The sequence below is a fragment of the Acinonyx jubatus genome, chromosome A1, assembly GCF_027475565.1.
Source record: "Acinonyx jubatus isolate Ajub_Pintada_27869175 chromosome A1, VMU_Ajub_asm_v1.0, whole genome shotgun sequence".
Taxonomy (NCBI): domain Eukaryota; kingdom Metazoa; phylum Chordata; class Mammalia; order Carnivora; family Felidae; genus Acinonyx; species Acinonyx jubatus.
Window position 1 is genome coordinate 148,402,162 of NC_069380.1, and position 72,089 is coordinate 148,474,250.

Sequence of the window (72,089 nt, forward strand, 5' to 3'; positions counted from 1 at the left end):
CATGAAAAAAAATCAGTTTAGCTGAGAAAGTGAATCCAAAGTTATTTCAGTTCACTTCCCAATTATGCTTGTTCTTAAACGAAGATTTGAATTAGGAAGAATGAAATCTGAATGTTCTTTCAGCAAATAAGGTACAACTGAGAATGACATGTAGTGATTGTTCAAAACAATCTTAACCAGAGCAATTACTCAATACTAGCATTTATTTTTAGATGGTAATTCCCCATATTTAGACTGTTGGCTAGATATCAGCAGTGCCAGAAACTCATTGTATTCAGCTTTGTGTACTTTTTAATTATTTTTTAAAATTAAAATTTCAGTTTTAAGTACATTGCATAACGTTTAAGTAGACTGCATAATAGTAAAGGCCCGATGAGTGATTTTCTCATACCTCTTGTGCCAAACACATCAGGAGAAATTAACGTGACCTTTGAAAATAAATCCTTCTGTAAGTCACCATTATTGGACTTGGCGGGAACATGCCAAGGCACAAGGATACCTTTGTAGGAATATTTGCAGTTCTACATGTAATGAACTATAGCATTAGGTAGAAGTTAATTCCAGACACTTACCCAGAATTCTCGCGCTGCAGTGCTGGAGATTGACACAGAAGGCAGCGGGCAAATCCTGAGAAGACGGGGCTGGTGGAAAAGCCTTGGGTTTGCCAGGGTCTCGGGCTGGATTTCCCGGAAGTAGATCCTAACCCGAGGATTCAGGTGTAAGTGGTTTAATAGGAAAGTGCTTCCAGGAGAAATCAATACAGGAGTGCAGGATCCAAGACAAGGAAGAGGTTGAAGCTAATCAGGCGCTATTTCAGGCAAAGGCCCTGGAAGGTGGTGTCAGCCTTCAAAGAGAAGTTTGAAGTGTTAGTTATGCCTTAGTTTATCCCAGTTACATAAATGCACCTCAGAGAAGACATAACTTGCTTAAATTAAGTTGTCACCAAATAGCTGATAGGTCTCCTCAAGAGTTAATAACATATTGAGTAAATAACATCAGATTCCACTTCTGATGCATCGGACGTTCAACCTCTTTGAGAAGCCTGTGCTATTGGGTCTTTGCATAATTGCCAACCCAACACCATGACTACTCAATTTGAGCTTCTACAGTGGAAAAGACAGTGGTTCAGATTGGTCCAGATTGTTTTTATTTTTAGTCAAACATGATTTATATTTATTGAAAAAAATTAAACAGGTATATAATGATCTGATGAAAATCCTCCCTTTGATTCCCCCACCTTAACCCACAGGTATGATCATTATTAATTATTTAGTATGTACCTCTTTTAGACCGTTGACTGAAGTTGTATCTGTAACTGTTTATTGAAATACCCAGATCATTCCTGATTCTGTCATCACTTTAAAAAAGTATATGAATAAAGGGCAAGTTTCTCTGTCCTCCTTCTCTTCAGATGCAACTTCTAGAAATAATTGGTTTGGTATTCATTTTCCCTATTTTCCAACTTTATACATATATATCTGATATATATATATATGTATTTGTATATAGTTTTAGAAAAATATGTTTATTACTCAATGCATTGATTTTTCTGGTTAAAAATATAATATGCACAAATTTCCAAATCTATATATATATATATGTCAATTATCACATTATGTTTAATTCTTGTATAATTTGCACTTTATATGACGCATCATAATTTATTCACCCATTCTGTCTTACTGTACATTAGATTATTTCTATGCATTGCTTCAGAAATAATACTGAAATAAACACCTTTTTACTGATATTATACTATTGCTTTGGGGGAATATATTCCCCCAAACGGGACTTCATGTCAAGTGTGTTTATCTTTTTATTTAATATATATCATCATTACAGCAGTTTTCAAAAATAATGAAAAGTCTCTAAAACACAGATGTTACAAAAAAAATATATATATATATAACTTAGTGGGAGGGAATATTATTATTTTATAAAACAATGCAGAACAATATATGTTAAAGATGAAAGAAATCTTTGGATTGTTTTAACAATCTTTCACAAAATCCCCAAACATTTTTTATATGATACGATAAAGCCATTGCATGACGTGCATGGCCTCATCTCACGTAAGAGACAAAAATCTCTCAGCCAAAAAGAACCTTTAAAATAATGTCTTTATTTGTCTCTCATTATACCTCATGCAAGAATACACGTTCCACAGCGGTACTCATTTAAGTTCTCCTTTTTCTCCCTTTTTTTTACTCGCACATTCAAGATGTTTCTGTGTTTCATTTTTAATGACTATTAAAAACCTCTACTTTAATTCTAATCTGGATGCTACTGTCTCTCTTCACTTTCCTTTTCTTCTTGGGTCCTCATTTCAAATAAAAGCATAGGCAAAAGGAAAAAAGAAAAGAAGAGAAACTAAGTGGGAAAGCTAGAATTCTCTTAAAAGGGAGGTGACAGAAAAGCAGATAGACCTTCCTACCTATCTTTTTGTTTATTAGGCAGAAATTTCTTAGAAGGTTTGAGGTTATTTTAAACAAATATATGCAACGCAGTAAAATGAGGCCAAATATAAAAGTGAAACCTATAATGCACACCACAGATTTCTACAGGATAATTACATTGTAGTCTAGGACTTGGCTTCGACCTTCTTCATAACAGAAGAGTGACGTTTTGGGTTCTGTTGAGGGTATACAAAGCAGAAAAGCACATCACTCCCAGCCTTAAAATAATAAAAACATTCAGATACTCAATAGAATCACAACTACTTTTGAACCCACAACTACTTTTGAAGTTAAGGTCTCAGGGTAACTAACCTGAAATCTAAGGAAACACAGGAACCTTCAAGGAAAGACAAGATATGAGCACTTACTGTCTTAACACCACACAGTCCAGTAAGAATGATTTAGCCAAAATTTCAACCAATTGGTAGAGGCCAAATATGGGCTAATGTGAGGATAGTGAACATCTAGAAGAACAGACACAGGGAGGATTCATACTTACTCACCAAGTCTTCTCCATAGACCTCACCAGGTATACATAAAAACTGGAGCAAACTTTTTAGAATTAATAATTAGTATTTCATGTTTCAATAGATAGAAAAAATCCCATTTTATTAAATGAACACTACCTTAATACAAAACAGAATTGTAACCGTAAAAGAAAATAAAATGCGTGCTAATTCCACTTAAAAAAAATACGTAAAATCCTGAATTGAAATGTTGTATAACCTAATTCTACAGCATATTTTTAAAATAAAACAATCGTAGTTGATTAATAGTTATCTCAGAATAGAGTGGGTGGGGAATGGGACTAGGCAGCAGGGATAAAGGGAACAAAAAGTAAAACAAAATAAATGAAATAGAAGCAGGGTCATAAATGGACTGATGATGATAGTAAGCTTTTTTATTTATTCCATGTACCTGAGTTTTAATTAAAATGAAGATAGACCAGAGCAAGGAGCAGTTATGGGACATCACATGAAATGTTCATTTTTTGGAGATGGACATCACCCTGGAAGAGCTAGTATGGTTTTCTCCCTGCTAGTCTGCATCCTCCCTCCGCCAGCAGGCAATGTCATCTGGTTGGTCTTGTTTCTGTGAACAAAAATTTATAAGGCATTTTATGTCACTACCTAACAACAATCCTCTGAATTTAAGATTATGTAACCTCTGAGAAGGCAAGACGCACATGGTCAAAACACAAAAAACAAATACACATGGTCCGAATTTCACAATACAGAACAATGAAAATTAGAAAGTAAAAAATAATAATAACATCACCTAGATATAGAAGAAATATTAGGCACATATCATTATAGACATCTCTTTAGCCACATCTCCAGACGGAGGATAGAGAAATGTAGAAATAAGAGAAACAATTTCATAAACAGAAATGCACTGCACATGTCACTCTAAAATAAAGTATTAAATTAGTTTTATTTAAATGCAACAAAAGAAAAAGGAAATGAAGTGAAACTGGAATAACTGCTAACTTCACATAAACATTTCTTCACCACAAGATATGTTAGTTTCTAAAATATACCTATAAGGTTGAGGGGGGAGAAAGACTGCAAATTCTTTAGGCATTAAAATAAAATCTTAACTGCATTAAAAATTTCTAGATGCCAATTAACTCCCAGGTATTAAATAAAAGTAATTCACTTGGCACTTATTTACACCAGAAATTTTTAAAAATATGTCCACAAATTCTTTGACAAGAGATAAAACTAACTCACCTGGAGAATGGGAAAGAGTAACCTCTGAGACCAGGACATGAAGGGTGTTGTGACTTTTATTTGTCTTTCTTCCTTGGACCCCTCATTCTGAGGGAAGCCATATACTATATCATAAAGACACTCAAACAGTTCTAGGGAGACATCTACTTCGTGAGCAACTGGGGCTCCTTGGGAACATTAGCTAGGGACTGAGTCCTTTGCCAGTAGCCATTGGTGATCCTGCAGCTGCCCCTCCAGCCCCAGTAAAGCTTTCTCAGGACTCAGTCCTAGCCAACATCTTGACTCATGAGAAACACTGAATCAGAACCATCCCGCTAAACCACCCCCAAATTCCTAACCCACAGAAACTATGAATTACAAAGGTATGTAGCAATAGATAGCTAAAACAGCCTTTTATTCCTAAATTATAAAAATTTTGATTCAATTACTCAGTGCTCAAAAAGAATGAAATCTTGCCATTTGCCACAATGTTCATGGAACCAGAGTATATCATGCTAAGTGAAATAAGTCAGTCGGAGAAAGACAAATAGTATACACTTTCACTCATATGTGGAATTTAATAAATAAAACAGATGAACATAGGGGAAGGGAAGGGAAAATTAGGGAGAAACAGAGAAGGAGGCAAACCATAAGACACTCTTAACTATAGAGAACAAACTGAGGGTTGCTGGAGGGAAGTGGGGGGGGGGAGGGGCTAAATGGGTGATGGGCATGAAGGAGGGCACTTCTTGGGAGGAGCACTGGGTGTTATATGTAAGTGATGAGTCACTGGATTCTACTCCTGAAACGAATACTACACTGTATGTTAACCAACTTGAATTTAAATACATAAATTAAAAAAAATTATTCTATCCTCAACACTGGATTTTGTTTTTCATTTGTCTTTCCCAGAAGAGTTAAATATTTGTTTTGACCTTTAAATCAAATGATAATTTAGCCAAGCATAAAATTCACGGGTCACACGTCCTTTCCCTCACACCTGTGTAGGAGTTGATAGTCCATTTTCTGGCACTGAACATTTAATTAGCTTCCTTAGTACAGTTTTTCCATTTAACCACTAAGTAATTTGGTTCTAAGTTTTTTTTTATATAAAGTTTGTTTAATTTTTTTTTTTAGATTTATAGAAAAACTTTGAAGGTCAAAGACACTTCCCATATACTCTGTACTCATTTTCCTCTGTTACTAACATCTCATATTACATTGAGTTAGAAGACTTAAATATTTCCAAAATGAGAGGAGTGATTCTGACTAGAGATTAAATGTGGGATTATGGCAATATATAGATTTTGAAGCTCTCACCATGGATAAGGCTGCCTAGGCAGTAAGTTTACAAGGACAATCTAGGGGGAAACCTTAAGGAAACCCAATGCTTAATGGCTAGATGGAGGGGGGAATGAGACTACAAAGTAAATATAGAGAGAATAATGGCCAAAAATACAGGAAAAACCATGAAAGTATAGTATTACATAAGCCAGTGTTAGAGTATTTCTTGAAAGGAGTAGTTGGGGTTATCAAATGCTATAGAAAGATCAAGAAAAATAAGTGTCTCTTAGATACATGATGTAAAGGTCCCTCTTTAAATATGAAACAAAACTCACCAAGTATGGCCATATTGCAGTTTTTCAAAAGAAGGGTGACATGCTGGGGAATTCTAATAAAGATAATGCAATATCTTTTAAGATTCTTAATTACAATTTTCAGTTGAATGTAAGGCAAAATTGCAATCATGGAAAGGAGTCTATACCTAGAGTAGTGACTTCAGGTTCTGCATTTACAATTATAGTATACATGCCTTCACCTGTGTTTGAGGAATATTTCAGAATGTGGATATCTCCTAATCAACTGTGATTAGACCAAGGGTAGATCCTTGATATTACACAGGCCAGTCAGATTCCTTTCCCAAGTCCAAATTAGAATTGAGAGTAAGAGAGGAGTGTCAACTTCTTTGCGAGATTGTAATCATAACAAAAGAACTTGAAGACCATTTTGTCTCCAGTGTGGTTTGTATAGGCCAGAAAGCATCTTCTCTGAAAGAGGACACTTGTTCCGATCTCTGTCTCTCATTGATTTAATTCTCTCCCTGTGTATGTTTTATTTGCCACTGTAATATCCAGAAACTACCTGTTTTTCAATGTGTACTTCAGCTCCAGAATTTCCAGGTTTTAAAAACAGGCTATATCGCTATTCATAATTTCCAGTTCTTTTCTTTTTATTTTTTTTAACACTTATTCATTTTTTGAGAGACATAGAGAGAGCACAAGCAGGGGTGGGGCGGAGAGAGAGGGAGACACAGAATCTGAAGCAGACTCCAGGCTCCGAGCTGTCAGCACAGAGCCCGATGTGGGGCTCGAACCCACAAACCGCGAGATCATGACCTGAGCGAAGTCGGACGCTTAACCGACTGAGCCACCCAGGAACCCCATAATTTCCAGTTCTTAATTTACATTTGAAAATTATGTTTGTAATTCTAAGAGCATAGTAAATAGAGTTATTTTACAATCCATGACCAGTAATTTCATTGCCTAGTGTGCCTGTGGATCTATTTCATTGCCTATTGTGTTGCTTGTTGCTTATGTTGTCTTTTCCCCTCATCTTTGGCTGTGTGCTTAATGTTTTTGAAAAAAAATTGCAGAAACAATTTGAAGGCTGAAATGAAGTTATCTTCCTTCAGAAAGAATTTCCAATTACTTTTGTCAGGCATCTTGGGACACAAGCAAAACAGGTGATCTTAAGTTAATTTCAAGATTTGAGGTTTTCTGTGGAAACCAGATACCTTAGAGCTTGTTCAGTGCTTGAAAGGATTGCATTACTTTCTATTGGTCCCTACTCCTAAAGCGTGGGTGACCCTTAGGGGTTGTTTACCAGGGCTACCCTCCTTTGCTAAGCCTTGGACTCAGCTTTTGTTGCTCCAGATCAAAGAAATCGTCAAAGATACTGCTCAACTCCTCAAAGTTCTTTCTAGATCTGAAAATGTCCCCTGCACAGAAAGAACTCCAAAGATCTTTGGATTTCTATGTTCTCCTGGATATTGACATGGTTACTCCTATCATTTTGAACTCCAATATTTCTTTTGGTTGATGATCATGTTTTGTGGGCCCAGAAATTTATATGATTTATGGACCCATCTTTTGGAAAAGGACACAAAATCAGACACAGAGTCTTGAAAGGAAGCATACAAGTGAAAAACCCTGGAACCTAAGCTTCATGGTAAATCCTCCTCTGCTAGGCTTCACTTGGTGGTTTGGTCCAAATTACCTGGTCACCAATTACCACAAGTTCAAGGCACTTTCCTGGATCCTTAAAGGAATGTACGCTATTCAGTGTGGTGTGATACTCACATCATGAAGAGCAGCAGAGCTAACAGATCAGAACATCTCTCTCTTTTCACATGCATCTGCTCTTTGAATGGAATGGCAGTAAGAATCAACCCCATTATTTAGATAGTTATTTATATCTCACTCTCACTTTTTTCCTCATATAAATAAGCATATTTGAATCTGCAGAAGCTAAATTTGCATGTGATGCAACTCCATTATTATCTGTAATTTTTCTTTCGAGGGCTTCTTTAACACAAAAGCTGCTTCAAAGTGCATGTTCTAATTTCAGATGAATGCATATTTTTAGCTATTTTTTTATTGTTCATCACAAACTTCATCACACTGTTGCTAGTATTATAATCTACATGGTTTATATTTTTTGGAATTTTTGAGATTATGCTGAGACCAAACAGTTAACTTTTTAATGTTTTGTGTATGCTCTAAAAGAACGTATATTTTCTGTTATTGGTAAGAAATTCTCTATAAATCAACTTGATTAAAGCTATCAAATGTGTTACTAAAATTCTCTGTACCCTTATTTATTTTTTGTCTATTTTATTTGTTGATATCCACATAAAATGCCTAATGGCTGTGTACACATCAATTCTTAATGTGTTCATGTTTTGTCCATTCTGTTAGCATGCAGAAAATGGTAGCTGGTGGACCAGAAATTCCAAATAATCTGTGAGACAAGGTAAAAAAAAATAGGATCTAACTGGAGAATTTAAAAAGTCTGAAACACACGCAGAGGTGTACATTTCCTGCCATGACATAGTAACAGGGTTTGGATTTAGATTTCCATAGGAAATAATTACAAAACTGGATTAAATTTCTAAAAGAACTGTGTTAAGACATTGGCCAATAGGCACCTTAGGGCCATTAAGGTAAAGAAAATGGGAAAACTCTACAATTGCCTGGCTTTCTGCCTGGAGGCACATCTGCTTTGCAAACTGTGAAACTGGGAGAGCAGAATGTTGTTCTTGTTGCAGTGATGACCCAGAGACTGGAGTTCAGGGAGGCTGAGGTAGCCAGGGGTTGCAGGCTAGAGTTGTGGAGAAGGGGAGATAAGCAGAAAAGGAGCTTCAAAATTCAGCATGAGAATTCTCTTGAATCTTTGCTGAATACTCAACTATGTATGCAAGGGCAAAGAGGGGGCGGGGGCTTTAAGCTGAACACTTTCCAGAGCACACAGAGATGTGAGAGCCCGTGATGCTCACTCAGGGAATTTGGTAAAAACCTCAGAATAACCATGTAAGACTAAACTATCCCTACAGTAAAGGAGAGCAAAATTTTCAGCCCACCCCAACAAGTGTTGAAAATGCCAGGGAAACCACAAGTAAAATCTAAAGCCCAGCAAGATAGCAGAATACAAGGTCAATGTACAAAACCATTTTTATGTGTATATACTGGCAAATAAATGATTATAAATTAAAAATTTTAAATACCATTGAAGCTAGCATTAAAATCATGGATTATTTAGGGATAAACTTCACATAATATATCCAGATGTGAGACCTAGGTATTGAAAAATCACAAAGATTGTTGTGAGAAATTAAAGGAGATTTTAATAAATGGAGATATCTACTATGTTCATTCACCAGAATACTCAATATTAAGAGTCAATTCTTCTTAAATTCATCTGTAGATTCAATGCCATTTGAATTAAATCCAAGCAAGGTTTTTGGGTTAAAATAGAAAAGATTGATAATACCAAATCAAGGATATGGAGCAACTGGAATGCACATCATTGGTGGAAATACAAAGTGATATAGCTAGCATATTAATCTTCTCTTGCTGTGTAACGAATTACCATCAGCAGCAGCTTAAAAAACACATTTAGTATTAATTCATGGTCTTTACAGATCAGAAATAGGGAGGTCCTTTGCTTAGGGACTCACAAAATTTCCATTAAAGTGTGGCCAGGGCTAGGTTCTCATTTGAGGCTTGAGGTCCTTTTCCACCTCCCTCGGGTTTTTTGGCAGAATTATTTTGATTGTGGAATTCATGGAAGCTCACTTGAATGAGCAAGGGCAACAGCAACTCTAAAGTGATTTCAGCACAGATTTGTATGCAAGGTAATGTGTTGACAAGAATGATATCTACTCACATTTGCCACATTTAACTGGTTAGGGGCCAGTCACAGAGTTTGCACACACTCAAGGCATGGAGTTATAAAAAGTATGAACACCAAGAGACAGCAATCATGAGGGTTAACATAAATTCTCTTCCATAGTCAGGCTGAAATTTCTTCTGGTAGTTTCTTATAAAGGAAGTCTACACTATAACCCCACTACCACTTCTAATCATATTTGCCCGAGAAAAATTAATGCATATGTCTGCATAAAGATCTGTATGCGAATGTTCATAGAAAATATATTTATAATAGCCCCAAAATGGAAACAATTCAAATGTCTAGTCACTGGTGAAATTATGAGGTTATACAATGGAATGTTTTTCAGTACTAACAGGGAATAAGCCACTGACACATGCAACAACATGAATGAATCTCAAACATCTGTGCTAAGTAAGTGAAGCCATACACAAAGACCACATTCTATTTATATGAAATTATAAAGAATTTTATGTAGAACAAGAAAAACATAATATGTCACAGTGCCAGCAAGCAGGCTTATGGCTGCCTGGTACCAGGCATGAGGGGTGGAGATTGACCAGAAAGGAGTAATTTGGGATAGTAATGATATCCTGTATCTGCTCTGCAGCAGTAGCTTTCTGCATGTACATAATGTCAAATATACACCTGGCACTTGGCAGACCCTTTGCAATGTCATATCCCATCCCTCCTGGGCAGGAAATAGAGCATGTGGAGAAATGAGATGTCCATCTCACTGCTGAGATCAAGGATGATAACATGAGTTCATAGCGCACTCAAAAAAAACAAAAACAAAACCAAAAAAACCTCAACATTCATATGCCTGACTATATGGGAACTGGAGTAAAGGAAATAAATGTGGGGTTTATTTCTGGATAGGAAGTCTCTGAGGGTGGATAGTTCAGTGGGTGAGAACATATTTACTCTGGCTACTCAGAGAATTCAAATTGGTACAGAGCAAAATAAAAACAGAGATATACTAGATGCAATGAAAATGAAAAGAAGGTTAAATGAAAAAGAAGAAATAGGCGAGCTGTAGGTACAGGGGAAAGAAAGGTACAGGCATGCCATGGGTGATGACAAGGTTCAAATCTATAGAAACAGAATTGAGATACTTAGAGTAAGCATGTCGAATCCATCATTTTGGAAGATACATGAAGTGGAAGTTCAATCTGCCAACCTTTAAGTCAAGTAATTAAGTATTTGAAGTAAGATTAAAGAATAGATGGGAAGCCTGTAAGTTATGGCCGTGAAGATGGGATGGTCATGATGCAAACAGATACGGGGGACTTCAACAGATGTATCACAGGAGTGAAGTAACCAGAGGACAGTAATTGTTCACTATTCTGAAAATATTCTTATCAAAACACCAATCTCTCCCAAAATATGCAAGGTCAGAAATCACCTTAGGAAATGAGACTGTGGGCTGCCACAATAGCACCTACACATGTATTGAACCACAGGTTAAATCAAGCCATCAACGAATTTAGGTGCCACGAGAGCCGATACTGTTTTGGCTGATTCTTGCATATACAGAGTGATATGAAAGATTCATTTGAACAGGATTTTCTCTGCCACTGGCCCTTTTCTTAAACTGTTTATCAAACTAATTTATCAAGTTAATTTCAATGAACTAGATGCCAGTCAGAGCCCTTAAAAAGAGAAAGCAGTAAAAGGAATTTTGAAATGTTGGGATAAAGCGAAATCAAGAGCTGAATGTAGGCAGCATCTCTATAATCATGAGGTAGGGTTCATACAAACCAAGCAATTTCAGGCAGAGAAGACCCAGTTGTCTATGTATGAGCTTCCCATCTTATGTATAACAAAACTATAATGTTCAGGAAGCAGTTAAGCTCCCTGAATTGATTTAAAATATTTTCCCGTGTGGAGACAGAACATTTTTTAGGAAAAAAAAAGTCTACCAAATGATCTTACTAAAGCATGGTACATATCTAGCTTTGGTGGACTTGCTCATAATGCCAGCAACTCTTACTAAGGAGTCAAGCAGGAAAGAAATGTTGCTTCCGATTAACCTCAACCAAAACCTAAAGGTTGTTTGTTACTGTAGGTGAGATTATAGAGCAGAGAGATTGATTCCCCACTACAAATAGAGATCTGTAAAATAGTATTGATGTTTTATTTTATTTTTCTATTACAGATGTTCTTGTTGATGGTGTTATAAAAAGGATAGCATGATCATATCTAACATAAGCAGAAATGTCAATGTGTAGCCATGGAAACAGCCTGGCAAGCCAGTGGTAACCTACCCTTCATGTGGATTATTTTTCTTCTAAATGACTCCTTGGACAACAAATGTATAAACATACAACTATCAAAAATATAAAAATCAGACATGTGTAGATTGAAAACAGTGCTACCCCAAATTCACAACTCAACTCAAATGCCTCAGGTCACAAATTCATGCCTCCAGGGATAGTATAAAAGAACAAACCATCTTGGCAAGAACTCCTGGCAGATGGATAACTGGGACCTGCTTGGAAGAAGCAGTTCTACCTGGCTCCAGAGGTTCATTACTTCAGGGGGATGTCAGCCCAGAACGACACACTTTCTGATTTTCCAAGAAAATCAGGAAATTAGGTTTGTATGTAAAATCATGTAATTTTTAATCTTGTCCGCTTATTTTAATTTTAAAACATTTATAGACCAAACAAGTTTTATGTGTTTATGTTTTTCAGGGAGAAGCCAGTCTCTGGCCCAATTTTATATCTGGGCCAATGGACTATCAATTTCATCTGATTGACTTACTGATTGAGATTTAGTTGCATCTATATATTCACTTACTTTCTTTGGATTGATTATATAAAGCCCAATGGGTTGGCTTCAAAAGAGAGACTCAGAATTTTTAGGTAATCGGCAAATGAGCTGAGCTTTATCTCTTTATGGAACCTTTAGAAGAACTTTAAATAGGTAATTTAGGATTTAGTTTTGTTCACAGAGTAAACAATTGAGTGAATTATGAAACTGGAAATTGTGAATCCATCATTTAAGCCAGTTAACTTAGTCTCAAAAGCATCTGATTATTTCACGTGGAATACACTATTTTGGTTTTCTGTAGAACCTAGTTCACTGAATATAAACTACTCTTGCTCTACATAGGTACAAGATAAAGGTCTGAAGAGACCGTGGCCTAGGGCAGTTTGGATTTTGTTTACAAATATTTTAAAGATGTCAGAAATACCCCAGAGTTGTGCAAGGGCCAGAGATTAAGAGATTCAATCTAAGAAAAGAAAAAAGAAATCCCACTAATGATATGAGGAATTGGACAAAGGATGACATTAATGATACCCACTTATATTTTGCTCTGACAGTTCATTTGAGATGTGTGTGTGTGTGTGTGTGTGTGTGTGTAATGTATTTCTTTGAAAATAGAAATATCTTTCTGAAGGAAGGCTTAGTTTTTTTACGACCAAAGCATAGCTAATGCAGCTTAAATAAGCAATAATTGGTGTTGGTAAAAACATGTTTGAATATTAATTAGAAAGTTGGAAAATTTTGATGTTTAAAAGAAAAATATGAATTTACCAACATGAGGACTTCTTCCAGAACTTCAAATTGGGGTTCTTATCTTGAAAACAATAATTATTACTGTCATCGTTATTATTATTAACCAATGAAGTATTTTGTCTGCAAATGTTTCTATTGGGATTAAGTTACATGAAGAAATGTTTTTTAGAGAAAGATCTGGTACCAGTTAATTAACTATGTGCTCTGATTTTTTAAAAATAATCTTTATGGAGATAGAGAAGCTTAACAAAAGGCAACTGTTACTGATTAACCTAAATATTCTTTCTTGGTAGAAGTTTTAAATTTAGGATTCTTTAATTAGAAGCTAAGAAATTACCGGTCTACCTTCTGAACAATATATTCTTAAATCAGTAGAAGAAAAAGAATTGCATGATATCAAAGCAAGTGTACTATCAGTTATCCATTAATTTTTATTCTGTACTTTGGAACAGATATGAAATTAAAAATTAATAAATTAAAGGAAAGAAGTTGCCAATAAACAAATAATGGAAGGTCATGGCTTCCAAAATTTCACCAACTTTATTCTAAATATTTGATATGCCAATTGCATCATTTCCCAAGACAGTTCTGAAACTTAGGGGAATTTTAAGGAGACATTGATTAGAATTAACATATACATATAATATCACTTATAGAAAATCCATGTGGATGTTGATAAATGTACACTTATGAGGATTACTTTCATGGAAAGCCAATGAGCAACTATGAAAGAAAGGAAATTATTTGAAACCACGAAAGCCATACTTAGGCAACCATAAGGCACCACAAAGAAATCTCTTTTTTTCTAAATGCCTTCTAGGAAAACAGTGTCCAGGAATTAGATCCGATCTTCTTTCCCTGCCCTGGCTTTCTTGAGGTCTAACCAACAGACAAAAAAACTGCACACACATTTAATGCATACAATTGTATGAGTTTAGACACATGCATACACTTGTGATACCATCACCACAATCAAGATAATAACCATTGGATCTAGTGTTTGTAGCATCTTTGATAAGGATAGGCAGCTTTGTAGAAAAGCTTAAGTTAATTTAAATATTTTTATGTCTTAAGAGTATTGGAAAATTTATTACATTATGTGAGGGAGATCAGAGTGACCAGAGTGAAGATGTGACAATTATTAGGAAAATATCGGAAATAATAAATACTCTTCAGTCAGTGGCAACTGCAGTGAAGAACATTGACCTCTTATTTGTGAAGTTTGCAAAGTATGTTCCAGAAAACAAAGAGAAAATCAAAAGCAAACAAAAATACCTATCAGATGTATTCCAGCATTTTTAGCCATCTCCATTCTTACTTATTAAAAAAAAAGTGAAAGTGGAGAATATCCTTGACAATGGAAAGCATTTTATGCCTGACATGCATTGTATCACTTAAATATTATGAATCCTGTCAATGCCTGTAATCAGTTCTCACATACATACGTGAGGATTCACATCGTTTTATGATTAGAACACTACATATTAGCATGCATTTCGGAAAACATTATTGCATTTGGGCTCCAAAAGTGAAAATCCTTGGAATTTGAAACTGCATATGCCAAAATCATCTTGGTCAAAAGATTCACAATATCCATTGTGACATATATAAAATATGTTTAATATAAAATAATCTCCATTTCAAATAAAGCAGATACATACCAATATTAAGAAAGCAAAGAGCTGAGCCTAATGTTGGAGATCTCCCACTGACACGTCACTCCCTAGTAAGATATAACCACTGAAGGATGATCACATGAGACTTAACAAAGGGCCACATATGGCCCTGGGTTTAGTTATTAATGTACTGAATTATGTTTTTATTCTAATTGTTTCTTCTTTACTCTTCTATGCTTAAGGGATATGCTCATATAAATGACTGCAAGATAAATAAAGCTGACAAACACAAGTGACTGTATCGTTTGGCGTTAAGATAATTATAGATCATTACATGGTAGGAATAGTCAATAGCTCCAAAGTAATATGATTAAATAAAGCACTTTAAAACTGTAATTCACCTAGCCTTTTTAATATTTTACTATTTCTTCTTTGTTGCTCCAAAGCTATGAATTTTAAGATTTATTTGTCACTACTCTCTATATTTTCTGCTGTACACACTATTTGTGGGCTATGGCAACCAATCCCCTTGGGCTTGCTTTTGCTTTAATTTGCATAAACACAGGCATCATATGAATATTCAGTGAGTGGCTTTGCATTAAGTAAGTGCCCTTAATCAGCTTTTCAGTTCAGTTTTATTGGTTGCACGCACAGTCAGTTATTTCATCCAGAAAATCTGAAGGCCCTACAAACTAACCAGGTAAGGATTGTAATTCCTTGATGCATTTAATGAAAGAATATTATCATTTGATTACATAGGTTCTGGAGAATGCTAAAAGCATGGTGGGTTTTTTTTTTTTTTCCCTGTGTTTTTTTTCTTCCCTTGGTGGTCAGGTGGGTGCATGATTCTCTAATTTGCATAAACATCAGATCTATGAATAATTCATCAGGGTTATTTTAAACACTAGGCTTCTACTTTGGATGGCACTAGGGTACCGCCATTTGATTGGCTGAATGCTGTTTTCATCACCAGCAGAATTCCTATAACATGAAAGCACCTAAAGGGGCTGAATTGAATATACAGTATTTGTTTTTTGAAAAATGTGTTATCTTTTCAAAGCAAATTGTGCTCTTCTCTCCCTCCCTAACATTAGAACTTGTAGCTTTTCATGATAAATACATTACAAGCTCAAATGTGGCTACCGTTTGTAGACTTGACCGGTATCTATGATTTCTGGAGAATGGGGTAGCAGCTGTATTCTTCTAAATATGCATAAACATGAGCGACATGTAAATAAGAAACTGTCACATGCATATGGAGCCCTGAACAGCTCCATCGCTAGGATCCATCTATTTCTCTTTATCAGAATATTCTCTGAATAGATAACTTTGAGGCTCTTTCATCAATTTTAAAATGCCATGGACAATTATGGCACTGTATATGCATATAGTAAGCATATATGATCTGACAAATTATTTCTTGTGTAATATTTAATTTATAGTTTCCTCTCAGCCCACCTACAGATTTTTAAATTTAGTAGTTCCTTGCCATACGATAGTGACAGGAAAACTGTTAATTAAGAATGACCAGCTAATTAATTAAGATATTAGGGTGTAACTCACTCCCACGATTTACTAAAAATAAATTATGCCTTTATGCTTGTGGAGATGAGGAACACGCAGGTTTACATCATTCTTTGTTAGTTACTTGAACATTAGCCATTTGCATTTCTGGTCTCAGAGTCCTCACTGACAAGATTCTCACTGTAAGCATTTGTGATCTTGAAACATTACAGAAATAGGGGATTGGGGGATGGTATAAATTGAATTTACTCTTTGGCACATTCCATTTTTGTTTTCCTACTTCATACAGGAATGTATCACAAATAAGATGTTGAACAATTACTGTTATGAAAGGTATAGTGAATGACATGTATAATCAGTCTGTGTAATCAACTAAAAAGTACTTCAAGTTCATTGTATTTTCTATATATTATATGGATAAAAATACCAAAGGCATCCTTAACAACTAACAAAAAAGGCTGAAAATTTCTCAGTATTTCATAGGTTTGCCACATAATTTTTTAAGTTTACTCTAAATCAATATTACACTGTATTATTTTTCAGTCTTTTTATAAACAGTATTCAAATATGAGCTTCATATGATGCTGAAGCTGAAGAAAAATGAAAACCTTTTCATTTCCTTTTCTAGCTCTCTATAAAGCTAATGATAGTGTTGGACTAGTTTCCATTTCTCTTTATTTGAATTATTTGTAGTTAGATGAGGGTCTTTCTTTCTTTTCTCTCTCTCTCTCTCTTCCTTCCTTCTTTCCTTCCTTCCTTCACTCCCTCCTTCCTTCCCTTCTTCTTTCCTCCCTCTCTTCCTTCCTTTTTTTCTCTCCCTTCCTCCCTCCCTTTTTCTCTCTTTCTTTCCTTCTCTATATCTTTAGAATCAATACACTAAAAAAATATTTTTGAGATAATATTCCTTCAATCAGAATCAACTTTCATAAGCAAATTTGACATATTTATTATTTTACCTGTTGACAAAATACTTTACAATAAATGATATGGAAAAAGGAATTCAAAACAAAAATTGTTTAAAATGAGATAAAATTGCAAATATCTCTCAGAATTCCATGTACTTATATTAGCAATTTTGTTTTACATTTAATTATAAATAATAATATTAATCTCACATCTACAGTGTGCTATATTTAGTTAAATCTTGCAGGATTCAGTATGGATGCTGTTTATTTAATTATCAGCCATTAAATGTTTACAGCTATAATAAAGAGCAAGCAATCTTTACTATACTATATAGAGATTATAGATTTGGAACTAATTAACCAAACATTCTCATTCAAGTGATGCTCATTCTACTGAATACTTTTCATGTGAAATCAGCTAAACTTACATTTCTTCAATATTTAGTCCTTTCACTTGTTTCAAAACAATCAAAATTATTTTCTAAACAAGAAATTAATAGTTATAATTTCAGAAGAGATCTTATCCTTCTTTAGATCTATGACAGCATGTTTATAATTCTATTTTAGGTACATATAATTTTGTGCTTTTACCCTTTATATTATATGGAATAATAACTGAAGCTCTTTTGAAGAAAACATATTTTAAATGAAGTTGGAAACCACCAAGATAGTGAATGACCACAGAATTTACCTTTCATTTCAGTAAGAGATTCTTCCTAGAAGGGCACCAGGCATCTTGTATTGCATAAGCTTTGTATAAAGAAAACAAAGCATTTGTTTTAAATTTTGGAAAGTAATCATCACAAAAATATAATTAAAATTATAACACATTACATTCCTAAGGAAGAAAAATAATTTTGTATCTTTCAAATAGTCTCATTTCATGTAGTGCTTTTATATTTTTAGACATCTAAGAAGAAAAGCAGTTAGGTATATGTTTATACTGTCATTTAAAAGACATTTTTCATTAAAAAAAGATTTTTTAAAATCTGATCACTCTGTGTTTGGTGGATAAAAAATAAACATTCAGATACTATTATCTGTAATGTTTCCATCCTCAGTGTAATCTTCTGATTAAAATTGCCAGAAAATTGTCCAAAAATTGTTTTCATGGGATTTAAGCTATTAAAGCTGTGTATATGTCATTACTAAATCAACTGATAGTTAAGGAAAATTGCAACCAACCAGTGCTTTGATCTATATAAAATAAAACCTGGATTGGTCTACTTAAGTTGAAGCCTTAAACTTATCTGTACAAGGAACACTTGGCTGTACAGAAGTTTTGGAACTGAATATCACCTTAAGGCAAGAGATATCAATTATCTTTTACAGATCCCCTGGCAAGTTCATGCATCCTTATAAAAGACTGAATGTTCTCAATAAATCTAGGATGTCCTTTAGGAGTTCTTAGTCTAATTGACATGACCCATATACAAATCTCTCCACCCAGTGTCACTCTTCTCCAAGGAACCCAATCATTCACATTGGCAAATATACTTGAAATTTTCTTTTCATTTTCCTGAAATAATACTGTTTAAATCTAGACAGAATAGACCAAGTCTTGTTTAATAACACTGTGTGTGAGTTATCCCATTAAGTTTCTTAGTATAGAGGAGGCCAAGGAGGAGGAAAGGAGATGACAAATTGGCTTACTTTTGAGTTCTCTTATTCTGATTGGAGTTCCCCTCAACTACTCTGGTGGCTTGACTCTATTGGTTAAAATTTGTATACTCAATATTTTAATGGGTAGGGTTTGCAAAGTTATTGGGTAATGAATTCATAGCTATTCTTATAATATAGTCCTTGTCATATTTAGGTTATCAGCCAATATCAATAAAGATGCTACTGGCTTAGGTAGTCTATATTTTTATTAAATTTTAAGTTCAGACTTTGTTTGCAATTTCCTAAGTACCACTGACCCAGTGGCACTCTGAACTTAGTGGTGAGGAGAGCAAAAAGTATTTATAACTAAAATTCTATTTTAAAGGTTATTTTTGAGGGAACTAAAACATTTTCAGTCTTCTATCATACCATTTATGAAGGACATATATGATATATTGAGAATCTTCCTGGGATGATTACTTAAAATAGAGCTGTAAGGAGAAATTTTAACAAGAGGCTCTTTTAGGATTATCATGTGTTCTCTTGTTAGCATAGTGTATTACATTTACAAATTTTTTTTATCATGACTCTTGAACAAATTACTCTGGATTCAAAGAGTACTATATTCAGTGTTTTTGCATTTCTAATTTTAAGTGAGGCTGGTTAAAAAAACTTTTTTTTTGTCAAGTTTTAGTATCAAAATTATATTAACCTTATAAAATGTGTTGAGCAGATTTCCTCTTTTCTCTGACACAGGTTGTATATGAATTATCTATTTCTTCAAGTTTTGCAAAAATGCCTATAAATCTAACTGGGCCAGGCATCTTTTGAGGGGAATGTTTTTTTCTTCTTGATTCAAGTTCTGGAGTGGTAGTGATCAATTGGGTTATTTCTTCCTGTGTGTATTTCGATCATTTATATTTTTTCTAGAAAAAGGTTCTTTGCACCTAACTTTCAACTTCATTAACATGAACTTTTTCATTGCATTTTCTTATGATTTATAAAATGTCTACTATATGAGTGACATGTCCCTTTTTACATTTTGTATTTTATTTATTTGTGATATTCTATTTTTTTCCCTTGGTCACTCTTGCAAGTAAGCGGTTTATCTGTTATCAATACTTTCAAGAAGTAGTTTGGGGTCATCTATATCATTTCCTTCTCTTTAATTTCATTCATTTCTATTTTTATAGCTTTGTGACCTTTAGTTCCTGAGAAATTGTTGCAAAGCTTTGCTCTAGCTTCAAAATTCTGTGGTTCTATAAAAAGTTATCCTATGTTTAGAAGCCAATGGAACACTCATATAAACAGAAAATGGAGTGGGATGCTATTACTAATTTGGTGAACTTATTTTTTATGTAGAAACCTTTTATCCTAAACAATCACAACCAGACCATTTCATAGGGCTATCAGCAGACTTTAGCAATCTTGGAGGCAATCTACTTGGAAAGACACCTATTCTGCTACCCTGATAACATGATTTTTCTTAGTGACTTTTTAAAAACTATATCATTTCATTTTGACAAGAGCTCAAATAGTCCACAAAATAGTATTTGAAATATGTTGTGCTCACAACTAAACACAATTACCTTTATTTCTTAGAAAGTATTTGTGAAAAGTTCACAATGCAATACACATTTTATATATTTTTAATTTTTACAATAACATTTATTTACTTTTGAGAGAGAGAAAGACACAGAGTATGAGCAGGGGAGGGGCAGAGAGAAGGGAAACACGGAATCTGAAGCAGGCTCCAGGCTCTGAGCTGTCAGCACAGAGTCCAGTGTGATGCAAGCCTCGAACCCATGAACTGTGAGTTTACGACCCAAGCTGAAGTTGGACACCCAACCAACTGAGTCATCCAGGCGCCCTTGCAACACACAATTGTTTTAGGCTCACACAGAAGATCACTAATCTACTTGGGATTTTGTGTTTTACTTTCTCCATTTTGTGAGTGGACCACTAACACAAAGTTATCTTAAAATCAGATAAAGCTAATGAAAAAGTGCATCAGTATTCTACTCTGCTTGCTTTGATAGTATTTTCTTAGTAATTTCCAATTCATGCCCTTGGTATTTTAACATTAAGTTAAGTTAAATTCTCAGTTAATAGACACACATAAAAATCACAGACTGAATTTTTACTTGTTTCAAGAGTTGGTTTTTGTTCGCTTATGTGATTGTTTAGTTGCCTGTTCAAAAATTCTTCTAGAATGAACTGGTATGAATACCAACGTTTATTCTTCCCTCTAAGCCTGGTAACATGATAAGTCATTTGGTCTAAACAAGTGCTGCAGTCAAAGCTACCTGTTGGAAATATTTTAAGTTCCATACACATTTATTTTTTAATTTTTAAGTTTATTTATTTATTTTTAAGAGAGAGAGGCAAGGGAAGAGAGAAAGGGGGACAGAGAATTGGAAGCAGGCCCTGTGCTGTCAGCAGAGAGCCCAGTGTGGGGCTCGAACTCACAAACCGTTAAGATCATGACCTGAGCCGAAGGCAGATACTTAACGGACTGAGCCACCCAGGTGCCCCAACTACAGAAATATAATGAAATAAATTCCAAAAAGAAAATAAGAACTTTCTGGAGAAAAGGTGTTTTATAGAATATAGTAACCTTGTGGAATATGGTAACCTTGACTGACAGCTATGACATTAGAATTTTGTCATCAGTTATAGCCTCCTTACACTTTTTAAAATTTATACTATATGAATGTGACCTACTTTAGTTAATTTTTTAAAAAGGCTCTGATTAATTTATCTGCTTTTAAAATGTAAGTAAATTTGAGAAGAGGAAAATAATTATTCAAATGCTAGTGCTATATACAAGTGGTCAAACATGTAGGAAAAACTTGATTTTAAATACAAATCATACATTACTGAGATATGTTTTAGCCATGATTATTTTCATTCCAATGTGATCAATTTTACATTTCCTTCTTAACATGATTTCAAGAGCAACTTTCTACTTATTTCAAGGTCTGTAAATTGTTTAGTTCAATATCTCGTTCCCAGATATTTGTATCAAAATATGTCTGAGCTTGCACCTATATTTTCACATTAAATTAGACCATTAAACCTAACTTCAAATACCCAACTCAGTGATTCTTTTTCTCTGAGACTACCCAAATTCCTTTGCCACCAATTTTGAAGTCTTCTGGTTACAGTGAGAAGAATTTTGCCTACCAACAGACTATTTTAATAAGTCACATAAAGTACCCTGGAGAGAATCTGATTTCACACAGAACAGAGAATAAGGTCTCAATAGTGGTTGTTTCTTGATATCTCTGAGACAATAAATGATGTTTTAAAAGTAGTAATATCAAGATTTTGGGAGTTTTTACTTATAATTAACTTACCATACCTTTGTGCAACCTGATAGGATTTTTACTTGATGGCAGATTTGTGTGACATAGTGGAACAAGCTGGGAAGAGAGTCAAATCCCATACCAAATCTTGCAATTATATAAGGACTCTCCTGGAAAAGAGTTCTCATTCTTTTATAAGTACAATGCAGTATTATATTACCAGTATTTATATTTTATAAATAAAGCATAGAATGTTTCCTATCTTCCTGGTTTTTTTCTTTGAAAAATAAACAATAAATAACTTTCTCTAAGTACTGAGCCTCACGTGAGGCAATCTGTTAAAGGGCAGTCACAATAAAAAAAATAATAATAAAAACATTGCTTAGAAATACTTTCTTATGTCAAAATTTGTAGGTTTTTTCTCTTTATGTTACCAGAAACATAGAAGAATCTTGTATTAAGTGTTCATCTGCTTCTTCTGTTCTTGTCCACCTAATAGGTTAGTCTTTGATAATTGTATAAAATAAATTTTACTGAGGCTGATTATAATATGCCAAACAATAGATGCAAGCAAGAGAAGAGAATATGAAGCAATAGCAGATGATGAATTTTTAAAAAATCAAAAAACATCCCTTTCATCTAAATGCCTAGGGGAGGGTGTGGGGAGAGAGAAAGGAAAGAATATTGCATTATCTACATGCAAAATAATGAAGTGGATGTTATCTTACAAAAATTAACTCAAATGGATTAAAAACCTAAATGTAAGACCAAAAACTATAAAACTCTTAGAAGAAAACATAGGGATAAAACTTGATGACATTGCATTTTACAAATATTTCTTTGACACCAAAAGCACAGGTAACAAATTCAACATAAACAACACTACATCAACCTTAAAACCTTCATGCACATCGGAGGATAATCAACCAACTGAGAAAGAAACCTATGGAATGGGAGAAAATATTTGCGATCAGATATCTTATAAGGATTTAATACCCAGAATATATAAAAAGCCGCTACAACTCAACAACAAAAAACAAATAATCTGATTTTAAAATGGACAAAAAACTTGAATAGACATTTCTTTACATAAAATAAACAAATGGTTAAGAAACATATGAAGGGATCCTTAATATCACTAATCATTGAAGAAATGCCAACCAAATTGACAATAAGATAATACCTCACACCCATTAGGATGGCTAATATCAGAAGAACAGAAAATAACAAATGCTGGAGAAGATGTGGAAATATAGGAGCACTTGTGCACTGTTGGTGGGATTGTAAAAAGTGCAACCTCTGCAGAAAACAATAAGGCAGTTTCTTAAAAAATTAAAATTACTGATTTTCTGATCCAGAAATCCTTAGATTTCTAAAAGAAGTGTAAGCAGGGTCACAAAGAGATATTTGTACATCTACATTCATAGCAACGTTATTCACAGAAGCAATCCAAATCCAAACTCTATCAATGGACGAAGAGACAGACAAAATGTGGTATATACACATATATATGTACCCACATCTATACATATAACCTATGTATATACATACACGATGGAATGTTATTTAGACTTAAAAAGAATAGATACCCTTTTACATGCTGCAACATGGATAAACCTTGAGGACGCTACACTAAGTGAAATAAGCTAATCACAAAAAAAGTCTATACTACACGACTCCACTAATATGAGGCATCTAAAGTCGTCAAATTCATAGAAACAAAAAGTAGAATGGTAGTTACCTGTGGCTATGGAGAGGAAGAAACGGGTATTTTTGTTCAACAGGAATAGTGTCAGTTTTGCAAGACGACAGGGTTCTAGAGCTCTGTTGCACTGCGCAGTAATGTGAATAGACTTAACGCTACTGAGCTATACACTTAAAAATGGTTAAGATGGTCAATTTTATGTCACGTGTTTTTTGTTTTTTTGTTTTTACCGCAATTAAAAATTTTCAAGAGGTTTAATAACTCAACCCAAATTATGCCAAACTTTTCACTATTAAGAAAGAAGGGTTTGGGGCGCCTGGGTAACTCAGTTAAGCATCTGACTTCAGCTCAGGTCATGATCTCTCAGTTCACAAGTTCAAGCCCCACATCAGGTTCTGTGCTGAGAGCTCAGAGCCTGGAGCCTGCTTCGAGTTCTATGTCGCCCTCTCTCTCTGTACCTCCCCCACTTGTGCTCTGTCAATCTATCTCTCTCAAAACTAAATAAACATTAAAAAATGGTTTCAAATGTGTTAAAAAAATTAAGTCTTAACAAATTTTTGAAAGAACAGTATAATTTCAAAGTGTTTAACAGAGGAAGTCAGTAACATACATGAAATTAAAGTTTGAAAAATCTGGGTATAGGTAATTGAGCAAACTGGAAAATGCCCACTTTATCCTAAGATATATCTACTTATATTTGGTTCCTGGAGAGTTAGAGCACAGTCATCTTTTGTTGTACAGTCTGATTAAAATTTTTATCATCTTTTGTTTCTGATATTTTTACTTTTTCCTGTTGTTTTTTTTTTTTTTTTTTTGCTTTTGTTTCTGTTTAAACAAATGTGCCCCGCAATGGTTCAATAAATAAGACAAATGCTGTGACTATAAAAGCTGCAGTTTGTAATATACCACATCTAGAACCCAGAACAAATGAATTACACAGAAGTGGTCATTATTCTAATTAAACAATCAGGTAACGTCAAGACAAGTTGGTTTGCAGCATCAAAACTGTCCATTTAAGTCCTTTTTCTTAATGATCAGAGGCCTCATGTTTTCACCTGCCTCCTCATCGTGTTTTGTGTGAGATCCATTACACGACGGGAACTTTTTGGACCTCCAACAATGGCAAAACACAGCTTTATCTCCCAAAGCCTCTATGTCAAAAGCATGTTTACTACCTTGGGGCTGTCTTTCTGGATGTGAGGTTTTACCATAGATTTGTTGTGATGATTTCTAACATTAAACCTTCTGTAGGCTAGATAATCAATCGCAGCTGTGTCAGGAGCAATGGTACCTGTTGCGATCTATTCAACTCGTACGTAGAGGTCAGACTCATGGCGCCGTTGCCTGCAAGGTGTGTGTGCAGGACCCTAAGAACAAACAGGCTCTCGTGGAAGCAGGGCTGGCGTAAAGGCGTGAAAAGTGGACTAAGCGAACTGATGCCTGGCAGACGCCGAGGTGGGCGGTAAGCACATGTGTGCTTCTGGTATTTTTAATTATCTAGCTATCCAGCTGTCTTTAATTTTCCAAGCACCCATCCATTCACCCATCCACGCATATTTAATTTTCCTCCTTCCTCGCCTTCCTTCCACCCTGCAATACCTGTAGGTGCTTACCATGGCCCTATGTTCCTAAACATTGTAATTCTCTAAGAACTTAAAGAATGTTGAAGGAAGGTCTCAAAGAATTTTTAGGAGTTACCATCATATTGATAAGACTATGGACACATCTTGTACGTACCTATCAAATCCCCCAGATGATAAGCAACAGCAAACGTGACTCCTCCTTTTCTCAGTCCGCGTGACAAAAGGTAGCTGCCACCGCGTTTGCTGTTCTTCACACTAGTTGCAGTGTCGGGACAACTGCACATTTTCCACAGTGCTCTCTAGCAAATGTTTTGAAATTTACCCTCCAGAGACCATCTGCTATAAATGGGCTTCAGTGGAGTTAATGAATATTTTATTACTGTCTCGCCTTATTTTGGCTTAAAATGGAAAACATGGGTTAAGTGTAAAGTGTCAAATTAACAGAAATGCTTCACTGAACCATTCAGTTTCTGAAAAAGTTTTGTTAAGTATATGTGTGTATTTCGTGTAATCAGTTTACCAATGTGAATATATGCCAGGGAAAACATGAATGACTCAATCTGAAATGCCTAATACTTTCTAGGCATAATTTCTGGCACCATAAACACATCACTTTTGATTGATTTGAAGCAGTCATTGACTGGTTGAACGAATCTGATAGGTCATACGTTCTCTAGAAAGTCAAATGCCTTGAGAACATTTTCTGCAGTAAAGCTATTCACCACACACCATTTTTTCTGTTGTCACTATTTGATCATCCTTTGCTTTGTGACCGTGTAAAATAGTGCTGAATTTCTCAAGTTGTTCATTATTTGCCTATGGGAGAATTACTGTGGTGTCTGGGTCAAATTTGGGGCTCTAGCCTTCAAAATTCCTTCTTTCTAAAATAAAGAACCAACTATTAGTTGAACAAATATAGTTACAAAATATCACACCTTTGCATTGCAGCAACACTGTATATGTTTTCTATGGTTTTAAAAACAGATGAGCTGAAATATCAGGTGAGATTTGATGACTTCATGTTGCTCTGGTCACAAGATGCAGTTAAAAAATATCTACTGAAGATCTATGTGTCTGAGACAATGTTAAAATTTTCAGATATATCATCTCACTTTATCTCCCCAATTACAATGATTTATGAGAATGCATATCAGCTACACTTTACAGTTGAGAAGGTGATAGGTCAGTCACAGATCAGGATCTCACAGTGTGTGAGTTTGAGCCCCACATGAGGCTCTGTGCTGACAGTGCAGAGCCTGCTTGGGGTTTTCATTCTCTCTCCCTCTCACTCTGCCCCTCTCCCTCTGTCTCTCAAAAAATAAATAAATAGACTTATAAAAAATTACAAAAAAAAAAAAAAAGGAAGGGCCAAACAGTTTATCCAAGACCACCCACTTATAAATTGAGGTTTGGGTTAGTCTAACGCAAAAGCCGATGTTTTGTGTTTTATCATGTGAACTCCAGCACTTCATAGCCCTTCACATGAATACAGTTATTTTTAAATTAGAAAGATTAAAAATTCACTTTGCTTTTTAAAAAGAAAATGCAAAAGGAATAAAAACTGTTTTTTAAAAAAACTTTTTCTGACTTTTTATTATGTGATAAACATTGTATAAGATACTTTCAAATGCTTTGTACTGAATCCCTAAAATAAAAGTTAGATTATTTCTACAGTAACTATAACAGGTATGGTTGGAATTATGAATTCTAGACTTCATTTCTAGTTAATATAATCCATATTTTTCTTAATTAGGTGGATAATAGATTTTTTTGACCTCAGGTAAACATCATAGATAATGGATGTTTTGCTTTTATTTTAAAAAAAAAAAATTTTAAGGTTTATTTATTTTTGAGAGAGAGAGCAAGAGAGTGTGCGTGCTTGAGTGGGGGAGGGACAGAGAGAGAGGTAGACACAGAATCTGAAGCAGGCTCTGGGCTCTGAGCTGTCAGCACAGAGCCCAGTGTGGGGCTCAAACTCATGAACTGCTAGATCATGACCTAAGCTGAAGTTGGATGCTTAACTGACTGAGTCACCCAGAAGCCCCTGTTTTGCTTTTAGATATCAACAATTGCGACCCCCCCCTTTTTTTTGCTGGATTTATTTATTTACTTACCAAATTTTCATTGCGTATATATAATAGGCCAGGTACCCTTCTAGGTGCTGGATATGGAAATAGAAACATCTACCCCTATAGAACTTACATTCTACCGAATTTTATCTCTAGAACCAACTCATACACTACCTGGAAAAATATTAGTTACAGGTAATATGCCTATTTGATAATCTTCACCTACCATTAGTTTGATTCAAGAGTTCAGGATCATCAAAACATCAAACTTAAATTGTATCTTAATCTGCCAATTGGTAAAACAATTTCTTCCTTTGGCTTTTTTTTTTTAATTTCAAGAAAATCATTAGAATAAAGTGCTCATATGTTTACCTGAAACAGACTCCCCTTCAGTCAACAAATAACATCAACAGCAAATTCTGAGACTGAGTAGGTGGCTATATTATTGAGCTTCTTTTAATTGTTTTTAACAGTCATCTCTCTTATATTCCTTTGCTTTCTTATCCTTACCTCTATGCCTAAGGCCTAACACACCCGCTTTATATGGGGGTTATCTCGTACCTTCTTACACTCATTCTTTTTTTTTTTTCTATTCCTAGTGACATTTCTCCGTTTCTCCATTACTTTCTTGCATCTAAATGCATGGAATGAAAAGTCTCAAAGTTGTTATGTGTGTGAAGGAGTCTTGTTTCTGTGGTTACAATGCTATCATATAATAATGTGATGTTTCAGGATATATATTAATCTGTTACAAGTTTCACTCAGTCCTTAAAATTCATCATTACATATATAAACCGGTTGCCTTCATTCTCTGATTACTTGAACAGTTTAACAAGATGGAAAAGTACAGAAAATTAGGACATTGCCCCACAAAGTACAAATATTATACCCACCCTAGACAAAAGCAGGAAGTTCAGAAAAAAATGGGGGGGAGATAATTTCCAAGAAAGCTATATAAATGCTTTTTCTTTAAGCTAAACACAGATGAGCATGAAAATAGAAAAACTGTTATTAGGTAGAAAGCAGAATTTATTTAACCTTTTCTGGTTGTGGGTAATTGGCACAGAAAGGAAACTTTGATCCCACGACTTGTGGGTACAAGAGCTGGAGTTGTTTTCTTCTTGCCAGAGCCACGGCATCAAAGAAAGATGCTTAAAACATGTTTAAAAACATGTTCCTAGTAGTAGACTTACTTGCAGAATTGGAAAGCTTAGCCTGAAATTGCAGCACTTGCCTATCTCTGTGCATTAGAACACAGAAATAGAAACAGCTTATTATCTAGAATTATAATTGGCGAATATTCTAAACTTTTAAAATCAAAACTTTGAACAGCATGCTATTAGCTTATCAAGTTTCACTTGAGTAAGCAGTTGACATGAACTGGATTGGATCAACGTGCTAAGGGGCATGGATGATGCTCATGGAATGACACAGAGCCTTATGAGTAAAGAGGAAACAGTTACACCGGAACAGCCCCAGAGACATTGTGCCTAGTTACACCTTAACTAAAGATGATTATTACACCAGGCACTCCTTCCCTCTTTCCCTCCTTATTTCCTTCCTTCCTTTCTTCCTTCCTTCCTTTGGATTGCATAATTTATTAATATCTATACACTGTGATAGGTTTTAGAGATACAACAGTGAACAAAAACCACAGAATTTCCTCCTCAGAACTCACACCTTAGTTATTTATGTATATTTTTCATAGTTTGGTAATATTAGTACAGAGGTAGAGACTCTTTGCTACCTACCCCATATCCACTGAACCCTTTTTTCCTTTTAAAGAAATTTGGGGTGCCTGGGTGGCTTAGTCGGTTGAGTGTCTGACTTCAGCTCAGGTCATGATCTCACGGTTTGTGAGTTCGAGCCCTGCATCAGGCTCTGTGCTGACAGCTTGGAGACTGGAGCCTGCTTCGGATTCTGTGTCTCCCTCTCTCTCTGCCCCTCCCCTGCTCATGCTGTCTCTCTCTGTCTCTCAATAATAAATAAACATTAAAAAAATTTTTTTACATAAAGAAATCTCTGTTATTGAGGGTGCCAATGTAGACAGATAAAACATTTCCCATCTTTCCTTTAAAAGAGAGTTATCCAGAAAAATGTAAGCAAGGGTCAATGGATGAGTTTCCCAGCAAACTTCTTTAACTGAGGGCTACATCCTTGTGCACTTTGTCCTTCTTCCTTCCTACTATATGGAACATGGATATGATGGCTGGAGCTGAAGCAGTTATTTTAAAACCATGAGACAACTTGAACATGGAAACAATATTCTAAAAATGTAGAGGGGGAAAAAAATCAAAGGGGCCTGATTTGGGCCAAAGTTCAGGAAAGCCTGCCTATGAATTTCTGCTACATGAAAAATAAAGTCATATGTGCTTCTTACTTAAATTATTTCAGTTTTTAAAAATATGCCATTCTTTCTAATTATGACAGATACCCAAATATACATATATATGTATATGTGTATATATATGTATATGTATAGACATAAATTCTAACACAAACACAAATTTATACACATATAATGAGATGTTATTCCAAATGCGGACTTGTTTATTTTCAGTCAAAACTTCCACAAACCCCTGCCATTCCAGCTTTAAAAGTTTTTCTGTTGAAAGACTGCTTGAAATGTTTTGAGGAAAGATGCCCAACTAGAGAAACTGGTTGGCCATTCTATGCAATTTTTGGTATTCAGAAGGGATAAACTAGTCAAGAGGAGGAGCCCCTTACCCACTGAAGTTCAAGATAAGCTACTCCTGTTATGACGTCTTCTACATTTGCTTTGATTTCAGTTCTACCATTTTCTAAATTCTTAGAGCGTATCTTCTATGTCATCAAATTCATTGTTGAATTAACCACCTTTTAGTAATTGTCATTGTTTATGTTTCTCTCTTCAGTACAATTAGCCTTGCAAAGAAGAACAGTATCTCTTCATGTTATGTTAGCCACTAGGCTGAGACTAGGACAAGCTATTCAAGTATTAACTAGGTGATCGTATGATCCAGAGATCCTTGTTTAGTGAATAAAACATGGTATTTTGATTTGGAATATTTAAGGTTTCTTTGTTTTGTTTTTCTTTTTAAAGGGTGCTTGGGGAAAACCTGGGTGGCCCAGGCAGTTAAGCCTCTGATTCTTGGTTTCGGCTCAGGTCATGATCTCATGGTTTGTGAGATCAGGCCTTGCACTTGGTTCCACACTGGTGGTACAAAGCCTGCTTGGGATTCTCTCTCTCTCTCTCTCTCTCTCTCCCCACACACACACTCCACACATGCACATGTGCACACTCTATCCCTCTCTCTCAAAATAAATAAAATAAACTTTTAAAAAACGTTAAAAGGTATTTATATGAGCACTTATAAGATAAATGTTTTCTTTTTTTTATATTTACTTCTTTTTGAGAGAGAGAGAGAGAGAGAGACAGAGCCTGAGCAGGGCAGGGGCAGAGAGAGAGGGAGACACATAATCTGAAGCAGGCTCCAGGCTCTGAGCTGTCAGCACAGAGCCCAATGCAGGGCTGGAACACATGAACCGTGAGATCATGACCTCAGCTGAAGTCAGACACTTAACCCACTGAGCCACCCAGGTGCCCCAAGATAAATGTTTTCTGAAAACACATAAAAGTTTCATCTCTTGTTACATCCTACAAGAGCATTTTTAGAAGAATGTCTTTCGGGGACACCTCAGTGACAAGTTTAGTGATAATAGTCAATAGGCTGCTTTTCCATTCTTTCATTCAGCAGATCTTTCTTGAGGACCCTCTACCCAGCAAGCATTGATCTAAGCTGGAGGGGAGGGGAGGGGTGAGACGGCTGGGATGGTAGTAAGGCAAAAACTGCACCACAAAGAACTATTCTAACTGGAAAAGCAGACTACAAACAAGTATTTTGAATGTATAATATAATTCTATATCATGAGAACAAAAAGTTCTCGAAATAATTTAAAGCAGAATGGTAGAAAAGAAAATGATAGGAAGAACTATTTTTCCATGTGGAGGTAGCAAAGCCAACAAAACGAAGCTCTGGAAAATGGCTTGCAGGTCCCCAGTTAGAGATGCCCTGGGTTTATCCCAGAAATAGCCAGAAGTCTAGTATGTCTGGACAGCCATGAGTGAAGCGTAGTGCTAGGGGAGGGGCACCCAGAGAGAGGCAGGGAACAGATTACTCAAGATTTCGGGGGTGAAAGTAAGAGTTTGCATTGTACTCCAAAGGTAATGGTAAGTGACCAGAAAGTTTTAATCAGGGCAATGCATTATCAGATTTGCATATTAAATTGTTCTTCTGGGTACAAGATAAAGGACAGAGTGTTTGAGATGCTGAAAGGAAACTGAGAGACCAGGTAGTAGATGACAAAGGAAGAAAGAATGTGGAGTGGACTAAGGAGAGTAGTGTTGAGAAGTCAAAAGGGGCGACATTCAGCAAATACTCAGCTAGTAGAACTGAGAAGACTTGCTGATGTAGGCGATGTGGTGGCAATATTTTGGTTAGAGTCAACATATAGAGCAGATGAAATCCAGAGTGACAATATAACGCACTGAGGTACTCAATAAAATGTTCTCATTTCATCCAGAGAGAACAAACTTTCCTTAAAACATTTTGCCTTTCAACTGTCACTGGATAAAGGGAGTCAGAGAATACTATTAAGAATTCTTTTTGGCGGTGAGTATTTCTTTTAAGTGGCTAATCAGGAGATAGAGGGAGAAAAAATAAAGAATGATAAGTTGTAGGATGATCATTATTTTGTAAACAATGTAAACGATCTGGATTCTAAATTATAAATGTTGAATATTGCTACTTTTATTTTGCCTCAGACCTTCACTTTGTCCCCTGGCAACTGGCAATTTTAATTATAGTAAGAAAATTTTTTTAAAAAATTGACAACTTAAAAATGTATAAAACCAGATTGGATAAGTTGAAAGTGCTCAGTAGGATGCTAGGTATATTTTATTTTTGAGTTATTGGGTACCATCAGAAAGATAGATATTCAGAGGAAGGAGCACATACCAGAAAATTGACAGCTTTGCGAATGGCTTGAAAGGTAGGAGAAAGATATATTTTAAAGAATACCAGAGAAAAGGAGTGAAACCTCCCAAATGTAGAGAACTCGGTGATTAAGTGTGTTGTCAATAGCTTCTGACAGTAGACATGTAGTGAGACTTTGGGTATTTCACACACTGGCACTTTTGCACCACACAGATAAACACAAATCAACTATTTTGCTCACTGAGTTTGATGAGTTTACTCCATTTCCTCTATAGTCAACACTACTAGGATTTAATGGTATTTATTGTTGATTCCACTGGGAATCTGGAATCCAACGTATCTGGAATATAGCTGATTTGTGACAGATCACAGTGAGAGGTGAATCCACTGGTGATGGATAGGTAGGCAGGTAGGTGGGTAGACAGGCACTGGGGCCACTGTGGCCAGATTGTTGTATCCAAAGAAGGTGAAAATATTTTCTATGCCCTTGTGTAAAATTCCCAGTTTATTTTTATACGATAGCTCTTACTTAGACAGTCTTTTCAATTTTAGAAATTAAAAACCAAAAAGGAACTGATGAACAAAATAACTTCACAGAAATCATTTTGGAAGCACTCAAATTTTAACACTCAATTCTCATTAAAAGTCTCAATGTGGGAAACTTCTAAAAGTGAATCAAGATCAAATGATATCAGCAGTAACAGTTTTTGCCAAGATAAAGCCTGACCTTTCTAACTTAAGCTAGGTTATCAGGTTCACTTGAGAGAATAATGGAACTTGTCGTTGGAACTAGTAGTTAGCAATTAGGGACTGTGCATTATCATAATTTCATTTAGCATTTGAACAACTTTAAGATGTGATTATTATCTCCTTTTCATAAGATAAAGAAACAGAGATTCAAAAAGATAAATATTATCTGGGACTTGTAAAGAAAAAGTAAATGGTAGAACAGTGATTTACACTCACCCTTTTTGTGGTATTCCTACACCCTTCTTGCAGTAGGGAATCTTCATTGGACTGAAAGGAATGGTTAGAAGGTAAATTTCAGCTCCTAAAAAGGAAGCACCTTCTATCTATTAAACACTCTTCAATCAAAACAGACTTTCTCAGGAGATCTCTTCCGGCTGCAAGATCATATGAGTCTACTATGATATTCTATAATCATGATAAAATAAACTAAGAATGGGATTTTTATCATGCAATTCAATGTATTATAAAAAAAGAGTCAGGTAGGTATATATCACTCTTAACAGCACCCAGGGAAGGCAAGGAAAGATGGGCCCGTAACCCCTTCACCACTGTGCGACTACACCAGACTGATGCTGTTCATCTTTAGTTGCCTTGCAGGGCAATAAGGGAAGACACCAGAGTCAGATTGTGAGTACCAGCCACAGGGAGCTACACATGAATTAATTCATGTTTTGTCCACATCAACCAGTAAGAGAAAAATCCACCAGAGTTTTGTGGGGTCACAACTGCCAACCTTATCTTCTCCAACTTTTGAAATAGAGATCTGATATTTACTTCGCATCTTCACAAAAGCATACTCTGTCTTCTGAAGGAAACTGACGTGAAATTACCTGGCTAGTAATTAGCCAAACAAAATTGGCCTGGCTAGTGACTCAAGGTACTCTGGATTGTTTTGAATCCAATACAAATTTATTTAAGAAGGAAAAAAAATGCTACTCTAATCTAACCACAAATGTCCTTATCACATAGATACTTCTCATTCAGCTGATGCATTAGAACCATACCAGTTATATTCCTATTTCTTGAGAAGTTGCACTTCATCTAATTTGTTTACATTTTGACCTTCGCCAATACTTCTGATCAATTTATTTGTAACTGTTACATTCATACATAAATAGAAGCTATAGTTCTACCATTAAATAATATCTACTTAAATTTCAGGTATTATGGCTACTGATAGTGACAAGAAAATTAACAGAAATCTGAAATATATCTCAAGATGCTATGAAATATATTTGCCTCTGCCCTTCAACTTCAGATAAACTGTGCTTTATATCTTCATTATTAATGCATATTATATGACATGAATATTAAAATACGAGCATTTACAGAAGAAATATAAACTGCCTTTACTACCAACATTGGCAGGGATGTGCAGGAACTAGAACTTGCTTACACTGTTGGAAGAAATATAAAATGGTTCAACCACTTTGGTAAATAGTTTTGAAGTTTCTTAAAATTTTAAATATACATCTACCAAATGATCCATTCATTCCACCCTGACTATGCAGTCAGGGTGTAAACATACCCATCTGTCAAAGATTTATACGCAAGTGTTCATAGCAGCTTCATTTTTTATAGCCCCAAACTGGAAACAACACAAATGTCCATCCACAGGTGAAGAGATAAACAAATGCGGAGGATGCATATTATGAAATACTATTCAACAATTAAAAGGAATGAATTATTGATGTGTGCTACAATCTGGGTGAATCCCAAAATTATGCTTAGCGAAAGCAGTACATACTGTAGGATTACAGTTTTATGAAATGAGAAAAAAATATGCAAACTAATTTATAGTGGCAGAAAGCAGATCAATGGTTGCCTGGGTAACCAGGTGGGGAAAAGGAGGGATTACCAAGTAACCCAAGGAAATTTTGAGGAGTGAGGGATATGTTCATGATCTTGGTTTTGGTGACATTTTAATGGGTTAATATATATTTCAAAACTTATATTCTACTCTTCTAATATGTAAAGTTTATTATATGTCCATAATATCTTTTTTTTCAATATATGAAATTTATTGTCAAATTGGTTTCCATACAACACCCAGTGCTCATCCCAAAAGGTGCCCTCCTCAATACCCGTCACCCACCCTCCCCTCCTTCCCACCCCCCATCAACACTCAGTTTGTTCTCAGTTTTTAAGAGTCTCTTATGCTTTGGCTCTCTCCCACTCTAACCTCTTTTTTTTTTTCCTTCCCCTCCCCCATGGGTTTCTGTTAAGTTTCTCAGGATCCACATAAGAGTGAAAACATATGGTATCTGTCTTTCTCTGTATGGCTTATTTCACTTAGCATCACACTCTCCAGTTCCATCCACATTGCTACAAAGGGCCATATTTCATTCTTTCTCATTGCCCTGTAGTACTCCATTGTGTATACAAACCACAATTTCTTTATCCATTCATCAGTTGATGGACATTTAGGCTCTTTCCATAATTTGGCTATTGTTGAGAGTGCTGCTATAAACATTGGGGTACAAGTGCCCCTATGCATCAGTACTCCTGTATCCCTTGGGTAAATTCCTAGCAGTGCTATTGCTGGGTCATAGGGTAGGTCTATTTTTAATTTTCTGAGGAACCCCCACACTGTTTTCCAGAGTGGCTGCACCAATTTGCATTCCCACCAACAGTGCAAGAGGGTTGCCATTTCTCCACATCCTCTCCAGCATCTAGAGTCTCCTGATTTGTTCATTTTGGCCACTCTGACTGGTGTGAGGGGATATCTGAGTGTGGTTTTGATTTGTATTTCCCTGATAAGGAGTGACGTTGAGCATCTTTTCATGTGCCTGTTGGCCATACAGATGTCTTCTTTAGAGAAGTGTCTATTCATGTTTTCTGCCCATTTCTTCACTGGATTATTTGTTTTTCGGGTGTGGAGTTTGGTGAGCTCTTTATAGATTTTGGATACTAGCCCTTTGTCCGATATGTCATTTGCAAATATCTTTTCCCATTCCATCGGTTGCCTTTTAGTTTTGTTGGTTGTTTCCTTTGCTGTGCAGAAGCTTTTTATCTTCATAAGGTCCCAGTATTCATTTTTGTTTTTAATTCCCGTTCCTTTGGGGATGTGTTGAGTAAGAGATTGCTACAGCTGAGATCAGAGAAGTCTTTTCCTGCTTTCTCCTCTAGGGTTTTGATGGTTTCCTGTCTCACATTCAGGTCCTTTATCCATTTTGAGTTTATTTTTGTGAATGGTGTAAGAAAGTGGTCTAGTTTCAACCTTCTGCATGTTGCTGTCCAGTTTTCCCAGCACCATTTGTTAAAGAGGCTGTCTTTTTTTCCATTGGATGTTCCTTCCTGCTTTGTCAAAGATGAGTTGGCCATATGTTTGTGGGTCTAGTTCTGGGGTTTCTATTCTATTCCATTGGTCTATGTGTCTGTTTTTGTGCCAGTACCATGCTGTCTTGATGATTACAGCTTTGTAGTAGAGGCTAAAGTCTGGGATGGTGATGCCTCTTGCTTTGGTCTTCTTCTTCAAAATTACTTTGGCTATTCGGGGCCTTTTGTGGTTCCATATGAATTTTAGGATTGCTTGTTCTAGTTTCGAGAAGAATGCTGGTGCAATTTTGATTGGGATTGCATTGAATGTGTAGATAGCTTTGGGTAGTATTGACATTTTGACAATATTTATTCTTCCAATCCATGAGTAGGGAATGTCTTTCCATTTCTTTATATCTTCTTCAATTACCTTCATAAGCTTTCTATAGTTTTCAGCATACAGATCCTTTACATCTTTGGTTAGATTTATTCCTAGGTATTTTATGCTTCTTGGTGCAATTGTGAGTGGGATGAGTTTCTTTATTTGTCTTTCTGTTGCTTCATTGTTAGTGTATAAGAATGCAACTGATTTCTGTACCTTGATTTTGTATCCTGCAACTTTGCTGAATTCATTTATCAGTTCTAGCAGACTTTTGGTGGAGTCTATCGGATTTTCCATGTATAGTATCATGTCATGTGCAAAAAGTGAAAGCTTGACTTCATCTTTGCCAATTTGGATGCCTTTGATTTCCTTTTGTTGTCTGCTTGCTGATGCTAGAATTTCCAACACTATGTTAAACAACAGAGGTGAGAGTGGGCATCCCTGTCATGTTCCTGATCTCAGGGAAAAAGCTCTCAGTTTTTCCCCATTGAGGATGATGTTAGCAGTGGGCTTTTCATAAATGGCTTTTATGATGTTTAAGTATGTTCCTTCTATCCTGACTTTCTCAAGGGTTTTTATTAAGAAAGGGTGCTGAATTTTGTCAAAGGCCTTTTCTGCATCGATTGACAGGATGATATGGTTCTTATCTTTTCTTTTATTAATGTGATGTGTCACGTTGATTGATTTGCGAATGTTGAACCAGCCCTGCATCCCAGGAATGAATCCCACTTGATCATGGTGAATAATTCTTTTTATATGCTGTTGAATTCGATTTGCTAGTGTCTTATTGAGAATTTTTGCATCCATATTCATCAGGGATATTGGCCTGTAGTTCTCTTTTTTTACTGGGTCTCTGTCTGGTTTAGGAATCAAAGTAATACTGGCTTCATAGAATGAGTCTGGAATTTTTTTTTCCCTTTCTATTTCTTGGAATAGCTTGAGAAGGATAGGTATTATCTGTGCTTTCAACGTCTGGTAGAACTCCCCTGGGAAGCCATCTGGTTGTGGACTCTTATTTGTTGGGAGATTTTGATAACCGATTCAATTTCTTCACTGGTTATGGGTCTGTTCAAGCTTTCTATTTCCTCCTGATTGAGTTTTGGAAGAGTGTGGGTGTTTAGGAATTTGTCCATTTCTTCCAGGTTGTGCAATTTGTTGGCATATAATTTTTCATAGTATTCCCTGATAATTGTTTGTATCTCTGAGGGATTGGTTGTAATAATTCCATTTTCATTCATGATTTTATCTATTTGGGTCATCTCCCTTTTCTTTTTGAGAAACCTGGCTAGAGGTTTGTCAATTTTGTTTATTTTTTCAAAAAACCAACTCTTGGTTTCATTGATCTGCTCTACAGTTTTTTTAGATTCTATATTGTTTATTTCTGCTCTGATCTTTATTATTTCTCTTCTTCTGCTGGGTTTAGGCTGCCTTTGCTGTTCTGCTTATAGTTCCTTTAGGTGTGCTGTTAGATTTTGTATTTGGGATTTTTCTTGTTTCATGAGATAGGCCTGGTTTGCGATGTATTTTCCTCTCAGGACTGACTTCGCTGCGTCCCAAAGCATTTGGATTGTTGTATTTTCATTTTCGTTTGTTTCCATATATTTTTTAATTTCTTCTCTAATTGCCTGGTTGACCCACTCATTCTTTAGTAGGGTGTTCTTTAACCTCCATGCTTTTGGAGGTTTTCCAGACTTTTTCCTGTGGTTGATTTCAAGCTTCATAGCATTGTGGTCTGAAAGTATGCATGGTATAATTTCAATTCTTGTAAACTTATGAAGGGCTGTTTTGTGACCCAGTAGGTGATCTATCTTGGAGAATGTTCCATGTGCACTCGAGAAGAAAGTATATTCTGTTGCTTTGGGATGCAGAGTTCTAAATCTATCTGTCAAGTCCATCTGATCCAATGTCTCATTCAGGGCCCTTGTTTCTTTATTGACCGTGTGTCTAGATGATCTATCCATTTCTGTAAGTGGAGCATTAAAGTCCCCTGCAATGACCACATTCTTATCAATAAGGTTGCTTATGTTTATGAGTAATTGTTTTATATATTTGGGGCCTCCCGTATTTGGCACATGGACATTTATAACTGTTAGTTCTTCCTGATGGATAGACCCTGTGATTATTATATAATGCGCTTCTTCATCTCTTGTTACAGCCTTTAATTTAAAGTCTAGTTTGTCTGAGATAAGTATGGCTACTCCAGCTTTCTTTTGGCTTCCAGTAGCATGATAAATAGTTCTCCATCCCCTCACTCTCAATCTAAAGGTGTCCTCAGGTCTAAAATGAGTCTCTTGTAGACAGCAAATAGATGGGTCTTGTTTTTTTATCCATTCTGATACCCTATGTCTTTTGGTTGGCGCATTTAATCCATTTACATTCAGTGTTATTATAGAAAGATACGGGTTTAGAGTCATTGTGATGTCTGTATGTTTTATGCTTGTAGCGATGTCTCTGGTACTTTGTCTCACAGGATCCCCCTTAGGATCTCTTGTAAGGCTGGTTTAGTGGTGACGAATTCCTTCAGTTTTTGTTTGTTTGGGAAGACCTTTATCTTTCCTTCTATTCTAAATGACAGACTTGCTGGATAAAGGATTCTCGGCTGCATGTTTTTTCTGTTCATCACATTGAAGATCTCATGCCAATCCTTTCTGGCCTGCCAAGTTTCAAAAGAGAGATCAGTCATGAGTCTTACAGGTCTCCCTTTATATGTTAGGGCACATTTATCCCTTGCTGCTTTCAGAATCTTCTCTTTATCCTTGTATTTTGCCAGTCTCACTATGATATGTCGTGCAGAAGATCAATTCAAATTACGTCTGAAGGGAGTTCTCTGTGCCTCTTGGATTTCAATGCCTTTTTCCTTCCCCAGTTCAGGGAAGTTCTCAGCTATAATTTCTTCAAGTACCCCTTCAGCACCTTTCCCTCTCTCTTCCTCCTCTGGGATACCAATTATGTGTATATTATTTCTTTTTAGTGTATCACTTAGTTCTCTAATTTTCCCCTCTACTCCTGGATTTTTTTTATCTCTCTTTTTCTCAGCTTCCTCTTTTTCCATAATTTTATCTTCTAGTTCACCTATTCTTTCCTCTGCCTCTTCAATCCGAGCCGTGGTCGTTTCCATTTTATTTTGCATCTCGTTTAAAGCGTTTTGCAGCTCCTCCTGACTGTTCCTTAGTCCCTTGATCTCTGTAGCAAGAGATTCTCTGCTGTCCTCTATACTGTTTTCAAGCCCAGTGATTAATTTTATGACTATTATTCTAAATTCACTTTCTGTTATATTATTTAAATCCTTTTTTGATCAGTTCATTACCTGTTGTTATTTCCTGGAGATTCTTTTGAGGGGAATTCTTCCGTTTGGTCATTTTGGATAGTCCCTGGAGTGGTGCTGACCTTCAGGGCACTTTCCTTGTGCTGTGGTGTATAACTGGAGTTAGTGGGCGGAGCCGCAGTCAGACCTGATGTCTGCCCCCAGCCCACCGCTGGGGCCACAGTCAGACTGGTGTGTGCCTTCTCTTCCCCTCTCCTAGGGGCAGGATTCACTGTGGGGTGGCATGGCCAGTCTGGGCTACTTGCACACTGCCAGGCTTGTGTGCTGGGTCCTGGCATATTAGCTGGGGTGGGTAGGCAAGGTGCACGGGGGGCAGGAGGGGCAGGCTTAGCTCGCTTCTCCTTAGGTAGTCCACTTCAGGAGGGGCCCTGTGGCAGCGGGAGGGAGTCAGACCCGCTGCCGGAGGGGTGGCTCCGCAGAAGCACAGCGTTTGGTGTTTGCGCAGAGCAAGCAAGTTGCCTGGCAGGAACTTCCCTGGCAAGTTCCCCGCCAAACTGAGCTCTGTCCTCCCAGGGCTCAGCAACTCTCCCTCCCTTTGTCCTCCAGCCTTCCCGCTTTCCGAGCAGAGCTGTTAACTTATGACCTCCCAGACACTAAGTCGCGCTTGCTGTCAGAACACAGTCCGTCAGGCCCCTCCACTTTTGCCAGCCACACTCAGGGGCTCTGCTTGGCCGGCGAGCCGCCCCTCTGCCCCGGCTCCCTCCCGCCAGTCCGTGGAGCGCGTACTGCCTTGCCGCCCTTCCTACCCTCTTCCATGGGCCTCTTGTCTGCACTTGGCTCCGGAGACTCCGTTCTGCTAATCCTCTGGCGGTTTTCTGGGTTATTTAGGCAGTTGTAGGTGGAATCTAAGTGATCAGCAGGACGCACGGTGAGCCCAGCGTCCTCCTACGCCGCCATCTTCCCCTATGTCCATTATATCTTAATGAAGTTAATAACAAACTACCTTACATAATAGAGCTGCTTCGTTTTGAACAAAAATATTTATACATAAGTCAAGGCTCATAGTAATATTCAAGAAGTCTTCTTAGAATTTAGTTAATATATTCAGAATACTACTTTTCAAAAAATGATTCAAAATGCCAAACAACTGAATATGTGAATATGTGTCACTCTGACAATATTCTCTTGTCTTTCTCTAATACCATTTTTTTTTTCAAAGAGAGAGAGGGAGAGAGGGATGAGGGGTTGAGACAAACAGAGAGAGAGTCTCAAGTAGGCTCCACACTCAGCATGGAGCCCAACATGGGGCTTTATCCCAGGATGTTGGGATCATGACCTGAACCAAATCAGGAGTCGGATGCTCGACCAACTGAGCCATCCAGGCACTCCCCTAATGCCAAATTTCAATTATAAAATTTATATAATTGTTTGAGGTAGCTGATCTTAGAGATATACAAATGAAAAAAAAACTTACATTGATAAGCTTTACCTCAGTTCACATTGGATATTATATTTGGTCCTAGGTTAGCTTCATTTTAGTTCTACCTCTATTAAAAAGCAAAATGGACTTTTACAATGAAAACTAACCTCCTTTATAATGAAATCTGAATCTGCCACTCTCAGTCATTGCTGTTTACAGTGTTAAGTTACCCAAGCCCCAGTAAGGCATCATGTAGCGATAATAGTCACTTTGGACCATACTCACCTCCATGAACAATGGAATTGTACTCTAGAAAATGTCTTCATTTAATGCTCAACCATGCTGTGCTTCCGAATGAGGACACTTTTTTATTCAGTACTAATCTACCCCTTTTCCAGTAGTAGCTTCAGTACTATCATGTATCTTTCTCTTTAATGATGAAAAAAAAAACACTTTGTTTGTTTGTATTGCTAATGTTCTTTGTCATCTACATATTGTACTAGGTCATCCCAAGTTCAGTTCTAATTGGATGCAGTGATACTTGCTATTAAAATACATTGTGAAAGGAGCCACACTACATAGGCTAGTATTTAGCTGTAGTTCCCATTTGTATGTAAGAATCTGCTTTGTTCCCAGCATTTACTATTTTCAGACAGAAACTCAGTAGGGAGTTTCAAGTCTTCTAATACTTTGATATCCCACTGAGAAGCTGTGTGATACAGGTAGGATTAAATATCCAAATCCTGTCTGTGAGAAAGTTTCTTTTTTCTGAGCATTAAAAAAGGTCAATTGATAACCACTTAAGAACTCTGGCTACCCCCAGGGACCTCCTTATTTAATAACATATTCAGGAGAGAGGGAATATAGCCCACCTAAAGGTTGAAAGCATGAACTTAAGGGCAGGGCCAGCTTCATGAGCACTGACAACCTATGCAGTCACACAGTGACCTGCACTTAGAGGGTCCTATGTTTGTTTTAATGTTCTTCTTTTGCCTCTTGAGGCTCAATAATTGTTGAACGGGGACCCCACATTTTTATCTTTTTTTTCTTCCAAGATTGTATTTAAATTCAAGTTGGTTAAGATATAACATATAGTGTCATATTGGTTGCAGGAGTAGAGTTTAGTGATTCCTCACTTAACATGTAACACCCAGTGCCCACCCCAACAAGGGCTGTTCTTAATACTCATCACCCATTTAACCCATACCCTTGCCCACCTCTCTTCCAGTAACCCTCAGTTTGTTCACTATAGTTAAGAGTCTTTTATTGTTTGTTTCCTTCTTCATTTTACCTTCATTTTTCCTTCCCTTCCCCAAAGTTCATCTGTTTTGTTTCTTAAATTCCACATATGTGTGAAATCATATGCTGTCTTTCTCTGACTGACTTATTTCACTTAGCATAATACATTCTAGCTCTATCCACATCATTTCAAAGGGCAAGATTTCATTCTTTTTGATGGTTGAGTAATAGTCTATTGTATATATATATATATATATCACCTCTTCTTTATCCATTCATTAGCTGATGGATATTTGGACTCTTTCCATAATTTGGCTATTGTTGATAGAGCTACTGTAAACATTGTGGTGCATGTACCCCTTTGAATCAGTATTTTTGTATCTTTTAGATAAATGTGTAATAGTGAAATAGCTAAGTCATAGGGTAGTCCTGTTTTTTACTTTTTGAGGAACCTCCATACTGTTTTCCAGAGTGTCTGTACCAGTTTGCATTTCCATCAATAGTGTAAGAGGATTCCCCTTTCTCCACATCCTTGCCAGCATCTTTAATTTGCCAAGTTATTAATTTTAGCCATTCTGACAGGTGTGAGGCAGTATCTCATTGTGGTTTTGATTTGTATTTCCCTAATGATGAGCGATGTTGAGCATTTTTTTCATGTGTCTGTCCACCCATTTGTATGTTTTCTTTGGAGAAATGTCTTTTCAAGTCTTCTGCCCATTTATTAACTGGATTATTTATTTTTGGGTGTTGAGTTTGGTAAGATCTTTATAGATTTTAGATAGTAGCCCTTTATCCAATATGCCATTTGCATATATCTTCTTCTATTCCATAGGCTGCCTTTTACTTTTGTTGGTTGTTTCCTTCAGCTTTGCAGAAGCTTTTTATCTTGATGAGGTCCCAATAGTTCAATTTTGTTTTTGTTTCCCTTGCCTCCAGAGACATGTCTAGTAAGAAGTTGCTACTGCTGAGGTCAAAGAGGTTGCTGCCTGTGTTTTCCTTTGGCATTTTGATGGTTTCCTGTCTCACACTTAGGTCTTTCATCTATTTTGAATTTATTTTTGTGTGTGGTGTAAGAAGGTGGCCCAGTTTCATTCTTTTCCATGTCACCATCTAGTTTTCCCAGCACCATTTGTTGAAGAGACTTTTTTCCATTTCATATTCTTTCCTGCTTGGTTAAAGATGAGTTGGCCATACAGGTGTGGGTCCATTTTTGGGTTCTCTGTTCTGTTCCATTGATCTATGTGTCTGTTTTTGTGCCAGCACCATACAGTCTTGATGATTACAGCTTTGTAATACAGCTTGAAGTCTGGAATTGTGATGCTTCCTGCTTTGCTTTGTCAACATTACTTTGGCTCTTTTCTGGTTCCATACAAATTTTAGGATTATTTATTCTAGCTCTGTGAAAATTTTTGATAGGGATTGCATTGATTGTGTAGATTGCTTTGGGTAATATAGACATTTTAACAATATTTGCTCTTCCAATCCATGAGCATGGAATGTTTTTCCATTTCTTTGTGTCTTCTTCAACTTCTTTCAGAAGAGTTCTATAGTTTTCAGACTATAGATCTTTAGACAGGCTTCTTCTTGACTCTAGGTTTTTTGACATCCTTTCTCTTAGAGCATTGAGTTTCACAAATGAAACTCTAAGTTCTTTTTCTGCCTTTTCAAGATATAAAACTTACTCCAGACTTTTACCAATTTTACAACACAGGAATGTCTTTCTCAAGGACCTGAGAGCCAACACATCGAAATGTAAGCATCAAAGGATGTAGCACCTCTATATCCCATCCTTGGTGAGAAGGTAGAGCATAACTTCAATATGCAACAATTTAAAAACACAGATTACCTGCTCACATTAACCAACATTCCCACTATTATCCCTCAGAATTTTTTTTTCACTGACTTACACCAGCACTTAAAAATCCTCTGCTTTCCCCCGAGTGGAGTTGATTTCAATCTCTCTCCCTTACTGCAATAGTCTTAAAGAAATTTTTCCATGCTTATTTTCTCTGACACTAAAAACCCTTTAAAGGTTTATGACTATTTAAAAGAGTGTCCAAGCAACCAAGCGGGGTGGATTCATATCCTAGCCACACCATTTATTATCTAGGTGTGTTTGGGCAACTATCCTAACCCCTCTGAGTCCTGGTTTCCTCATTTATATATTAGTAATATTAATAGAACCTATCTTACAGAGTTCTTATGTGAAATGAATGACATAGCCATTTATAATTCTTATCCAATATAAGCTTGGCTAAATAAATATTAGCCATAAACAAATATCTCAATAAATCCTAGCTATTAATATTAGTTACAGCATAAAATTGACATATTATTTGGTCTCAGTGGTGATAACTCAGGCCCTTTTCAACTCTTGTTGTGACTACTGGAAGTTTCTGATTTCCTTTTCAAATCTATAGTCTTGCCCACCCCCCTCAATCCTCAACACAGAAGCATTCTAGAATGCAAGCTTCTATTATTTTTCCCATTTGTATTACCCCTCAAAGTTCTCCCATTACTATGAGGATTAAGTTCGTAATCCTGAGGATGACATTCAAAGGACACCCAGGTCCAGCCCTGGCCAACTCTCCAGCCTCTTGTCTTGTGACCCTCCCCCCCACCCCACACACTCACATCTATCTGTACCCATCCCCTCATCATTCAAGACTTCTGGAGGGTCCTGGCAACACAGCCCTATCAACTCTGTAGCTCCCACTACTCCATGTGCTGGGAAACCCTTCCTTTTCTTATCTTCCACATAAGGAGCATGCATTCTTTGAGACTCAAGTGCCAACTCCCCCTGTGAAGTCTTAATGTTTGTTCATTTTTGTACTGATTTCATTTATGTTTTAATTTAACCTACGTTTATTGCATAATATTCACAAAACTAGTTTACCTAACATGTCTCTCGGTTTTCATATCCTTTATGGAAGGTAATCATTGTTGAGAGTTTGGTTTTCTTTTTCTTTTTAGTGCATTTGTAAACATTAATACACAAAGACATACTCGATATGTTTTTTAAAAACAAGTATGATCATACTGAACATACCATCCTGAAACCTGCTCCTTTTTTAAAACACTATTTCATGGGTGATCCAGTTTACTTCTACAAGGACCCTATAAAATAGAAGGCAATATTAACTTCCATTTTCCAGCTGAGAAAACATGTTCAGAGAAGTTAACTCTATTGCTTAATTCACATGGATAGTAAAAGGCAGAGGTGAATACAAAATAACACAGGTAGAGATAGATGACCAACTCCAAAGAGAATGAGAAGTAGTCATCAGAGAAAGGTCCAAATTTGACATCTTAGCAGTGGAAGGGTTTAAGGCCCGAGTAAGCTTCAACAGAAACACTGCTGGAGGCAACAGAGAAGGACAAGGAATTTAAGGAATCTTAAATCTCCCTTCTCACGGAGAAGGTGGTAGGCGCAGGGAAGGCTGAGTTCAGTTTGGGTTTATGGAACTATGTGTGTTTGCTTCTTTATTTAGGAAACTGGGAGGAATGGTATGGAAAGTATGGCTACCATTTCTCCTTTTGTAGGTAAACAACTGTCCTGATTTTTCCTTTTCCCATGACATGGGACTTTTAGGTGCTAGCACTAGTCACCTTGCTTGAAAACAACCTTTTGGAAAAACTCCTCCCATATTTCCACCTCCATCTCTTAGACCTATTTTAATCCCACTCAGCCTTGAAGGTTTACATTAAATGTCACATTTTCCATGTTACCGTCATTTTCTCTTGAATCACAGGTGTGTCTCTCTTCTATTAATTTTTTTATTGGTGTGATATACAGATGCAATCTTATTTTACAGATAAAAATCCTTATAATTTCTCTTATTATATAATAATTTCAATTATTATTTAATAATTATCCCAATACTTCATATTGAATAACTCATCTTTTCCCCATTGGCCTAATCTCCTACCTCTCTCATATGTTGAGTGTCAATATGTGTATGGTTCTGTTTCTAGGTTCCTTCTTAGAATTTAAAGTTCTCAGGAAGAAGTCATTATCCTACTCATTTTGAGTCACCACCACCACCACCAATGCCAAACTCTATATATCCTGCCTGGTGGGTGTTTAATAAAATTTAACGAACTTAATTAAAACAAGCCTATTGCTTGTTATAAGCCCTTTTTTAACTTTCACTGCTTTAGATCCAATGGGACGATTCACAGCAATTTTATACTTTCTACAGCAGAAAGGACACCATTTATATGATTTCCATTACAAAGCCACCAAAACCTGTCCAACATGCTTATGACTATTTACTTGGATTGGATTTCAAATATGACATCAGATTAGGTTATAGAACAGAAAAACCAAAACTAAAAACAAACAAAAAAAAACTTTACCATTTCACTTCTAACCAACCAAAGTATTCATTTGAAAACTAAAATGAAGATTAAAAATGGTTTTCAAAATTTGAAAACATGGAGACACTGTTTATAAAACAAAATGTGAAAAGTCTGTTGACATCCTGATAAAAACAAAACCATAGGATGGCAAAAGAACGGGCTGTTGGAGAAAATCATAAGTAAGATTATTGTCCAGTGTCTAGCTTTTGTTTTGGGTGGTGGGTTCTTAACTGTTTATTTTACTATTTAAAATGATAATTAAATAATACTAAAACATAGGACATGCCTAGACTGATAATGAGAGAACATAATGAACTATAGGTTATGATTAATCCAACTCTGTGCAACTGATGTACAATTCTGAAAAATGGGGAAGTGTCAATAATGTAGACAGATGGAAATACGTATTGCCTATGTTGGCCATATGAAATATTGGCTCACTTCAAAACACATATATTGAACATGTATTATAGAATTAGGATTTGGCTTTTCTGAGAAAATAATTATTTTTAGGTTATTGGAAACTTTATATTTGAAATAAGGAATTACTATCTTAAAAATAGAACCAGTAATATAAATTACTTAATTTTAAAAAGTACTCCCTGGACTTTTGATCATGCACCTCATTAATTAAAAATTTAAAAAATACAAGCTCAGTGTAGAAATATCTACTTATTTATATGCATATATATCTTCCATTTTCATTGGCTATTTCAAGGAAAATATGTACATTTAGAGGAAGGTTGGCTATGAATGATGTTCTGTTCTTAACGTCTTCTTACTCTATGTTATGTCATCTTTGAATTACTTTATAATATGGCTGACAAAGAACTCCTACCAGAAGTCGGAGAAATTTCAGCTCTGTTATTTTTGTATGATTCCTTTATGTACAAATTATAAGTATTTTTGGCTCAATCAGTAATTCCCTCACCATTTTGCAAGGGATATTTTAATTAACATAAAATAACATACTCTGGAAATCCATCTAACCAATTGTGTTTTTGTAATCGGCTGGAGGTGAATAAAGGCAAGAGGACACTCTCAAGGCCTCTAAATGATGGAATGCTCATAGACACCTGGTGCCAGTATTTTTGCAATATTTTCCAAGTACCTATTAAAAAGTTTGTGACAACAACAACAACAACAACAAGATTCTCAGAAGTCCTACTTTGGAGAATTTACGTTAAGAAAACTGTCAGTAAAACAGACAAAGATTTATAAACACAGGTATTCCCAGAGCATTATTCCTGTTATTGAAAATTTTAAGCTCATTAAAATTGTAACAACTGAAGAATATTTAAACAATTTGTACTCATCCACATGCTAGAATAATAGGCAGCTATTAACATGGTATTTCTGAAATATTTGAGAACAATGATAAATGCTTATAATAATAGTAAGTAAAAACAGCAGGATATAAAATAGTATATACAATTTAAATAAATAAGTGTAGGGAAAATTGTAAGGTAGTACATTTTACATTTTCCTTTGTTCTGTCCTTTAAATTGCAAATTATCCACAATAAGCACGTATTACATTTATTATAATAAAATCTCCCTATAAAGTTATTTTTAAAATTAACCCTCATAATCCTGCCACCCAGAGATAACCATTGTTAAAATTTGGGGCTCTTCCAGTCTTCTTTCTAGGCATATTAATATAGTTGATATCATACCACATATACAATTTTAACATCTTACTTTTCAAAGTTAACGCTTTTAAGCACAAAATCAATGTATACTAATACTTAAAAGGTCTTTGGTTCAAATAGACGTAGGCTTAAGTCTTGACTTTTCCACTGACCATTTGCATCAAATAGAATTGTGTTTGGCAGCACTTACTAACAATTTAACTTCTGTGACTTAATCAAACTTAGATAAGGGACTTTCCAAACCTCGGATGGTGCAGTTCATAAGAATTGCCTCAAGGTCCAGGCCTCTCCTAGCCTCCTGTCCTGCCATTCTTAGCTGGTGGTTTTCAGCCATGGTTACGACTACTACATGTACGGCCTTTCCCTGCCCCTTTGGGAAAAGAAAAGGAGAAAGATGAGGGTCAAAAGACTGAAAAAGGCCCATTCTAGTGGAGTCTTCCTTAGGAATACCAATCTCTGCTTAAATGGCATTGACTGTAATTAGTCATGTGGCCAGCCTCAATTGTGTTAGTCTGGTGGTTGAGCACATTGTAAACTCAAATAAAATTGGAGACCTGTTACTAGGGAAGAAAAGAAAATGGAATTTAGTAAGGAAGAAAAGAGAGACTAAACCATAGGTGTATAATCCTCAGCAAAACAGTCTTCCTGACATCAGAGTTTTCACATTAAATGAGATAAAAAAAAGTATCTCACTAGGTGATTGTGAGGACTTAAGGCATGTAAAATGATCGGCAAATTGCCTAACATCTGTAAGTATTCAAGAAATTTCAGCTATTACTTATTAGAACTCATAAACACAATAGTCTATGATATGATGATGTACCTCAATTTTATTGACACTGCTAATTTATTTTGGTTATTGTAAGTACATATATCTTTTATAATTAATAATATTTTTTATTTAAATTAATGCTGCTATGAACGATTTGTGCACAATTTTTCCTTCAGTTTATATTTTATTCTTTTTTATGAATATAGTTTATTGTCAAATTGGTTTACATATAACACCCAGTGCTCATCACAACAAGTGCCCTCCTCAATGCCCATCACCCATTTTCCCCTCTCCCCCAAACCCCCATCCACCCTCAGTTTGTCCTCTGTATTTAAGAGCTCTTGTGGTTTGCCTCCCTCCCTCTCTGTAACTACTTTTTCCCCTTCCCTTCCCCCATGGCCTTCCGTTAAGTTTCTCAAGATCCACATATGAGTGAAAACATATATCTGTCCTTACTTGACTGACTCATTTCACTCAGCATAATACCTTCCAGTTCCATCCACATTGCTGCTTGAGAAAAATTCATAGAAATTCAATTAATGGATAAAGGAGTTTGAACAATTTTAAAACACTTGATCCATCTTGATGGCTTTCTCCCCAAAATGTTTTTTTACATAATTTACTGCCACAACAGTTCTAATTTCTTCACTCTAAACTTTACCTCACTGCATACAGTCATTAAAAATGAAATTACTAATTTGATAGATGATTTGGCAAAGGCTACCACCTTCTCATCAAAGCCCATACTTTCCTCTTCTTCCTGTTCACACAGCTTATCTATATTTCCCCACCTCCCTTGCAGATAGGTGTGGTGATGTGACCAAGTTCTAGTCAGTAGAATATGAGTAGACATGAGGTGTGCCATTTCCAGTCATGGCCCATAAAATTCTCTCACAAGTATCTGTGCATGTTGTCTTTGGGCTGGCTGAGATGGGAACAATGATGGAAACTTTGAAAGCCACGTATTGAATGTGCTAGTTCCTGCATCACTCCCTGAGACGTTCTTTAGCTGGGTCCTGAACCCACACCTCTGCCTTCCCATGCAGGGGCACAACATAAGCAAGAAATAAATTTCTTTTGCAACAGTTCTTTCAGTTAAGGCTCACAGATCTCTAAGGGGTCCATGGCTAGAATTCGGGTGTGTGGTGGGAGGTGTCAGTGAACTTGAAATGGGAAAAACTATTATTTTCACCATTGTCTTAACTTCAATTTATGAAAATAGGCAACAAACTGGTCGTATTATCAGTGCCTATGAAAGGTATTTTTCTATCACACGACAATTGCGGCAGATATGTGAAATTTAGTTCATACTCTTCAAAACTTTGAAACTGTGGTATTAATTAAACCTGCTGCTATATTTTGTTATTGAATACGTTAATAAAGAAGCACCTTTCTTATTATATCACATGTTCTTTTACTATTTTATTGCTCCTCTTCAATTTAATTGGTTTCTTTTGGAGTCTTTTACATTCTATTTTATGTATTTAAAAACATTATTCTGAAAAGAGGTCCGAAGTTTCACCAGACTGCTAACACGGCCCTGGTACAAAAATAATTTAAGAACATTTGCTTCCATCATGTTTGAGCCATTTTACATTTTTTAGTCTTTCTGTTATACCTTTTAGCATTACCCTAAGTTATACAAGTAATGAATAGTGTTTTGGGGTTTGGGTATTGTAATGATAAATTTGATGTCTGTCATTACATATATATGTATATTTCATACATCAATCCTATGATATTATCATACTTGTGGCAGATGTTTTTACCAGTTCTTGTTTGTCTTTTAATTTTATGATATTTTACGTATAGTATTCAAATGTGTTTATGTGGTCAATTCTATCAGTCTCTTTTTATGTAATTTTTATACATCTTTCTCATTTAAAAAATTCTTCCCCAACCAAAAACCAGTCACAAGGTGCTAACATTTCTCATCCAAGAGGGTGTGCTAGTCAATGTGAATATAACTTCTGGGCTGAGTCTACAATTTGGGCAACTATACTCAGCAACATCAATTTGTTACATTCTTACCTATGTATTTTAATTTAATTATTTAATCCATTTGGAATATATTTAACTCACCGTTGTGAGATGGATAAGGAAGATGGATAATTTTTACAATACCAATTTTCCAATAATTTAACTCTTCCACTGCTATTTCCTTTGGAATATATTAAATTATTTAATATATATCGGTCCATTTTTGAACTGATCCATGCTAATCTTGTGCCAGTACTATATTTTTTAAATTATTCTTAATTTTATAATATTGTTTTATAGTTGGTTGGGCTAGTTTCCCTTTGTTGTTCATAATTTTCAAGTTTTTGGTACTCTGAAAAAATCTTCCAGAAAAAAACTGCAGAATGAAACTTTGAGAGAAAACTGAGAATGAAACAGAGAAAACTCTCAGCAGAATGAAACTTTGACAGTTGCAGGAAAAATGTGTATTGCCAAATAAGGAATGACTCCAAGATCTCTTTGTGTATTTGGCCCCAAAGAAAATATTATATTTTAACCACAAATTTATGAGTGACCTCACTTCAACTTTTTCACTTAATGGTGTGGTGAGAAGAGCTCTGGAATAAGAGTCAGAAATCCTCAGCTTGAAACCATCTTCAATTCTTTCCAGATGTCTAACTTTAGACAGGTTGCTTATTGTCTCAGAGTCTTAGCTTCCTCGTGGGTAAAATGTGAGTATAGTTTCTATTATCTATTACCCCGGACTTCTGTGAAGAATGAGATAATATATTTGAAATCTCTTTAAAACCTGCAAAGTATTATAGGCAACAAATTAATATTTAATTAAAGTTACTGTTTTCCTGGAGCTGGAGATGTATTTACCGTTGTCTACATTTGTACCACTGCATCCATTCTCTAGAGCAGAATTTGAAAAAAGACAGATATGTCTTGGATATTATCCAAGAAGATTTAGTTTTGCTGGAGAAGCCAAAAAGATCTCATTATAAGTTAGTGCCATGACATGGACTCTGAGAATGGTATTAGACCCAGGTTACAATTTCTGTAGCTTCCAGTGTTTGAATGGGGTAATTGAGGGGAAAAGCTAATAATGACTTGACACGACCCAAAGTTAAAATATGGAGATAGAAGGTGAGAATAAGTTATACCAGAGAGAGAGAGAGAGAGAGAGAGAGCAAGAGAAAGAGACTAGTTCTAGTTGTACAAAAGAGGAATCTTTTAGAATAGGGGTCAGGATTCCAGATGGCTCAGAGTTGTCAAATTTATACATGTCAAAGTCTAGTTTTGCAAGGAGTTTGAGTGCAAGGTAGATAGAACACAGTGGTGATACATTCGGTAACATTTCTTGTAGAACACCATTTAATTTCCTTGCAAACACATTCCTAGGAGACACTGTGTGGCACCTATGTCTTCCAAAAATGTATGTACAAATTGCAATTGATATGTTTCCACTCTAAAATTACCATTATGTGGGTACAGTCTACACTGTTGTTGTAGAGAAATACTATAAGCATCAACAGGAGGAGTGCATTTCCCTATGAAATGATGCCCAATACTGTAGAAGTGTTTATAAAAAAAGAAGTACATTCTTTAAACAGACTCCATGTGCAGTCTCCTTTGCTCTTTTTAGAATAAGAAGTGTTTTTACCAATTATGAGAAATGGTGAGGGAACTACAATTTTATGGACTCCTACTATGTGTCGCCCATACACAAGCAGTATGTTATAATCATAGCATTAAATGCTGCCATGCATAATAGCTTTCCGAGTTGATTTCTAAGTTTGCCAAAGTTAACTTTACAAAGCAGAGGCAGTTTACCATAGTACTTGGACTCTAGGCTCAGCGTAACCAGGTTGGGAAACCAATTCTAGCTCTTCACTGTAAAAATTACTTGACCTCTTTAAATTTAAGCTTGAGTTTTCACTTCTTTAAAATGAAGATACTACTATTAATAATAGGAATGGCGATATTAATATATAATAATAACATTAGGAAAAAATAATAGCTGGGCGATAAAGACAATAAACAAAGAGTTTATTCAGTATCTAAACCAGGTAAGCAATAAATAATTGCTCATAAGTATTACAAAGACTCCAAAACTTTTACTGGTAAAAAGAAAACTTTCATATTAAATTGTGATTTAAAAAATATTTTTCCTTTTCATCTTTTCTGGAACTTATGTCTTTCCTGCTAAAACTTAGAAATTTTTCATTGAGCCCGATTACTAATTGAATCTCTTTAACGTGTAAAGCATATCAGCTAGATAGCACCCTGGCCCTACTTCGTGATAAGTCTCTGAACTGCTAGTGAAATGCTGTGGGCTCATTGAAATTGGTTAATTCAATTTCCAGCTTCCAGAAACAAAAACAAATTATCTGTAGCCTGACAGATTTAATATAAAGGGATCTATTTTAAAATTTATACCTCATACTACATAAAGTGAGCAACTAGGAGGTTTTAATCTACTTACGAAAATAATTGAATTATAGTTCCTTAATATCACCAGTAAAAAAAATCCTCAGAGCATTACAATTGTTAAAGAGAAGACTAAAATTCCCTCAGATTCTCTTCCAGTGGCTTCCAGCTCACGGAGAAAAAGACTGATATCCTTGGAATGGCCTACAAAGTATTAAACAATGTTCCTCCCTCAACTTTTTGGCCCCAGCACTCACACCTTTCCCTCTAAAACCTTAATTCCTCTGCCAAACTCTCATTTCTAGCTACACTGATTCTTCCACTAAGACCTCAGGCTCCCATGTATATCTGCTTTTTCCTGTGCCTGGATTGCTCTTTCCAAGATTAACTGATACCTCCCTCACTCATTTCATTTGGAAATTTACTCAAATGTGATCTTTGTGACAAGATCTACCTTAACCCTCTTAAGAACCACCTCCTTGTTTGCCAAGTGCCCTCTCTCCTTCATTTTTCTCTATAACTGGCGCCTGGGTGGCTCATTTGGTTAAATGTCTGACTTCAGCTCAGGTCATGATCTCACAGCTTGCGTGATTGAGCCCTGCATCAGGCTCTGTGCTGAGAGCTCAGAACCTGGACCTTGCTTTGGATTCTAGGTCTCCCTCTCTCTCTCTCTGCTCCCCCAAACCCACCAACGCTCAACTCTCTCTCTCTCTCTCTATCAAAAATAAGTAAATGTTAAAAAAATTATTATTTTAAAATTTTCCTCTATAACATTTATCAACTATCTTCCATACTTACTTTATTTTCTTTATTATTCATCTCTCTTGCAACAAAATATAAGTTGTATGATAGCAGAGATTTTGTTTGGTTTGCAGGTCTATCTCCAGTGCCTATATTTATTCCTGGCATATAATAGACACTTAATAAATTTAATTAAATGAATACTTTCTTTCTTCAAAAGTAAAAGTTTTTATTGGTGACTTCCAATATGAAAAAAAATGGACATGTACTTTTAGGAGACACTATGACTAAATACTTAGATGTCTGCTTTCAATTTGAGAGCAAGGAAGAACTCCAGGAACACAATTTATTTAAGAGAACATTCATACATTATGGTGTACAACTGGAAGGAATGAAAAAACTGAGGAATTTAATACTAGGGAGAGAGATCCTTGGAACACTGCAGGAAATCTCCAAATGCAATGGGACAACTCCCTCATTCATCATATGAGAAATCATTGGAAGAAGTACATAATTGAAAACTTCTACACCAAAATGAAATAATGTTAAACTAAGAAACAAGATATATTTTAAACTATAAATAAAGCTTGTACTGATTCTATGCTCCTCTTGATTGCTAGTGAATTATTCTGAATGAATTTCAAAATGAAATGTTATGGCTCTCGACTATTGTTTCAGTGGACTGTTTCTAGTTGGATATGCAACAAAATTGCTGCTATTACAGTTTTGCAATTCAACTAGCAATATTTTTATTGGTCTCCCATCTACCCAACTTTTCTAAACTCTACTCCAAGGTCATACTGCACCCTTTCATTGTGACCAGATTGACAAGGTCAAGCCCTTTTTTACTTTGAGAATGACACCCAGACATCATTTTTCAACCCTGATAATTGATGCAGACAGCACTGTGGGTGGAGGAAAGGTGAAATGGAATTCACTCGGTTGTTGTTAGGGATGCAACACATCTCATGAATGCAATAAAAGACTAATGACAAGGCAGTCTCTGTTCTCTTAGCTGAGCTGTAATGAGGAATTGAAATTTTCTTCTGTGAAAAAAGGGAGATGGCTTGTCTTCAGTAATCAATAAAAACATTTGGAAATGATCACGTTAAAAGAGTTGATAACTTCATCATGTTTCCTCTATAAATGGCTTGGATTATGGAGCCATCTCATGTGAGAAGCAAGTTGGTAGCTCTCTGGAGCAAAGGCAAGACAGGGCTTCTGATAACACCCCTAAGAGAAGCAGAGCTGTTTGCTTCCAATGCAGAACTGGGAAGACAGAGACACATTTTGTTGCTTTTGTCATTTTTTTTCAAGTTGATTATCTTTTTCATGGAAGTGATTGCTAAAAATATCTAGCTCCCCATTCCAAGTTTCATCACTCAGATTCTTATGAATTACTAACAGTGTTTTTCATAAATGTTTAAATCATTAATTACAGTAAACATTAGCTTTGTAGCCATCTCAAAGAACTACCACTTTAATATTTCCAAATGTTATTTTTAATAACACAGATTGAAGGTGTACGTCATCAAAGCTGAACCGCTGTCTCCCATTCATGCCTCTCATCTTCCTCCTTCCATGACAGCAAAAAAAGAATTCACTTCCTTTACTTAAAATTCCTCCCTCTTCCAAGCCATTGCTTCTATTAAATTATCCTCATGATGTGAGACTAACAGCTTTTTGTTGAATGAAGGTCAAAAGACATGAGTTTAATTGTTTAAAAGTTAATATATATCATAATTTTTTGTTGCATTTAAATAAAACACACACAAATACCTCATAGATACTCTGGCCAATCTATTTCAAGTCTTTTATCTTCCTTTCCCTTTTATGTACAGAACGGGAAACAGGTAGTTGAATTCAAGAGAAAAACAAAAAACAAAAACAAAGAATGAGGGCCAATGGGCTCTCCCTTAGTACATAGGACCTACGAGCAAAATGATCAGGAAACTTCTATCCCATTTTTCCCAGGTGTCCTAAGATACCTTTGCTTATAAGGCGATCCTAGAAACACATAGATAATCTTATTTGAAACTTTCTACTTTCCAATCAGACTCCATAAATCTATTTATATCACATATTTACCGTCATTTTTTACAGGGTTATAGTGTTCAGGATTTACCATGTAGAAAACATCATTGCTTCCTGGTTTGGCACTTTCTTATGATCATACATTACTTTCAACTTCTCAAAATGCTTTCACAAACAAGTACAAAGAAGCTGTTTCCCTGTGAGAGTAACATTGCCATTTGCATCCAGCTTAGGCATTAATGAAGTTAATGTAGAAATAAGTTTAAAGTGTTCAAAACCTGTTTAATACTTTAAAGTAAACATGATACAATTACTGGATCATTTTTTCAATTTTGAATATTTGCAGTGTGTTCACTTACTACTTCATGATTTGCTATCTAGTCTTAAATCTTCGAAAGTGTTGATTATCTGGGCCAGTGAGGACCTGAAATAGAATGATTGGCTCCACCATATCAATCACTCCCAGGGACTACACTCAGGCACTTTGAGACGAAGACCTAACTTTTCTCTTGAGAGGTTTAACGTTTACAAGAGCAAGTAGCATGAGTGTTTTATTTAAACCCCCTCTTCTTTTCCCTATAATTTAAAGAGAATTATTTAAACTGATGACATATCTGAAATATAATCATAATGGTAAATGATAATGTATTAATCATTTCTTGTGTGTCAATCCCTTTTCAAGGCACCTAACATACCTTATGTCATTTCACTCTCATAGCAGCCCTCTGGGTAGGTTCTACTAGTATGACCATTTTATAGATGAGGAAACTGAAGCACAGCATCCTCCATACCCATAATGCAACTTGCCCAAGGTCAAATGGCAAAACATGGCTCTTGTTTTGAAGAAAAATCTTATTTAATAGATGGAACATTCATCTTTTCAAATGATAAACATCAAATATTTCAAGGAATAAGATGCCTACAAGAAGACATGAGCAATGTAGTTTTGTCCTGTGCATATCACAGATTTGGAGGACTGTTTCATGCAACCAGAAGGACTAAGTATATGACTTTAAACAAATTTGGTTTCTTAGGCCCTCAGTGTTTTTGTCTGCCATATTTTCAATATTAATATTGATCTGTGAGAATCAAAACTGAACTAAAAAGGGGCGCCTGGGTGGCTCAGTCAGTTGAGCGTCCGACTTTGGCTCAGGTCATGATCTCGCAATCTGTGAGTTTGAGCCCCGCATCAGGCTCTGTGCTGACAGCTCAGAGCCTGGAGCCTGCTTCGGATTCTGTGTCTCCCTCTCTCTCTCTGGCCCTCCCCCCGTTCATGCTCTGTCTCTGTCTCAAAAATAAATAAATGTAAAAAAAATTTTTTTTAACTGAATCAACATGTAAAGACCTAGTAGTACCATACTTATTTTAGGTTCTTAATAAATATTAGTGTAATTTTCTCCTTCATGTAGACTCAATATCCAAATTTATGGTAATTTGATTCTCACACTGCACTGAAAATTCACATCTAACTTATTACAACTTTTTATTTAAGAATCTTTGCCCTTACATTTGTCATGTTTAAGTACCCCATTTTATAATTGAACCCCATTTTATAATTTAGCTTCATATTTCTAACTTCTATTCCAAATCTCTCTCTTTTTTCTTATGAAGTATAGTTGACATAAATCTCTCTTTAATATTATAGCTTCTGTGAGATTCCATTGGAGTTGAAATTTCTAACAACTAATTTAGGAGAAAAATTACTTTTGTCCCTATTAAATGTCTTTCCTACTCATTTATGGTAGACGTGATTGTCTCTTGAAAGTCTATGGCCATATTTCAGATGTTAGTGAAACTTTGATCTACTTTACCCGTTATTAAAACTTTGTTTTCTTTTCTTTTAAATATGAGGCTCAGCTACTTAAAGCATAAGTATCATCGTCCACGAATATGCCATGGAAGCTTCTCAACCATTTAATAGGAACCAGAAAACTTCTTATCAGTTATATAGATTCTAAAGGAAAATGTGTTTCCATGTTGGTTTATCTTTTCTGCTTCTTTGTAATATGATTACTCTCAGCACTTGTTTAGTAACAAGTTATGTCATTCTTTTCTTTAAATCTCTAAAATCTTAATTTTACTTGGTAGAAAATCATCTACCTGCTGAAGAATATTATAGGTGGAACAATGCAGCCAATTTTTATAAATAATTGTCTTGCTTATCTTAGTGGTGTACAAAATATTTTCTAAAGTCATGTCTGCAAAATCAACATGAACTGAGGGGAAACATCAGAAGACTTAAGGACATAATATACCAATGTATTCCTATGTTTCAAGGCCATGGATAAGAACAAGAAATTATTGCCAACAGTATTATAATGGCTACTTCTAATCCTTTGGATATAGTATGCACCTTTATTTAACAGCAAAAAAAATTTAAGGCTAACTCCATTCAAGATAGACCATATAATCTAATACAATATCCAGCTTAAAACAATCAGATGGTCAATATATTTTTTAGGTTATGCCCGGTCTGTCACTGTATGCCTTCTCTTCTTCTCCCAACGTGACCATAACTGTCAACCCTATCCTCACCCCATGACATCCAAAGGCTACGGCTTATTTTCATCAGAAATAATGACTTACTGTGGTAGTAATTTTCCCTGGGGTGACAGGAAAGGGGAAGTCAAAACCAAAATAGCATTAATCCAAGTTAAAATAAAAGATTATGAATAGTTTCAAAATCTCTGTCACCACAAGATGTGATGCTATGGCTAATAATGACTTCTTTCTACCATAATCTCCAGGCTAAATCCTGACCAGACACAAGGTGTTTAACGTGGTCTTGCTTAATACGCAGACACTTGGTGCCAGAGAAACTAGAAGCAGTTTAAAAAGCATGGTCTTGGAACATGGCCTCTACCTCAGCTCCAACTCCCACTCTCCACCTTGGGTTCTGTTTCATTTCCCTGGGCTCTGGTTGCTACCGTCACTTTCTTCTCAAGTCTTCATTTTCCAACCATAGGCCTCTGTCAGGTTCTCGTTGCCCACCTCCAGCCACACAAGTGTACTGTGTATGCATGCTGACAGTACAAGATAGCATTTTAAAGCTGAGAAGTCCTCAAGAAATCATTGAATTTAATATCCTCCTTTCAGAGCTATGGAAACCAAGAATCAAATCCCATTTTTCCAATTAAATACTAAAGGTATGGCTTGAGCAAGATACATCATTGGGCATATTTTTCTTCCTCACTATGACTGCTAGTGGTGTGTTTTCTACAAATTAAGGTATTCCTTATCCAGACTCCACCTGCCATGTGTTTCTTCCCTCCTCAATTGCTTTTCTTTCCTATGTGTTATCTTGGGTCTTGGGCCACCATCAGAAAGACCGCTCTCTCGCATACAATGCAGGTCTACACATAGAATGAGGGATGGTCTGCATTCAGACCTCCACTTGCTAGAGAATAACTTCTCATTCTTTTTCAATTTGGGGAACCCAAGGACCGTCTGACATCCTTTCTGCAGACAGAAAAATGTCATTTATCCTGTAGAGATGTAGAATTAAGAAACTGGTTTTGAAACCTGCTCCCATCTTCAGTTTGTCTGTCATTTAGTCTGCTCCCTGTGCATCTCCTGCTACCACCGGAATCAGTCACATATGCTTTTGAAGTGGTCTGGATGTGAAAGTCCAGAGCTTGACATGTTTTCTCCCACTGAAACATGTGAGGCATAGTTGAAATAGTACTACTATTATTACAATTGTTCAAGTCCATTTTGCATTAAATAGGCTTTTTTTTCATTCTTTCCCAAGAACATATTTAGCAGATACACATAATTTCAATGAGAAATATGTTTTAAGATCCAGCCAGTATCAAAATTAACTTTTAACTCACATAATTCATTCAAAAGTTCATAGCTACCAGAATTTACCTGTTTAAGTCTACATTTCTTGTTATGGTGTTTGTGGATGGTATTTCAATATAACTGAATTTCTTCCCTTGATATTTTCTTGTTTAGCATTGACAGTCAAGGGTTTATATATCAAGACGAGTAAGAGGTAACAGTTCATTCTCAAATGTCTGTTAAAGCTTTTTCTTTCTTTTCTTTCTAGCTGGATGAAAAAAAAAAGATTCTACATAATGTTAAAGCAAAATAGAGAGTTAAAAGGTCAAGGTTCTGATCAAACTTGCCCAGGCACTGCCTGTTTGAGCTCAAGTTGATTATTTCAGTTTTCTGTGAATCAGGTTCCACATCTACCAAATACCTTCAGTTCTTGTTTTCAAAATACAGAAAAAGTCCTTGAGAAAATGCATTATGTGTTACAGTGCAGAGTACGCTTACCATTGAGAAGAGTGTGTTAAAGAGCTCAGCGTCCACTTTTTGTGCACATAAAATCAACCCACGTTCCAAGGAAATGCATAAACTGTCAGGGCTGTGAAGAAAGGATGCATTTAACACAGGAAAGGGTTTTACTAACTAAAACAGTTGTATGCTGTAGTTAAGTTATGGAGGAAGAGGGGCTAAGAATCTTTTATCTGATAAATGTGTGAAATTCATCTTTCTATAGTCAAAGAAACTGCTCTATCAGAAGGAGAAAAAAAGAGAATATGTTATATATTGTCATACTCCTTTTTAATAAAACCTAGGGAAAGCTATTTGTTCCAGGCTGAGGTTGGGAGAAATAAGACAAGAGTGAAAATATGAATTTGTTTTTACAGACTTGTCCAGTATTCGGACACACAACGAAAAACCCATCCAGGGATCTATTTTTGCACTGGGCCAAAAAGATTGGCAACTGTTTATAAGAGTGGGCAAAATGAACGGAGGAAAGTAATCACCGGGCAATTCAGATGCAGATTGCAGGCATGGAGGAAAGGGTGGGAACATGCAGTTATGATGAGTAAAATCGCTGACTTTAGTCATCAAGACCAAGAGTTAAATATGTGTTTGCTTTGTTAGGGATGAATCAGGCTGAGCGACAATTGTCTGTGGTTGTGGTTATTGAGAAGAGAGAGCCAGTGTGCTATATGAGTGTTGGCAAGTGTTCTCATCCTGCGTGAGCCTAAAAAAAAAAAAAAATTCTGTTACTGTTTCCATTGGCCAAGTAATGTGATCGTTCCTAGGGCATAAAAATCACAGCAGGAATTTACAAAAATTAGACAAGCACTGCAACGCACATTATGCCACATGGTCATGAAAACTGTAATCAATATTAATATTATTGAACATAGAGAATATAAAAAAAAAAGGAGTCTGTTGAAAATGAGATATCAAAACTATGTAATTTATAAGTCTTTTATTTAGAGGAATGGTAGGCAAGTGTCTCCAATGTAGAAAGACTTTAACTTCCAACAGGCCGGCTCAGCCAGTCTGTATTAATGAACTATGCCAGACCTAGCATGGGGCAACCTATTATAAAGGATAAATTGGAGGGAGAAGAATCAGCAAGAAAAGAGTACTTTTCATGAAAAAGAGCAACAATGATAGGAGCATCTTCAAGCACTAACTACATTACAAAACCAGGATTGTAAATCCTACAGGAATGTGGAAAAGAATTCAATCCTACTCAGAATGAAAATGAGATCAAAGTTTGGATGGTCTACGTTCTTTTTGATGAGTTGTAAAGCAATATAATGTGACAGAAAATTTGCTATATAAATTGTGGGTAAGTCCCTCCTTTTTTGTTTTTGAGCTTCAGCTTCATCATTTCTGAGTTGAGGATCACTCTAGTAAGAATAAGTAACACTCATTGACAACGTATTCCATTCAGAATTTGAAACTAGACTTTCAAGCCAGGCTATGAGTCATTATTTCACTCGTAATCTTTACCTTTGTAATGGCTTACCTTAATGCCTTTTCTCCTCAAATGAAAATTACCAGATCAGAAGATAAGGTTCCAGATCTGAGGTTCTATAATATGTCAATATTGATTGAAGTCAGTGAAGCCTAAAAACAAAACATAACTCTCTCTTAAATTAACAATCAAAAAGGAATAAGTCCGTGCTTATGGCAACCTGGTAATTGTACAATTGCTGATGGAGTTATTCTTCGAGATGCAAATTAGAAATATCTATTATGTTCATATCTTTCAACTTAATAATTCCATTTCTAGTTATGTTAGGTATAATATTTAGTGTAGAAAATCTATTCGTACAAAGGTGCTCACTTCAACCTTGACCAGTACAGCAAAGCATTAGATGCGACTAAATTTAAAAAAATGGAGAACTGGTTAAGAAAATTGATGGAACACCACGAAGCTACTAAAACTGATAGTTATGAAGACTATAACAATGGCAACCTAAATGCCCATCCAAGTGAGAACAGATAAAAAAAAAGTGTGGCATGTGCACCGTGGTTTGTTATACAGAGTCATAACAAATGCCATAGAATGACAGACAACCTTATGAATAAGTCTTAGTACTAAGATTATTAAAGAAAGTAGATTCCAAAAGACCACATGCAGTATACTAAGCTTTTTATAAAGTCAGAAATAAAATATATAGTTTTTAGGATCACATATAGATACAATTTACAATTTATATAGATGTATACATATACCACCATTACATATATTTATAATGTATATAATATATATGCAATGTATATATATATTATATATTTTTCATACATATGAAGTAAGGGAACAGTAACAATAGAGTTCTGAATGACACTTCTGGGGGGGAAAGGTAGGTGAGGGCTGGGAGACACAATGTACAGTGTAGTTGTTGTCGAACTCATAGTTTTTGGGAGGATGGAGGTGAATTTCTGAGGGATTTTATAGTACTACAAATAAGTACATGCTTGAACCACTAATGAGAATGTTGTCATGAACCTAGGATTATGATTCCTGCAATTATGTATATCTACAAGCCAAACAGAAATAAAGATAAGACACATTTTTTAAAAAATATAAAATGGTTTTTAAAGATTCACTAATAAAAAAGACTAGAAGATAATAAATACAAATAATGGTTGTGTTGCTGTGGTAACTGTGTGATTTTTCCTTTTCTTTTTCAAATATTCTAAAACATATTATTTTAATGAGGACAACTGTTTATAACTCATTAAAAAACAGTATGCAGACCCATGGGTCTGTATGCCAATGAACTTTTGTAAATATGAAGAAGACAAATGAAATAATGTAAAATTGATCAGCATTTCAGCAGGCTGTGGACCAATCCCCATAGCTGGAGGACATGAAGAAGTCACTATTGACCTTGCATTGACAACTAATTTAAGAATGAATCAAGAAAAAAAAAATGTGACTATTTGCAAGAGCACATGCCAGATCCAATTTGCAATGAAAAGTTATATTACCTACTAGAAAAATCTCCATTTGGCATTGACCTGGAGTGTGCAACTGTTAGGTTTCAAACATGAAAGTAATATGACCGATATGCTCTCCTTTTCAGTTATTTCTGCAGAGGTTGTATACAGAGGAGTTTCAGATTAACATATGTAACATGGACTTTGAGCCCATTAGTTGAATGTTGATGCGCAGAAAACCAACAGGAATAGGGGATGATTCATAATACAAACAAATTGATTGGACACTTTGACAATGATGTTCATAGAGCATGACATTGTTTCTGGTTGGATATTAATGCATTAGGAGGCTCATTCAGTATCAGAAAAATATTACACCAAATTACACTTTTATAAAGAGCTCTAAACCTTTGATTTAGAAACATTTAGACAATTTTCCACCTTTCTTTTAGCTTTTAAGATATAAGCTATATGATTGTTTTTAAAATATAATGATAATTTACATTTGAAGAATACTAGATGAATTAGATAGGCGATATACTTTGCAGCATTGTCATATATATTTTCCTCAAATTTAGTGTTTTCTTTCTAGTACACCATCTGTAACACATATAAATCAGTAGATTTCACAGTGTATTTATTCCAGTTTTATTTGCCCAGTAATTAAAAAAAAAAATCTTGGGCAAGAAATAGCTTTCAGAAAATAGTCTCTTTACAGAATTTAAAGATTACCTTCCCTTTATCTTCTCTTTTATGCTATTCCTCATTGTAAAATAAAAATAAAGTTGGAAAATATTTTATGAAGTAATCATTTATAATTTCTCATCAATAAAAATTTAAAACCACAAGTGTTTGGTTTTTCTCTTCTTGCTAGTTAAAGTCTCTGGCTTTCAGTGACAGGTGTAGAAAGCTATGTGATAAAATAAATTAGATCTTCAGATTCTAAAGAAAAATAACCAAGTTTGAATCCTCCTGCTGCCACCTTGAAAAAAATCATATAAAATCTCTGAATCTTATTTTCCTAACCTGTGAGAAGATGACAGCAGCCAACATAGTTTACAAGAATCCTTGAAAAATAAATGGGAGCTTCTATTCAAATGAGCAAAACTCTTATTGGTTTTGTTTGTTTTTAATTTTTTATAATGTTTACTTACTTTGAGAGTCAGACACAGAGTGTGAGAGGGGGTGGGGCAGACAAAGGGAGACACAGAATCGGAAGCAGGCTCCAGGCTCTGAGCTGTCAGCACAGAGCCCGACATGGAGCTCGAACTTACAAACCCTGAGATCATGACCTGAGCTGAAGTCGGCCACTTCATCGACTGAGCCACCCAGGCACCCCAAGACTCTTATTGTTTTTAATAATTGTTTTAGAACAAAGTTCTAAAGATAAACATAATAATTATTTTAGAATAAGAACTTGAAACCAAACCATCTTCCTAGCACAAGGAGGATGAGGCTGTCTCAAGAGTGCACGGAAATCCCAGTGAACGCTTTTGTAAGGGATTAAGAACAGTCTCCTCTGAATTCAGGCACCCAATGCCAATACTACTATGTTGTCCTAGGGACAGCAGGGCAGCACTTGCTTTCTGCAGAGTTGGACTGAAGTCTGTGGGCTCCAATACAAGCACCTACATAGATGTTCTGTGGAGATTCTGGACATGAGATGTCACTGTGTCAGGAGGTAGAGAAGAAATGTGGCACAAGTGAGCTCTTATGACATAAACATAGCATCTGGTCTAAGGCTTCTAGCATTGCTAATAATCACGATATTTAAATAAATGTATTTGTTTCTTGCATTTTAAAGTTATTTAAATTATTCATATTTATGTAGAAAATAGATGCAAAAAAATAAAAGCAAGCAGAAAAAAATTACCCATAATCCTACTACCATAACTGCTATTAGTTATATTTCTGCTAATAGTATGTAACCACTAGTAGCATTTTGAACAATATTTTATATGTTATTTTCAATGTTCATGGATGAAATATATGTATCTTTAAAGTGGGATCATAGTATGACATTTTTTGGATATGTTGCATTTACCAACATATCATCAACATACTACATATTGATCAATATAGGTTGACCCCATCATTTGTAATTATTGAATAGAATTCCATTTTATGGATATATACGTTATTCAAGTGATAACCTATAACTGTATATTTAAATTATTTTCAGATTTTCCCCATTATAATAATATTGTAATATATATCTTCACATTTCTATCTTTATGAATCTCTATGATTATTGAAAAAGAAATTTAGAAGTGGAATTTCTGAATTAAATACATTGCTTCCAACTACACTGTACAAAGTTTCTACTAATTTTACTCCAGTCAGCAATTTGTGAGAGCCCATTTCTTTTCAGGGAACCACACTGAGCATTTTCCTTCTTTAACTCTTTGACAGCCTGATAATTGATGAGAAAAGAGAGGATATCTAGTCTTTTTGTCCATGGTTATGATTACTAGCAAGATGAAATATTTTTCATCACCTATTATCATTTATATTTCTGATTATTGTACCTTGCCTGTTATATGTTCTTTTTATTACTAGTTTGTAAGATTTCTACATCAGACATCAACCTTTTTCTGTCACTCATAGTTATATATTTTTCCTTGTCTGTCATTTGCTTTTTCACTTGGATTATGGTACTTTTCCCCACACAAATGTCTTAAAATATTTAATTATTTAGATCTTTGAATTTTTGCTCTGAGTCTTGATTGAAAGGGCTTTCTTCACCTGTACATATGCACTTGTATTTCCTTCTAGTAGTTTTACATTTTATTATATACTTATATTCAATTCATTTAGAGAATTAATTTTATTTTAAGGTGTGGGTTACATATTTAAATTTATTCTTGCCAAGTGGTTAACTTGTTGTACTTGCCACAACAATTTTTTATCAAATTGTACGTTTTCCTTACCGATTTTAAATGTCACATTTATTATACAGTAGTCTCCCTATCCAAAGTTTCATTTTCAATAGCTTTAGTTACCTGTTATCAACTGCAGTCCAGAAATAAATGACACCCCTTCTGACCTGTCATCAGAAGGTCACTAGTAGCCAAATGCTATGTCCCAATGCTTACGTCATTCACCTCACTTCGTCTCATCATGTAGGCTTTTTATCATCTCACACCATCACAAGAAGGGTGAGTACAGGACAATAAGATATTTTGAGAGAAAGAGACCACATTCACATAACTTTTATTGTAGTATATAGTTATAATTGTTCTCCTTTATTGTTCATTATTATTAATATCTCACTGCACCTAATTTATAAGTTAAACTTTATCATAGGTATGTATGTACAGGAAAAAACATATTTTAAACAACATATGCAATATATATATGGTTACACATATCATATATAGGATTCAGTAGGATTGTAATCCTACCACTATTACTTATGTTTCCACTCTTAGCTATTAGTACCACTATTGTATATATAGATGGTATAGCGGCATACAACCACTAGAAGCATGTAGCTACCATACTGAACAGTACAAGACTAAAAATTCAGTGCCATCAGGACTTAGATAATGACAAAAGCTTTTCTAGGGGTGCAGCTGGTCCAAGTAGAGTTACAGACTGATATAAAAAGATGGCCTATAACAAAATACAAAGAAAGAACTGGAGTTGAAATGCCAAGGAAGAGGAGCCGGCAAAAAAGACTAAGAGAGAACAGTGTAAGAAATAGGACAAAAGGGGAGAACATCTGAGATTTGGAAGATGAGAAAAAAAGGTATTGGGGAGAAGAACTGTTGTTTCTAAGTTAGAAAATTTTGCTAATCCATCAAGTCATCTTCAACAAAGGGTTGGATAGCACTGAAAACATATTGGCAATTAAGAAGTAATGACCAATAATGGTTTTAAAATGAGCATCTAACAAATTCAGAGAGTCCGAGAAGAATTTTAACTGTTTTGTAGGTTTTAACTAATTTCAAATATTTAGTTTTTACCTACAATTTTTAGCTAAGCATAAAACTTTCCATTTCATTTTGTGATGGAATAGAGTCATCCTTGATGCCTCAAGTTTTCACATTCCACATCTAATATACTATAGAATCTTGAAGTTTACAACTTTGAAATCTCTCCTCCCAAGTCATCTCCTGCCATCCTGGTACAAGCCACCATCACTTACTGTTCTGGATGATACAGCAGCCTCTGGAACGGGGCTCCAGGATCTTACCCAATCCTACATTCCAGATTTCACTCTGAGTCAGTGTGATCCTTTTATAAAAGAAGTCAGTTCCTATCATTCCTCTGCTGAAAATGCTTGGAGGTATTCCTGTCTCTCTCAGAGTAAAAGGAAGAGTATGTAAAAATTTCCTACAATTCTCCATGATCTGACCATCTGCTTCCTCACTGATGGCATCTCCTGCAGCAATTTCTCCTTTAGACTTTTCAGCCATTCTAACAATCCTTTACCCCAGCCAGCCAATTTCTAAACTCTGGGCTCCCTCCTTACTTCCTTCAGATTTCTGCTCAAATGTCACTGTACCAAAACACCATTTCCGGCTTGTTAGAGGAGCATCCTCCTTTTCCTCGTTCCATATACCCTTATCCTATTTAATTTTTCTCTATAGCACTTCTTACTCTCTGTTTTCTATTGTATTGTACTACATTGCATTCTATTCTTTTTTATTTGTTTGAGATATATAGAGAGAAAGAGAGTGAGCTGGGAAGGGGTAGAGGGAATAAGAGAGAGAGAGAGAAAGAGAGAGCCTTAAGCAGGCTCCAACTCCCAGCAGAGAGCCCCACTGCAGGCTCAATCTCACCATTATGAGATCATGACCTGAGCCAAAATCAAGAGTCAGACAATTAACTGACTGAACTATCCAGCCACCCCTATTCTATTCTTTCTATTCTATTCTATTCTATTCTATCCTATCCTATTCAATTTTTCTCTAATCTCTCCTCTCACTAGAGTGTGAGTCCCATGAGGGCATGAGCTTTCTTTGGTTCCCTGCTGGATCCTGCGAGCCAAGATCAGTGGTGGCACTTATTAACTATACGACTCACTGAGTGAACTTGTATCTGGATATTTTAAAAATCACCATGAGTCTTCTAAATCATTGCTGGCATTAAAAGTAATGTTTCCAATTTTGAAATCTCTCAGAAAGATTTCTTCTCCCCAAGAGAAATTTCCATTTCATGTTTTGAAAGATTAAATGAAAAGGAATTTGAGTTATGATGATTGAATTTTGGGGATATCATAATTTCAAGAGATTTTTTTACTGATAAAATTTTATTGTGATCATTGAAAATAAAAATATTTCTTGAAAGGTCATACGGCATAGAAATGAAAAGGTTAAGACTTTAGAGACTTTACAGCAAGGTCAACTAGTCTTGGAGATCTACTTCCCAGCTGTGTAATTTTGAGGACCCCTATATGCCTCAGTTTTCTCATCTGTAAAACAAAATAAATAATTGTACCTAATTTATAAAGCTGTCATGCGTATTAAATGATTTAGGTTATGCAAAGTGCTTAAAATAGTGCTTTGAACATAGAGTCTCATAAGAATTTGTGATTATTATTTATTTGATAATAGTATTATCACCTCACAAGTTAGTAGGTACTTGTGGTTGACAGACTCTTGGATTTTGTTAGTTTATTTTTCTCTGTAACGATTCCATGAAAAAGATCTCTTTATGGGAGAAATCTAGGTAGTATTAACTGTGTAGATACAAAAAGTAGATAAGAGAATGAAGGCAATTTCTAGTCATTTGCATAAACTCTCTTCTTTTTCACCTGTGGGACTCAAACAAACTTTTTGGGCCCTTATACTTTGCAAATAAATGCCAACTTGTACCTCCATTTCAGTTTACGTGCACGGGCAAAGTCAAAGAGAAATAGGGCAGATTCAGCAAGTGATTCCCCAATAGAGTAAAACTCTAAAAGCAAGTTTCTTCTGCCCAGAAAAAAAGGCTATTTAGAAGAATGAGGAGTTCCAATATTGAGAATGAGTGAAGAAAGTTCAAATTCACAAACCCTAGGTTTTAAAAAAATTGACCTTATGGAAGTCAGGTCCTTAAGTATTTGTCCTCCTCAGGTAAATCTGACTTAAGCTGTTCATCCATACTGTATTTCTAGGACATGACATCAATGATCATTTTTTTAGCCTTCCAAAACACTAAGAAATTTATATATTACCTTTCATAAATCGACTAGATGGTGATATTAACAGTCATAATTGATACTGAGCCATGGTGTTTAATTTTGCATCACCTGTGTTTACATGTATTTATCACCTTATTTGAACGTAATCTTTATAAAATCGGGTCTTCCACTTCCTTAGTAATTCCTCAAAGAAGCAAGAGCAGTGTTCAGGAAACAACATTATTGGTGGGGATATAACAATCAAACAGAATTTTTAAGGACATCATGTCCTCTCTTTCAAATATTATTGCTTTTGAAAAATATAATTTGCTACTTAAAAGTAAATTATAATGAGGAACAGATTATTGTTGCCTATGTAAAACATTTGACATGATTTCTTGAACAATAGTGAACACCACTAAAAGTTGATTTCTCTTCTGCCATGACCTGAGGCATATTTATTAGCTTTTCACTGCCTAAATGTCTCAGCCTAAAACCCAGCAACAATCAAGACTTGATATTCAATTTAACTGAGCAAAATATTCACTTTAAGGATTGAAAAGACAAAAGAATTATATCAATTTATTTTCCTCCAACTCTGCCCCAGGGTTTACAATTGTGTCAGAGACAAGTCAGACTGGAGGAAATGGCATCTAATGAAATGCTGAAAAGGCAGCACTCATTGAGCCAAGATATCAGAGAAGGAAGTCATCACTTTGTGACTTAGTCAGGGAGAAAGTGGGGCTTCAGCTAATACCTAAAATGTATGTAGAGTTTGAAGAAAGAGATGGGAGAAAAGATGTTTACAGCTCTGGCTTTGGAAATTTTGTACTTTTTATTTTTGGCCAGGACACATTTACAGATGATCTATTAAATTAAAAAAAAAAAAGACTTTGTCCATCTTTGTAACCTTTGTGTCTCCCTAATCTACTCAAAGGTGACTCAGACTCTTTATAAACAAAGTTCAAAAGATCAGTCGGAGACAAAAATCTCATGAATTGTATAAAATTGTTCCTGTTTAAAAAATAATAGTGAAGGATTTGTTTTGCAGAAAGAGAGGAATTAAGCAGTGGGAGAAATAATAATATCCCCAACATTTATCATAATAGAATTTAGTATCTTTGATTTTGTCACTTACACCCTGGGGAAATATACTACAAACTACATTTTTACCTGTCATGTCCTTTTTTGTAGAAAAATTAGCATTAAAAATATCCTTAGTCAAAGTCACCATTTCAATGTAAGTTATAATTAAAAATGAATGAAATAAAAGGGAATTGATCATTTTTATAGTTTGCAAGATGCTTAATTGTGATTTTTCTTAAAAAGAAACTAACCACTACCACAACAAAATTATTTACAGGATATAATAATGTGGGGAGCAAGAGATTCAAGGAGATGGGGAAGGAAAGAAGGCAATTCTTTTAGATTCCCAGCTTTATTTTATTCTAATTTTATTCTAGGTATTCTAATTTTAATATGTGCCATCCTATAAAAATCCTGCATCTTAACTATAACAGAAAGATATTGATCCAAGATTTTGAGAGGGTTGGGGAAAAAGAATGAGGGAGACACAGGGATTGAGGGAAATTTACAGCTGGAGCTGATACTGAGTGAAAATTTAGAGTACGTACCTAGCTTGTTTTGTGCTTCCTTTCTTCCAGAGAGGAAATGACACTTTAGATTCCCTGGGATGCTGGAACCACATGCAAAAAAGGATGGGCAAATTTGTCATTCAGAATTTATGAAGGATATTTTTTCTTCTCACTGACTAAAAAGAACAAATCAAACACTAGGTTTCCAATTCTGAAAATTAGTAGACTCTGGAGAGCCAATTAAACATTATTCCCCTATCTCGACTCTGTTTTAACATCCTTCTTTATTGCACACTGTTTCTTTCGCTCACAAGGCAGGTAGATGGTGTTATCAGGCTAATTTGGGGACAGTTATCATTATAATGTAATTTTTTGCAATTATGTGGTAGACCAGGTGGCAAGACAGCATGGCTTTGCATTGCCAAGGTGCAAAACAAATTCAGTGTTCAATCAACCTGAGAGAGAAAGGACAATTCTCATTTGC

At 35.6% G+C, this 72,089-nt stretch overlaps 1 long non-coding RNA gene across 1 annotated transcript; it reads right to left on the reverse strand.

Moving 5' to 3' along the window:
• Positions 1–3,226: 3,226 nt before the first annotated feature.
• LOC113603418 (uncharacterized) lies at positions 3,227–33,617 on the reverse strand. Its single transcript, XR_003425005.2, has 3 exons — positions 33,396–33,617; positions 17,878–17,936; positions 3,227–3,548 (listed from the first exon to the last, which is right to left on the reverse strand). It is a non-coding gene; the product is annotated as an uncharacterized LOC113603418 (long non-coding RNA).
• Positions 33,618–72,089: the final 38,472 nt, after the last annotated feature.